Genomic DNA, 71,672 nt, shown 5'->3' on the forward strand with positions numbered 1-71,672 from the left:
CTGACCAATGGAACCTGTGAGCTGATAAATGCGTGCGTTGTTTTAAGTTGCTATATTTGTGCTAACTTGTTACTCAGCAGTTAACAAACTGATGCAGGGATCATTCTTAAAGATGCCTTCTCTTGGGTATGGAAGACCCATATAGTCCCAGGGAGAGTCCTGGGAAGCTTTACCTCTAAAAGTTGAGACATCGGTCAGATATTTTTGTCAGCCAATTCATAGAAGACTCCAGAACAAGGGTCAGACCCTGGGAGAGTGACGTAGGAAGATGAGAAGCCATAGTCAGACAGGCAACAGGGAGGGCCCTGAGTCTGAAATCAGGTTCCAGGTTCAAGGCTCTGCAGATGATTTGCAACCAAGCTTTGGACAAGGAACCCCCCACCCCCAACCCCCGGGCCTCTGTGAGCTCACCCACAACCAATAATATGAACAGTTTGAGCTCTGCACCTGCCTCTGGCTTTGGCATTGTGAGTCAAAGATGGTTCAGTTTTACCAAAGAACTCCATATTTTAGAGTATATTCAACCTTTCACTGTTCACTCATGCAAAATAAGTTACTTCTACTTTCCATAATTTTAGTATTGCTTACGATGAAAGATACATATTTACTAACTTGATTTAGAGAGAGAGAGAAAAGAGAGAGAGAGAGAGAGAGAGAGATAAAATGAATTAGGGGAGGGGACAGAGAACTGTGCCAGAATCCCAGGCTAAAGTTGACATCTACCGGCCTCGCTCCTCCCCCCTCCACCCTGTATTTCCCATTAGGGAATATATTCCATATGCTTAGGGTAGTGCTAACCTTGCCCCTCTTCCCACCTACAGGGAGGGTCACCATGGCCCAGCTTGGCCAGTCAGAGTACCCCAAATCGCTGTCCACCGTATTAGTTCAAAAACGAGCCTATGTGCCAAGCAGAACTTTGCTGATGGAGCTGCTGGACGAGATTGCCTTTCTGCTGGGTTGCTGAACTCATAGGATGTGATTTGGGGGACAGTTTAAGGTATGGGGCTGGCTTGTAGAAAGAGCCAATCTAAGATCTAGAAAGGGAGCCCGGGGAACATTAAGCCCTTGATTCCAGCTGTCTCTGAAACCATCTGCTCTGACTTAACCTGATAAATTATCTTTTTATTTAAAGTAGTTTGGGTTGGGTTTCTGCCACTTGTAACCAAAAGAATCTTAACTAATGCAGAGAGTTATTTCAACCGAGCATATAATTTTGCCCGAGGTCTCTAGGAAGCCAAAACAGAAAGGGCACCACACGGCTTCAAGAAACTCTCCTTCTCTGATATCACAAACCCCAAGCACCATAAAAGAGAACCTTTTCTCAAGGGCTCGGGCCATTTTCTCATGGTCTTTCACACTGGTGGCACCGACCAACATCGTCCACAGCTGCTTCAGAAATGACGCAGAAACATTCCTCGTGTGGCTGACTGCCTTTTGGACTGAACCTTGACAAAAGACAAGCGACAGAAGCCAAGCATCAGTCAGCGTTCATGAGGCCCTCCTAGGTTTTCACCAGGAGAGGCAACTGGGCCACGAGGCTTGGGGTCTGGCCATGAATTGTCCCCAGTCCCTCCCCACGGCCTCCTGAGGACCACCTCCAAACGCCTCTCTGAAGTTGGACTAATCCGTCATCTCCTTGGTTGCAAGGTTGGTGTTTCCTTGCAAGGGACCACAAAGCCATATTACATTCAAAGTTAAATAAACAAACGTTTGAATCTGTGTTTTATTGGTTCCATACCATCTGCCATCTGGTTTGGGGGAGCAAGGAAAACTGTGGTTTTGTTGGTTGCGTGTGTGTGTGTGTGTGTGTGTGTTGTTGTTGTTGGGTTGTTTTTTTTTTTTTCCCTTTTCCCTGTGAAAATTCTCTAAGGTTGAACGCTGGCAGCAGTCCGGGCTGGTTAAAAGCCACCTAGTTTCCCACATCTTAACTCTCTGCTAAATGTTGGAGGCTGGTCTGGGTCCCCATCTGCTAAGCAGCCTGTTGTGTGAAAATGAGACCTATGCATATGCAGAGCTCCACAGCCAGGCTTCCAAGATCTAAAGAATTGTTATGAGTGAACCACAAGAAGTGCTGATTTAATGTTGACAAGCTGCACCCAGACCAAAGGCTAGAGCGGGGCATATGGAAAAGGAACAGAGAAAACCTGGTGTCTAAGCACCCGGGGCTGTCAGGAAAGGCAGCTCCGCCTCCAAGCCCCTGGGTTGCTAGAGACGTCGAACTTGTAATGACTTGAAGGAGAAAATAGGCCCCAGACACTGGGTGGGAAATACGCCCTGGCCTGCCTGGAATCTTTAATCTGGAAATTGCCATGGCTGGGGGGGAGGGGGGGGGGCACATTCCACAGTGGGGGTGGGGTGAGGGCCAACATCTCTGCCTGTCCTGTGGGCCCAGCTGTTTTTGGCCAGCAGAGCCTGGAGCTGCTTGAAAAGGATGGGGAAATCCCTGGGGGCTTAGCGGGGGATGGGGACAACAAATACAAAGCTGGGGGGAAGTACTCTCAGAGCTTCGATTTCCATGACTGTTAAACCACATCTTCAAGCGTCCTCACCTATAAAATAAAGACGGACTCGGGCATGGGTCACAAATGACATGCCATGGGGCCAGGCAGGTAGTGAGAAGGAGTGGGAGCGACTGGGTGGGGACCAAGGCAAACATGTTTTTGGCCAAAGGGTGGCCGGGACGCAACCAGCTCCAGCCATGGTGGTCATGCGGGAACTCAGCCCAGTGTGGCCAGATTTCCCAAGTTCCCAAGAAAGGCCAATTTTTTTTTTTTTAATGTGAAAACACCCAGTGTTTCAATGTTGGCAGTTATCACCGTTCCTGAAGGAAAATCCCATCAAATAAAACCTGTCTGCCGTCCACATAAAGCCCATAGGTCTCCAGTTGGTGACCTCTGTGGAAGAACTCAAGGAGACACTCTTGGAAAAGCCTGGAACAAAGACCACGTCTTCCCTTGAGGAAAGGTAGACAGGAAGGCTGGTCCAGGCTCATTGATTCTACTCTTGCCTGCACGGACCTTGGACAACATGGAGGCATCCCCAGGCACTGGCTTCTCCAGGCTGGGTCCACAGAAGCTGGGAAGGGCCCTCCCTAAGATGTCTTCCCTCACTAATCCTGAGTCCCAGCGCTGGTGAAATTCCAGGCGGCCATTCCTCTTGGCCCTTAGAGACACAGGGACTGTTTTGGGCCACTCGAGCTCTGAGCTTCCCTGGTCTTTCTGCTTTGCAACTCAATGCCAGGAAAGACATGTACACGTGACATTCCCGTGCGTGTATTCCCTCAGTCCCCACAGGTTGGTCCCTTCCCAGCCACCTTCTCATAGTATCACAAGTAAGCAAGTTGGTAACCTGCACAAAGTGAGACACAGCCATTTAATCTCTGGCCAGATGTCACCTATCTTGGCACAATGCAAAAGAGCCCTTATGGCCTCAGCAGCCAAACAGGACTTTTCGTCTGTTTTCTGGAGGTTTTTTTTTGTGGTGCTTTCTTTCTAATTGAGGTGTGAAAAAGTCCTAGATTCAGTTTAAGTCCCTGATAAACACAACTCAGAATTTTTGGTGATAAAATCTGCATACTTATATTTTAAACACTGTAGTCAAAACAATGCAAATTCTTCCCCTTTCCCCCCCCCTTTGTTGGCTTAATGAATATCATTTGTCCAGTATGAAATCTTTATACTATATGTCCCGTGTGTTGAAAATAAAGGTACATTAAATCTTGATAAGCTGTTCCAAAAAAAAAAAGAGGCAGGAGAAGACCTGGTCTCCCACCGGCCGCCATCTTGCTATGGGGCCTTGGTGAGTCAACCACTCCTCTGAGCTTCATTGGCCCCAACTCCCACATGGACAAGAGGGCACACGAAAACCCCTCCTGCTCTACACGCCTCAGAAGGAGCATGTGGGGTGGGGAAAGGGTGAAATCTTTGTGGGGAGGAGGGGAGGCAAGCATGGCGAGAACTCCATAGCCAAAAGCTCGTGGGCAGACAGACTCTCTGCTACATAGGCACAAGGGCTGGAAGTCCGGTTCTAGAAATAAGGATAGACGGTGAGCTCGTGGGGGCAGAGGGTCCTGCCATCTCTAAGTCCTGGAGCCTAGCACACCACTTGCACGACGTCTGTAGGAGTCCCTGTGGAATTCCCTCAGGTGAGACTCAGCTGGAACTGACCGACTTGGCCTTTCACAGTGCTTCCATCCCCACAGGCCTTGTTTCGCCCCATGAGATAGGATAGGGCAGGCACTGTTGCTCTCCAAGCAGAACTGGCAAACCGAGGCCCAGGGAGGTGAGGCAGCTTGTCAAGCCTGGGTTGGTGGAGAACCACATCTAGGTCCCAAGTCTCCCACCTGCTGAAGGAAAATCTTCCTTTTTGAGCAGGGACTCTCAGTGATTCTCAAAGTTTTATGGGGGCAGACCGTCTGGAAAGGAAAGTGCTCTCTGAAAGACCTAGAGACAAAGACAATAATTAGCTGATTTGGTGTCAAATAAGACCCAGACTTACACCAGATTTTAACATGGAGGTAACATCAGGCATCAAAGATTTAAGAAAATCTATGCGAGTCAAAATTAACATGAGGAGAACTCTTTTGCTTACGTGGTTCTATTTTCTGTGGTTTGCACCATTATTTGATTTTCCAGGGGCAATACCCCCACCCCACGTCCACCCGTCTGTGAAAGGGACCCCATCAGCTCTCACTGTGGTACACATGTGTCTGGCGGGGTCCCAGAGCGTCTCAGCATGTTGGGCAGGTCTGAGAGTCCCGGGTCCTCAGGTGGACATGAACCCTGCGGCCGGCGAAGGGCTGATAACTCCCATGCACGCACGCTTGCACGCACGCACGCACGCACAGGCTCACCCACACAGAGAGAGGAAACCTTCTTGGTCTGGGCTGGCCCCAAAGTGAGGAAGAAACTTCGAAGAGTGACTACACCCTCAGTAAATCAAGATGTGGGATTCAAACCACTTCCTCCCCCCGCTTTGTGTTAGGAACATGACATGCCTGCTCTCGGAGAGAGCTCCCCACCCCGAGAGGGAGGAGTCATTACCACCATTACCTGGAGGCAAGAACGCACACGCAGATGCCACGTGACCCACCTGCGGACACAGCTCCTAACAGGCAGGGCCAGAATAGGCTTCCTGACCTGCTTCACCCCCCAGAAGAGGCCTCCCTGGACCCCAGCCTTCAAGGACCCCTGGATATTGAGACCCATAGCCTGTCCATGAGGATGGCCAGGCTGCATGCGGCCCAGAACTGAATGCTGGGCCATTTCCTGCACTTTCATCTGCCCCGTCAATTCCAGCTGAGTGTCCGGGACAATCTCCGCCCATTTCCTGGGCTCGTTTCCCCAGAAGGAGGTTCTGTAACACCCTCTAAGTGCTGTGGCCTTTCATCTAGTTAGACACCCCCTCGGGGGCGAGGGTTCAATAACAAGGCCCAGACCTACATTTCAGAGAGCGTCCCACAAAATCTTTGGTTGATGACCAACAACGAGATCTCTTTAGGCAGAAGGCTTTTTCCGTCTTTGAAGCTATACTCCACCCCTTCCTGCTCCCCAATTCTCCCAGAAGCAAAGGCAAGTCTTGGATTCTGGGGGCCTGGGTCCTTTGGGTAGGCACCAAAGTCACTGAACTCTCTTAAATCGGATCCCTGATCCACATCATGGGGGGGGAGGTATATGCAGCCTCTACTTGGTTATCTCCTGCCACAGGGAGCTCACTACCTCTCAGATAATCTTCTTGCCATTCAAACAACACTGAGCATTAGGCTGCACTTCCTCAGAAGAGCTGGCATCTCCCCCTCTGCTCAGGAGGACCCACAGGAAAAGACAAATGTCTCCTCCTCAAACCTGCAGCCACATCTTGCAGCAAAGGCAACAATTTTTCGTCTTCTATGGACTGTAATCTGTGTGTGCTTGGGTTAGTCAAGTGTCTCCTCTCTCAAACAGGGAAGGCCCCTCCAGTCTGTGCTGGTGTCCATACGGGGGCCCGGCTTCAGCAAGGACTCGAAGGTTCTGGAAGCCAGCCCCGTGGAGACCACGAACAGACCCCGCATTTCCTGGCGCCTGACCTGTCATGCTATGTCCACCATGGAGACGAGAGAGCACCACGAGGATAAAAACACACCCTAAGATGGGCAGGAACCCCGTGTACCGCTGACGTAGGAGTGACGAGAGATGGGGTCTGAAAGGTTTCAGTAGAGAAAGAGAGCTCATAGCACGAAGGTAGCACAACAGGCTAGAAAGGGCTTCAGCCGAGATGTAAGAGACAAGGGCCCGCATCCCAGCTCCATCACCCAGTAGCTAACTGACCTGGGGCGTGTGCTTAACCTCCCGGGTCCTGGATTTCTTCCTCTGCTCATGAGACACATTGGAACGGCTGATCTGCACTCAGAAAGTCAGCGAATTGATACAAAAATGTAGACGCGGGCGCAAAACCCAGCTTGGAGATCCGTCCGTTTTAGGCAAGCTATGCACAAAGCCTGGTGGCAAACGGCACCATAGAAACTCCAGAGAAGCTCTGGGAAGGTGGGGACCACATGTTTGTCGTGGCGAAAGCCTGGAGTCTGTCCAAAGGAGGGGAAGTTTCGAGGGCGAAGGATGCAGAAACGAAGGCCAGGCTCCGGATCTAGGAAGCCCCGTCGCTAGCTGGGGCCTTAGGCGTGCCTTGGAACCTCTCCCGGTTGTGGGGTCATGGCTCCCTCGTCCTGAACACAAGGCCGGTCCCTCCCACCTCACGGAGCTTCTGCAGAGCGCGACAGGGCGAGGTGCCTGGCGTCATGGTAGCAGCTCGGGGGCAGGCTACAGAGGCGGTAGCCGGCTCTATGTGCACCCGCATGGCAGGAACACGCGTTCGGGAGATCCAGAATCTTCTTTAATTATTTAGCAGCGTGTAAGGACCTTGATCCTGCATCTGGCTCAGAAATGGTTCTCTTTCTCTGTCTCTGTCTCTCTCTGTCTCTGTCTCTCTTAGACACACACACACACACACACACACACACACACACACACACACACACGATTAAAGCAAGAGAAAACCGCAGTCAGCCTGGGGTGTTCCCAGGCGTAGGAAAAACATGTGCGCAGCAAGTACCCAGTGCCATAAATCAAACTGCGGGATCCAAGTCCGAGCCGGGGTCCAACCTCCCGCTCCAGCTGCGTCAGAGGGTGGGCTGTCCTCTCTGTTCCTGCAGCCAGCCATGCCCAGAGGTTCTGGCCCGCTCTTCCGGCCACTCCTGAGGTAGTTGACCCCTTCTAGGGAGCTTGAGAGTGCCCAGAAAGGGAGGGAGAGAGGAGAAGCGGGCCGCTGGCCATCGGGATGTTTGGCTTCGCCGAGCCAAGGAGATGGCTATAAAACCTGCCTGTGGCAAGCTGCCTCGATTCCCAGAGTGTTCATGTTGGAAGGGATTGTGGAAAGACACGGAGGTGTGCACACAAGAGCCCCTGGCTAGGGGGTGGGGGTGGGGATGGAGACTCAGACCCGAGATGTGCCGCAGCCCCTCCTTGCCGGATGACTCCAGCAAGTTTCATCACAGAACATGAGACGCTTAGGTTATGCGAGACCCTCCAGGAGCCTTTTCCGCGGTGAGATTTTGCTGAATTCCTCTGACAGCATTTAGCTAGTCTGCTTCTCACTGGGCCTCAATTCATTTCAAGAAAGCGGTTACTGAATGTTGATTGCCAGCCAGGAACTTGTGCTGAGCACTGGCTGGGCCAAGAAGAGAAGACATGGTTCCTGTTCTGCTGATGCCAAGGAGCTCGCAGCCTTCCGAAGGAAAGCATATCTCTAATCAAATAAACATAGCCCAAGACCACACAATTCTAGAGTGGCAATCCATTCTCCCGGGGGACTGCAGGAGGTGCCACAAAGGAAAGCGAGACCTGAGTGAACGTTTGAGAGGTAAGGAAGAACCTTCCAGAATCCTGAAGGCAGAGGGTATGGCAGAAACCAAATCAAAGGGAAGGGTTGGTGGGTAGGAATAGTCATCCATGTGGCTGCAGCATGGAGAGGGACGGAAGGACAGGAGACTAGGAAGACTAGCTGGGGACGGAGTGTGGAAGACCATGTACGAGAGCCAAAGAATTAGCTCTTTATCCTGTGGGTAATGGGGAGCCATTGAAGGTTTCCCGGCAGGGGAGTGACAAAATCCGATCTGCAGTTGAGACCACGCATTTCGGCAGTAAGGCAGAGCCTCTGCGTCAGCAAACAACAGCCCATGAGCCAAATGTGGACCACAGCTTGATTTTGTATGGCCTGGGAGCTGAAAATCTTTTTTTTTAACTACTTTACTGAGAAATAATTTGCATACCACATAATTCACTTATTTAAAGTACACGATTTAATGGCTTTTAGCCTACTCCCAGACTCCTGCAACATTTACCATGGTCAATTTTGGAACATTTTCATCTCTTTGGGAAGAAACCCGACACCCTTTGACTACCCCCTCCCATTTTCCCATCTCACCCCAGCCCTACTTTCTGTCTCTCTGGATTTGCCTATTCTGGGTATTTCCTATAAAGGGACCCTATACTACATGGCCCTTTGTGTCTGGCTTCTTTCACTTAGTATAACGTTTTCAAGGTTCAGTAGTGTGATAGCATTGCTTTTCATGGCTAAATAATTTCCCATTGAATGGACATACCACATGATGTTTCTCCATTCATCAGTGGGCATTTGGGTTGTTTCCACCAAAGAAGAACATGCAGCATGGACATTTGTGGCTCACAAGCCTGAATATCTACAACCCAGCTCTTCACAGACCTGATGTGGACCTTGCATAACAAGGAAGCCAGCCTGCAATTCAGAAGCCCAACTCAGCGATTCCGACAGTTCCCAAGGGACCATATATGACGGTGGCCTCAACTAAGGGGAAGGACACATGTCTTGGGTGGTAAAATAAACTGGACTTGATTGGATGGTTTGGTGAAGGAGAGAATTATTGAGGAAAACTCGTTTACCACCAAGAAACTGAAATTCAGATGGATAGACTGAGTAGTCCGCAGTGGAGTCAGTGGCTGATGGCAAAGCTGAGCTAAGAATCCAGCTCTTCTCTTGAATACAACACATGGACTTGTGAGATTTCTGATGATCGTTAACGGAGAAGCAGACTAAGCCGGTGGCCTTGACTTTGCTATATGAGGTTTTCACCACTAGGCTAGCCAGCCACAGGCATGCATCCCACACAAGCATGGTGCCTCAGAGCTGACAGTGTCTCCTGGAGCCACCCGGAGTGTGAATGTCTTGTGTGTCCCTCAGAACACCTTTGTGGCTTCTCCTGATCAAGCCCCTTCCTTCCAGGTGAGTGGACAGGTTGCTGTTCTGCTGTCTTCCTCCACCCCTCCAGTCCTGCCTCCAAAGCTAGGAATTGATGCTATGCTCATCTCAGTGCTGGGGTGTACTTCTGCTCAGATACAACGCAGAAGTGGCTGCAGTGTCCCTCCCAAGTTTTCCTGGGAGACAGGACCTTGGCGCCAGGCCGGTCCTTCAGGGGTCCTGAATGAACCAAGACAAGGAGTTTCCTCTGCAGTACTTGTCTCTGGTAACTGTGCCTTCCGATCTCCTTCGACTTCTCTGAATATCCGAAGCATCTCAAATCCAGCTTGGCAAAGGCTCTTTCCCACCGTGCCTCAGTGTACCTCTCCAGCCACACCCTCTCTCTGCTTCTCTCACACTCTCTGTTCCCCAAACTTACCATGCCCCTTTCCTGTGCTTTCTATGTGCTCTTTCCACTTCTGGCATTGTCCTCCCCCACTCCCTTCTCCACCCGGAAAACTCCTGTTTATCCCTCAAAACCCATCCAAATATCCTGTCTCCAGGAAGTCTCTCTTTCCAGCTCTTGTTCGTAACACCGGCCACACTGAATTGTGACATTGTTGTTCTTGTGTCTTTCTCCTCCACCAGGCTGTGCCTTCTGTCTGCCTCCTAGGGGCTCCAGGGAGAGGCTGGCCCATAGTCAGCTCCCTCTAAATATTTGCTGAATGCGTGGCTGAGCGGCCGAGCCGGCACACATTCTTTCCCCTCATCCTTCAATTTCAAGGGGAATTGCATTCGTGAAGCCCCTCTGGGTCTTTCAGAGGAAGCCGCTCTCAGCCTCGCTGCTTTCCCTTCTATTGATCCTGGGATTTATGGCACTATTGTTTCTTTTTATTAGGCTGTAATGGCCTCCGTTAAAACATGTTACATGGAAATAGGCTAATTAAGTGTGTCGAATAAGTCATCATCCCGCAGAGTGGCCAGCCCTCCCCGGGCAGTGCTTGGTGACTCACAGTGGAGGGAGGCAGGCAGGGCACAGGGATAGCATGTCCTCCTCGCCCCTGTTTCTCAGAATGGTAGAGGGCCCCTCGAGGCCAGAGGCTCCCCGCTTTGCTCTGGGCGCCTCTTGGAGTCAGGGACTCTGTCCATCTGCATGGGTTGGAGTGGACAGGGCCCATGCTGGGAGACTTGCTTTCTGCTCCTCCAACTGTTCCTCATCTAGGTCCTCATGGGAAGGGGAAAACTTCTAGTAGCAGGGTTGATGATTGACTCTGGTGGGAAACCCGTTTCACCCACCTCTGTTTGTTTGTTTTCCATCCAGCAACACTTCCCAAATCCATGCTTGTTTGCAGGAAGCCCAGTGGGCAGGAGATGTTCCAGTTCTTTGTTCGAGAGGTGAACGCCTGCCTTTTGAGGAATTTCCAACAGGCCCTTGGGCTAGTACAGACCAGACTCCCAGATAGTGGTGTTTGCCCTTTTAGACAACAAGGACATCATTCTGGGTTCTTCTTGTCCATGAGAGAATGCAGTATTTGATAGAATTCTCATGAGAAAGAGTCCCTCGAGGATAGGGGGCATGAACCCACATGAAAAATTTTCAGTTTTGCTCCACCAGTGGTAAAAGCCTCATTGCTTGCTTGAATCCACTCTTCAAAGCCCAGTCAAGCTCACTGTCTTCTCCTCCCTTGAACTTCATGAACATGTCTCAAATACTTAACCCTGTAGGATAATAGTCAGGCTCGGTTCTCCAAGAAGCTTGGGGAACACTGTGTGAACAGAGTTAGACAGGCTTATTTTCTGCAGGACTTCTCAGACCTGTCCGCATGTTAACGTGCATTACGGATCTGCCAGGAAAGTGTGGCGGGTCCCAACTCTTTACTACCCATCCCCAATGTGAGGATCATACATCCTGCCCTTTGCTATGTGATTTTGCAGTGCCTCCCCCTAGACCAGGCTGTGTATGGTTCCAGTTCCCACTGATGCTCAGCTCGGCCACATGACCAACAGAAGATGGGCAGAAGTGGGGTGTCTCAGAATGGACCTGGCCATGGACACAGCAAGCACCTGCTAGTTTTCTCTCCCATTTTTGCTATTGCCATGAAAAGAGCACACGCCCAGCAGCCACTCTCCCAGAATGCAGCTGATGAGGAGACTTGAAAGCAACCTATAATCTGAAACAGAGTTGGCCCACCCAACCTCTTCCGGCCAAGGAATGAGAAAGTAGCGCTCAGCAGTAACGGCCATGTCAGTTTCTTACTGCTGCGGTTACAAATGACCAGACTGAGTGGCTTAGAGCAGTACCCACTCATTCTCTCACAGCTCCAAAGTCTGTCTCCCTGGGCTAAAGTCAAGATATCGACAGGGCCAGTTCCTTCCGGGGGGCCCAGGGGAGAACCCGCCGCCTTGCCTTTCACGGCTTCGAGGGGCCACCTGTGTCGCCTGGTTCAGGGCTCCTCTCTCTGTCTTCGAAGCGTGTCACTCCAACTTCTGCTTCTGTTATATGACATCTCTTCCTCCTCACTCTGACCCTCCTGCCTCCGTCTTACAGGGACCCTTGTGATTACATTGGGCCTACGTGAATCATCCAGAATAATCGCCCATCTCAAGATGCTTAATTCCATCACATCAAAGGGCTTTTTGCCATAGAAGGTAGCATTCATAGGTTCTGGAGATTAAGAGATGGATGTATTTGGGGTCCATGGTTCAGCTGACCTCACTGGCTGATACAAAAAAAAAAAGAAAAAAAGATAAAAATATAGAGAGTTTCCCTAAGTTTTTGGGAATTTTTTTTTCCCCACAGAGCATCTCAGAATACCTCCTCCCTCTTTCTGAGGATACCACTTGAAATTGAGCCCTACCCCTATCCTTCAGTATTTCTATTGCTAATTTTTAGTGATTAGTAAAGCGATATCCCATTGCCTTCTGTAGGATTATCAATTCCTGCAGATTCAGTTCGGCCATTTCCTTGGTTTAGAGGTTCTCCTACTTTCCTAATCTGTACCAGAGGGATAACATCTGTCAGCCTGTCTGCATGGTGACCAGCCACACTTTCTCAGTAGACAGCCCTTGCCTTCCTTGCCTGCCTGCCTTTGCCGGCACGGAGAGCTGGCTGCCACGGTGGGCGGTAAAGCCTGGGTGGCTGATAGAGGGAAGGTCTGCCTGATAACCATGTACCTGCTTTCCATCCTCTCTGCCCTTTCTTTTACAGTGTCAGGCGTGCGGCATGCACGGGCCTGTGTCTATGTGCCCTGCAGTCCCCAAATATATGGAAGTCCCCAGGGGAAGGTGGGCAGGAATTGTGTTGCATGGACAAATGAGCCTTATCACCACTCGGTAGCTGTGCGGCTTTTGGAACATTCCTTGTTTTCTTGGGGCTTCAGTTCCCCTACACGCTAATGTAAGACTAGATTCAGGGCCCTGTGGCCTCTCCCTGCCAGATGCAAAGCCCTGGAGTCTGGGACTCCCCCTTTTCCCACCATGTTGCACAGCCCAGCCTGTGCAATATAGAGCGCCTTGATACTGACAAACATTCAGTGAATAGAACACTGACGCCCCTCTTTGTACCATCTTTTCCGATTTTGCCTTGTAATGGGTTCTTAAAACCAAAATACCCTTCAAAAACCAAAAGAAAAATGGCAAATGATCCAGACTCCGCAACAGACCAGTGAGATACAGTCATGATTATTGGGTCTTTCTGGAAACCTCAAATCCCCCACGTGAAGCATCGGCAGAAGAAAATGCCATTAGTGAGTCCTTTATCACAGACGGAAGGGCAGGTTGCATGCCCACTGGAAAGCTCGGGTCCTGAAACCCACAAAACTCTTTCGTAGTAACTGAGCTTTTCATGCTTAGAAGAAAGATATGTTTTGTGAGAGGAAGATGACCCAAAAAAGGGTTAAGCCCTGAAAGGTTCATTTCCTCCACTCTGCCTGCTCTAGAATCTGGGATAATTCCTGCCATTAATATTTTAAGCAACTAATTTGACATTTTTCCATTTAATTAACTTGCATACATATGAGAACAGGGCTTTGAGAGTACCATGACATTTAAACAAAGTCATTTAAGTTTTCCCATTTCTGGTGGAGCACGGCTTTCTTCTTTGCCTTTTTTCTTTGTGCTCCCTCTCTGTTTTGCATTCCTGATTCTGATGCTGGCTTATTAGCTCAGAGGAGTGACCAAATCTCCCCAAGCAAATGTCCCACAGCTCCAGCCTAGGTGACGTGGGTGGGCCTGGAGCTCTGGGCTACGGCTCTTTTAAACTCGATCCTGCTCTTTTCCAGGCCTTTCTACAAATGGCGTTTCAATCAGAGTAGGCTAGTGTCACAGGCTAATGTTTTCCTGTTGCCACACCAACCCCCGGTGGGAGTGGGGGAGGCGCGGCGGGAATGCAAAACATTTATCAAATGTAACCATCTCCACAGAAAAGCCGGGTTTCAGGAGGCAAACAATAGCTCCGTGACGATTTTCCCTTCCCAATGACAAATAATTGCTGTCATATCATCAAATGATTAAGAAATAAAGGAAAACAGACAAATGGAGTGTATCCATTGAGGGATGGTGTGGGGGTCCGGGGAGAGGCTCGCTCAATGTTCCGTAATTGAAAAATTGCACCCTAATTAGCTCCCACCCCGGAGGATTCACGAGTTCTCTGCGCCATCCAATCCGCAGCCCGCCAAGTCACAGAACTTGCAGCCATGAAAGTTTACTGCTGGTTTCAGAAGGGGCTGTGCAGTCTCCAAACGCATCCAGCGAGCGAGGCTCTTCAGCTTGCCCAGCCCTCAAGAAGGAGTCATTACTTCATACTTTCATCTGCCATAATTAATCACAGATTTCTCTGCCTATCAACAACGCCGGCTGCTCTCCCCAGATGAGCCTGGGCACTCATGCCTCCGGCTTATCGGCGGTGGCCAGCCCGGCCGGGCTCACACCAGGTCAAGGGAGCTGCATTCCCAGGATGTAAAATGGCACCCCCTCATCCCAGGCACCAAGGCAGAGAATGGGGCCTGCATTTAAAATGAAATCCCGCTGCAAACCAAGCTCAGGGGACTCTGGACAGATTCCAGGTCTTCATTTCCACCCACGTTCGGGATATTCTTTAGGGACTTCTAACGAGGCGGTCAGGAAGACTCGCCCTGTAAGAGAGACGTGTCTCCATTCTCTTCCATTCCCTCCCTCTGGACCTGGGGTTTAAATCCCAGCTCCATGACCCCATTAGCCGCATGACCTTGGGAAAGGGACTCGGTCTATCTGAGCATGAGTCTTTCCTTTTGTAAAATGGAGATCATAGGACCTACCTTTCAGAAGTTAAGATGGTGATGGGGGGGGGCATGGCCGAAGGATCTGGGTGATGGTTGCTAGCAATGCCTCACAATCCCTATATGGAAAGGGGGGAGGGTAATGATCTTACCTCCCCACTAGGATTTTAATGAGGATTGAGTAGAGAGTGCGTTACGTGTATGTAGAGTGCCTGGAACAAAGTTGCTACCCAGGAAATATTTGAACTGAATTGAATCATACATAATTGGTTCATTCATTCATTTAATCCATCAGCTAATAGCTGTCGAATGATTACTTTTTGCCAGACACTTGGTTAGACATAGGATATACACCGGGGAGTGAGACAAACTTGAATCGTGCCCTTGGGAGCTTCCATTCTAGGGGGAGAGCGCGATGAAAAATAAATTTAAGAAACACGACATGCAAGTTGTAAAAAGTTCTATAAAAAAATAGACAAGAACACAGATAAAAGCTAAGAGTTGGCAGTGATTTTTAAAGGAAGACCAAGAGGCCAAAGACACGAGCATGTGAGGAATGATAGGGAAAAGCATTCCAAGCAGAGGGAACAGGCTGGCAAAAGCAGGATGAATCTTAACATATTCCAGGAACTGAGAACAGGCCAGGAGTCGGGCCATTAGAGCACACGAGCCCAAATCTCAGTGATTTCAGACAATACAGGTTTATTCCTTCTTCTTGTCAGAACCCATCAGGCGTTTGGGTGGTCTTTCGCTCAGTTATTCAAAACCCAGGCTCCCGGCTGTCCCCTAAGGTCTCCTTGGAGTGGTCCATTATATCCTCGGCGTGCAGCCAAGAGCAAAAAGAAAAAGCTCTTGGGACACTTGGGGGCCGAGGCCAGAGGAGATGTGGGTCACTTGCACTCATATCTCATTGATTGGAGCTCAAAGACCTGGTCCTGCCTCCCTGCAGAGGACCTGGGAGATGGTATGTCCCTGTGCATGGAAGGACAGTAACAGGTTGGGAGAACACACAGTGAGTGAGGAGAGACAGAAGCTGGGTTGTACAAGGCCGTGGAAACCAGGGGGGGAAGTGTGACGTTCATGCAGAGAGAATGAGAAGCCATTCCAGGGCATTCCTCACATGCCTGTTTAGATCTTACTTGTTGAGAATGGGAAGCTAGTCAAAATTCATGGCATGACCGAATTTATACCATGAGAGGACTTCTCTGGCTGCTATGAGGAGAACACATCTGCAGAGGGCAATACTGGTCCCTTGAAGGTGCCTTGGATTAAGGTGATGAAGAAGGGGATGGACAGAAAGCGACAGATTGGAGAGACTTCAGTCCCCACAGAACTGGCTTCAGCCTCACCGACTCGCCAGCTCGCAGGTGCCTGTTGACCTGGGGCTATCACGCGAGGCTCCAGAAGATGAGAGAAGACATGAAAGCACTGGGTCGAGCAGCTGGCTGTGCAGAGTGGAGGAGTTCCAGAAGTTTCCATCTGAACCAAAAGCTTGGTCTTTCTCCTCGCTGGCCCTCTGGCCCAGGGCAGCCGCAGACCCTCCAAATCCTGCTTCCATCGCAGTGAGAGATGTTGACATTCAGCCCACCTGGTTCCCACCCGTCCTGGGGCAGGCAGCTGGGGGCAGCTGGGTTGAGGTGGACAATTGCGGAGTGTGACCACTCACAGAGCACGGGCTTCAAGTAGTTCCATTTAATCCTCCCGACTGGGCTGGGAGGATGGACGGAGTTACTGTTGACTCTCTGTTTTACAGACAAAGAAACAGACTCGTGGCGCTCCCGTGACTTGCCCAACAGTACCCTATTAGTAAGAGCAGCAGGTCTGAACACAGGTCTTCCGTTGGCTTCGGTGCAACACGGCGGAGTGCCCCACTGGCAGGCTGTGTCTAGACTCACACAGAGGCCAAAAGTGAGTGAGGATCTGCCTTAGAAGGCCCATGCTTCCTGCCAGTACGACGGTGGACTCCTCGAACTGCATGCTGCCCAGCCAGTCCCGTGGGAAACCAGCGTCCCCTTCTGTGAAGCCTTTGAACAGGTCCCTGGCTTCTGAACCTGGCGGATCTTCACAATCACCGGGGAGTCTTTAAATACACGGTGTCCTGAGCTACCCCAGACGTAGTGAAGCAGAATCCCAGAGATGATGGGAACCAGTCGGCTGTGTTTTGAAATCTCCGCAGGTGCCCGGTGACCCGGTGCTCGGATAAAAGCACTGTGGCCTCGTCAGCGCGCGTAGCGGTGGGCTGGGCGAGGCACAGGGAGAAACTGCTATTACCTAGTGAATTGGTGACAGAGTCAGGCGTGGACGAAGGGTCTCCTGCCTTTCTAGTCTCTTTTCCGCAGGACTGCCCTGATGCTCTGAAGAGGTCATGGGGACGTCCAGCCTTATCGGTGGTCCAGAAAGGTCAGAGCAGGGCAGGAGCTTTAAGGTTATCTATCCAACCCAGCGGTTCCCCAATTTCTGTTGGCGCAATTGCATTGAAGCCCCAGAAGGCGCATGTTACAACACAGCCTCCTGGCCTCACTCTGCACCTACTGTACCAGCGACTGTTCAAATATCCCTGGTGATTCTGCCATCAGCCCTGTGTGGAAGCCACTGATCCAGCCTTCCCATTTTACAGCCAATAAAACTGAGGCCCAGAGAGAAGCGATTTGCCTAGAATGACGTAGCCTATCAGGCAAGTTTCCTGGCTCAGTGTACAGCTCCTTCCACCAGCCCTCACTCATCAGAAAGCCCGTCCATCCGCACATGGGGGCAGGCGGTGGGCCAACAGCAGCAAGAGGGGCCGTTGTGTTGAAAGAGCTGCCTCAGGTTTCCTTCGCTGATTATTGATGCTGCTTCTCCCTTCCCTTCCCGGTACTTCCCCTGTTCATCCTAACGTGATCAATTACTCACAGGAATGAATTACGCACACAGCCTACAGTCTATTAGGTAATCGGTGATGAGCGGGCTCAGGGAGCCAACAGTCAAGGCGGGCTGTCTGGAGCGAAGGCCAGCAGAAGGGACAGCGTGGGCCCAGTGCAAGGAGGAGTCTCTAAACAGATAAAGCCCCAACCGTCTGGCAATGGGTGAGCCGTCTGGGCCCCCAGAGATGGACTCGCAGGCCAAACTTGAAAACACATGTTTGGAACAACTGGCACTCTGCCTGGGGCTGCAGCTCCGCGGGCCGACAACCAACCGCCCTCCCCAGCTCCCACAGCCCCGAACCCCCAGGAGGCCTAGCTCCCATCCGGGGATGCTGTTAACACAGAGGAGGGCCAGGGGACCTGAAACTGCATTTTTCACAAACTCCTGGATAATACCAGCACTGCTGGTCAGAAAAGCAAGGCCCTAGCAAGCAGTGTGGGCAGAACTGGGTGGTCAGCCAGCTTGTTCATGTTAGGTTGTCCCAGTCAGCTCCTTCTGCATTTGCTGCATCCTCTGCGTGCAACAGCGTCCTTCCCTTCTGGAACCTGCCTAGAAAACTGTTCCCCATGCACATTTTGGTTCAGGTACGCCTGTTCTCTAAAAGTCTTCCTTGACCCCCTCTGGCCCCAACTTAGAGCAGACGATACTTTCACCGTGCCCCGATCACTCTCCATTATGGCAATACTTACTCTTGTGCAAACAGTTCACCCACTTGTCACTCAATGGCCTGGGATCTCCGTAAAAACTGTACCAACTCTTTTGTTTCTCCATGGCCCAGCCTGATAAGGCTCTGCTAGCCACTGGGCACCAGAGGGCCTGGGAACTTTACAGAGATCCCTAAAAAAGTTTGAGACCTGAAAACAAAATTATTGGATCAAAACACGAAGGAAAAACTTTGCAATAGAAATTAATAAAATTTTAATGAAACGTCTCCAAAACAAAATATTACATCAACCACATTAATGGTTTCATTTAGCATTCATAAAAATTCATAAAAATTTCATTATATTTGAAAACGATGGGCAGGTTAGCTTTTCTCACTTTGCAAGAATTCTTGAGTACCCCCATAACTGCTGAGAAATCAAAGCCAGGCATAGATCGAATGAATTACGTGCAGCCGAATCATTTCAAAAGCGAAGTTATAAAAATAATCTTTATTTTTCTTTACAGAAAAAAAATACACTTAATATGGAATATGGGTGAATTGCAATATGTGTGATGTGTGTGAGTTGGAGCTTCCAAAGCAAGTGTGTCTAGGTCTTAGAAAGTCTGTAAACAATCTGGACGACTGGCCTGAGGGAAGCATGCGATAAATTTCTCCCAAATGAGTGGATGAATAACTGGCAACCCAAAGTGATTCTGAAAAGTGTATAGGTGGGAGGAAGGGAAGAAAAACAGGGCAGAGAAATATATAAAACGTAAGCCAAAGTTTTAAGACAACAACAAAGGAAGTCCTTGTTAGCAAGAAATCCTAGCCCCGACTGGAGGACGGAGGCAGGCGATATCGCCCCCTACTGGCTGGAGGAGTTGTCCACACACATTGGCTTCATTTATTGATCTGTCGTTGTTGCTTCTCCGATGCCAAGAACATCAAAGCCCTTTGGATTTCCCTCAAAGAAAGAAGTCAGTGGTCTCTGAGGATCAGCTTCTGCCTCTCTCCGGGGAGGGGGCTTGAGGGGAGCTGTGTCAGACATCCTGAAATGGATCCAAACCCATCTTGAACCTATTTCTACCTTCCTCCCGAACCACCTCTTGGTTAACGTGTTCCATATGTTTCTTTCCCCGATGGAAAATAGGCTTTGCTTTTATTTTAAAGGGCAGCATTGAAAAGTCTGGGGGACAGGGCTTTGTTCTAAGACAAACAAGATTTGGGGAGTTCTTCTAAGGGAGCAATCAGAGATAAACAGGAAGAATTATATCCAAGATGTTCACTACAGCATTATTTATAATAGTGAAAGAGCGGAAACAGAATAAGTGGCCAACAACAAGGGGATCTACCCACACAATAGAAGGTTACACAGCCATTAAAAGTCATGTATTTTCAGATCACTTTTTTTTAAAGATCTTATTTATTTATTTATTTATTTGAGAGAGAGTGAGTGATTACAGAGGGAGAGGGAGAAGCAGACTCTCCTTGGAGCAGGGAGCCTGACACCGGGCTCGATCCCAGGACCCGCAGATCATGACCTGAGCCAAGTTTGACGCTTAACCGACTGAGCCACCGGCGTCCCTGAAGATTATTTTATAGAAGTATCCAACCTTCGGTGAGCCCTTCAGAGGCTCCAGGCTGCACTGTCTGTGCTTTACAGGTCTTACAACAGCCCCGAGAACAAAGTACACTGCTTGCATTATCTCCGTGTGACATGAAGGGACACTGAGGCCCAGGCAAGCCAAGGTTGCGCCGCTAGGCTGGGCATTGCACTGGCACCCCAGGGCTGCACCGTGACGTGATGGGCTGCAGGATGTTGCCTCCCTCTCACACAGATTCACGGGGTGTGGAGGCAAAGCGGTGAGTCCCTCCCTGGATCTTCGGCCAGCTGTCACGAAGGAGGGCAGATCGGGCTGCAAGCAGAGGTGTGGTGGGGACTTGGCCAGGCAGCTCTCACAAGGAGTGCTGACAGAGGTGGAAAGAGCCCAGGTGAAATCCCAGAGATGGCAGCATGGGGGGGGGCGGGGTTTAGCTAACACGGACAGGGTAGGGACGGCTAGCACGTCAGGTGCAGTGTAACCGCACACTGGACACCAACAAATACAGCACGGGAGACTGGGCTGAAGCCCTGCATGTGCACCAAAGCAGGGACAGCAGTTGTCGAAGCTGCTAGCATTGGTGAGCACGTCCGCACACCGTGCTGAGTGCTTCTCCGGGGCTCTCGTTAAACCCTGAGGACCACTACCTGTCTTTGAGCTATCATCACGCCCATTTCACAGGCGAGAGAACTGAGACCTGGCAAGATTTGAGTCATTTGCCTGAGATTTCGACCAGTAAGCGATAGTGCTGGAGTTGAAGTGTGTGGTGCAGAGGCCACGTGCTTGACCACTGCGCCACCTCTCCCCTCCCGCGGGGCGGGGGGCCTGCCACACACAGGGATAGGAGCCCACGTCCGCCCCCAGCAGCCCATGCTGCTTGCTGTTCCATCAGCTACAGCTGGCCTTCCTTGCTGTTCAGGGAACCGTACTGCAGGCAAATGAGGGCAAAGCCTCCTGGGTTACGAGAACCCCCAGGAAGCCCAGCTTCTGGCAACACGAGAGAGGGGAGAGCGGACAGATCCCTCCACATTTGGGGAAAACCACCAAATGGTTTCTGGTTCCTCAGGCTAACGCTGTGTGAAGTCCAAGGGGAATCTGAAACAAAGGAACACCGCAGGCCCACCCCAGAAGTCCTGGGCCCCTCCTCAGCCCCAAGGGGCCGGCTCCTCACTGGGTAGCCTCCAGACCTAGGGCCTCAGCTGCTTCCTCCAAGAGCCCCCACTTCCTACCAGACCCCTGGGCTCTGAGCCTGCTTCCCAAGCCTGCAGCAGAAGGGCCCAGCCCTCCCACTCCCCAAAGGCAAACTCCTCTCAGACTCTTTTAATGGTCTGTGTTCACCGTCCACAATAGCAAACATGGGGATTTTTCTGGGTTTCCTTTTCATGGTCTAACTCCCTTCCTGAAGAGGTAAATGGAGGTCTCTGTGGATTCTGGCTACTGTATGCCTGGAGGTCAGACTCGCCCGAAAGCCCAGTGATCCACCCTCCCACCTCCCTGGGGTAAAGGTCTCCATAGAACAGAGAGCCCTTGGGGGCCAATCTAGCACCACCACCCCACTCCCCCACAAGCACACCCCCCAGCAGACCCACAGGAGCGGATTCTGGAGACACGCTGTCTGGAGACACCCCCTTTCCTAGCCACAGGCCCCCTGCCCTGAAGCCACTAGTCTGCCCTCGGGGCTTCTCCACAGGGCCTGCCCCCAAGACCCGCGCCCGGAGGGAGAGCCTGTCCTCGGCCTCTGCAGGGTGTTTGGCGGTGAGGAGTAGGACCAGGCAGCCAGGCCCTCCTCTACCAGAGAGATCCAGCCCGAAGATGGAGAGAAGAAAGAGGAAGAAAAGCCGTGAGACTGGGAGGAGAGCCACAGGCATGACTCCACAGTTCCTGATTCTAGTTCCTCCCAGGTGGGGCTGCAGTTTTCACCCCCGGGTTTTGTGAAATACAGCCGTATCCTTTCCACAAGGTCATCATTTTGCTAGGACTACTGCAACCTGCCATCCCAGACCCACTCACAATCGCCATACGGGTGACCACGCCTGATTAATCCTTCCTCTCGTGCTTCTGAGACTTAAATAGCTCCCTGCTACAAACAGGATCAAGTCCAAGTTCCCTAACACAGCGTTCAAGTTCACTGTCTACCTCCTGCAGCCTTCTCGCTCCCCATTTCAGATTCTGTGTCTTAGCTGGACAGCACTGCTCTTGGCTTCCCCCTGCATGCTTTAGCTCATTCTGTTCCCTTCGCCTGGCATTCCCTATGCTTGCGTCTCTGCCTTGCTAACTTGGACTCTAACTTCCCAGGCTGGGTAGAGGGGGCTCGTCCTCTGGGCTCCCCTATGTCCTGGCCTCGCTCAGCCTATCAAAACTCAGACCAGCCTGTGTGGTAACTGGCTGCTTTCTTGTCTTTCCACTGCACTGTGGACTCTACAAGGGCCAAGATCACAACTTCTTCTCTGCTCCCCTGTGCTGTGTTCCATGTAAATTATCCCATCCTTCCAAAGATTGAGTTCCAAGAGAACATTCAGGTCCCCTTTCCCAATTTTAGAGAGGATGAAATTGAAGCTCAGAGAGGTTCATAGTGACCCCGGGTCACAGAGCTAGGCCTGAATTAGAAGCAGGACTCTGCTTCAAACCCTGTGCCCTTCCCACTACACCCACCATTGATCAAACCGCTCTGGCCCTCCACCGTGTTGACACCATGATGAGTTTCTTTGATCATGTGTATCCCATTTGGGGCCATCCACTCTTCTGAGCTCCAAGAAGACTTCCAACGTGCACCCTGGGATCAAAATTTGGAATTAGGCTCCCATGCTTCACTGACACCCTCATGTAGGTGGGTTTCTCACCTTGATGCCCTTGTGTGTGCTGGTCCTTCTGCCCAGGTTCCCCCACGAGGATCTTGCTCCTTATCCCCACTCCTTCATCAAGTGTCCCCTCCTATTGGAAGCTTTCCAGCAGCCTTCCTGAGCTTGGTGCTCATTGCCTCCTTGCCTCGAGCCCATTGAACTTTTCCATTTCTCTGAGACAATCCCTGGCTACCAAGCAGAGCTTGGTCCCTACCCATTTGCTCATGTCTGTCTCCTAATAGACAGTGATCACTATGTTATTCAGATTCTAGCCAAGAACCTGGTTTGTAATAGGTGCTTAATTGAAGTGTGTCCTGAGGAAGAGGCAGGGAAAGGATGATGTTTGCAAAGCATTTCACATTGAGAAAGCCCACTAGCCCCACGATGGGGGAACAAGACTTAACCCCATTTGATTTCTCTACAGCTTCTAACAAAGAGCTGGGAACACGGTAAAGAATCAGCTAGCATTTTCAGACCAAATTCTACATACCGCAACTTTCTTCTGCATTTGTGCTGATATTTACAAAGCATTTTTGCAAGCATTGACTTACTTCATTTTCATAATAATCGTTAGGGGGCTCGTCCTCTAATCTTTTTTATTATTATTATTTTTTATCGAGGAGACACTAGAATAAGCCCCTGATCCCAGGCCTTACCTGGTGGCAGCCTATCCCAGAGCACAGACCCCTATCTGAAGTCAGAATCCTGCAGCCTTGACATATCCACGTACGTTAAGGGCATGCTTAACCACTCGTGGTCCATGCAGAGCATGGTTATGGGATGCTTATGGATACAGGGAATCCTTAGCCAATAAATGGCTGTGCTCCCAATATCAGTGGCCCAGAGCAGATAGTTCAGCCTCCCTCTGCCTTGTCATTCCGTTCAGTGGCTCTGTCCCCTCCCAAGCCTCCCACCACAGAGAAGGTCCCATGGCTTCCCAGTTCCTGTGAACGAGGGTGGAGTGTCAGCGCCTCTCAGATGTCAGCTGACAGGCAGAGCCAGCACCACATCCCTTGTGGCCTCACTTCTTAATTAGGCCTCCACAGTGTTACTCAGCTGTCCCCTTAGCCCCTCCGGTTTCTAGGAGCATAGCCATGCCGCCGAGCCACCCCAATCAGTAACGCAGGACCACTGCCCCTGAGGTCCACTCCAAAGACCTGCCAGAGGGATGAAGATGGCGTTCCCGGGAGCACCTGCCATTGCCAGGTCAACCTAGGTCTTGAGCTGGACCCCTCCCCCAGCTCAAGTCCGGCTTTCCCTGTGCCCCCCACTGAGCAACAAACAGCAATGTTCAAAGCATCCAACCACGCCCAACCAACCCTCTCTCTCCAGGTTCCCCTTCGAACTTACTGTCCTCAGAGCTGCCTTCCCAGATGGGGAAGGTGTCACATGACAGAGCTCAGAGGTGGCCACACACCGGGAGCTTCCAGATCTCCCTCGCCACAGAGGCTAACCTTCGGTCAACTGCCTCTTCTCTCAAGAGAGACACCAGAGTGGCCGCCAGCAGAGGGAGAGGGACTGGCCGGCTGAGACCTGAGTTGGAAGCCTGGCTCTGCCATCAAATTGCTCTGTTTGTTTGGGCAAGTGGCCCCATTCCTCTGGGCTTCAGGTGGCTCTCCTCCCGGGGAGGGTGGTGGCTTCCTTGAGCTCTCCATTTCCTCTTTCCTTCCAGGCCTCTCGATAACCAGAAACTACAGTTCTGCGGCAGGGATAAAGTTTAGGGCACTGACAGTAAAGGTTCCTCCCTTTCTGCAAAAATAACAAACCCACAATAAAAATAGCAGTATTTCTATTTAGTAACTGCTCACAGCACCCTAGGCGTGTTTCCTTGCACAATCTCATCTCATCTTCACAGAAACACTGACAGGTGCGTGTTCCTATTGCTCCCATTCTAATGATGGAAAATAAATTCTCCAAAAAATTCTGTGTTTCGTCTGTGGACACACAGCTGGAAACGGAGACAAGCTAGATCTGAAACGGGGCAATTTATCTGCAGAAGAAGAACACGTTAGAACTGCATTCTTTTCTTTTCTTTTCTTTTTAAAATTTTATTTATTCATTTGACAGAGCAAGAGACAGCCAGTGAGAGAGGGAACACAAGCAGGGGGAGTGGGAGAGGAAGAAGCAGGCTCCCAGTGGAGGAGCCTGATGTGGGGCTCGATCCCAGAACGCCGGGATCACGCCCTGACCGAAGGCAGACGCTTAACGACTGAGCCACCCAGGTGCCCCTGAACTCCATTCTTTTCTGCATCGGTCTGACCAGCTCAGCTTTTCCTTCCCCATAGAGCGTTTATAAAATTCGATTGCATCCTTGGGCACAAAGGAGAAATTTTTTGAATTTTAGATTAGAGATTTTATAGGTCACAACCTCTTACTATAATTCAAAATTTTCAAGTAAAAAAAATAATGCGGCTGAAAATATTCTTAACTATTTGGGAATTAATAAACACAGTTCTAGATAACCCATGGATCAAAAGAAATATTAAAATGAAAATTAGGGGTGCCTGCGTGGCTCAGTCAGTTAGCGTCCAACTCTTGGTTTCAGCTCAGGTTATGATCTCAGCATCCTGGGATTGAGCCCTGCGTTGGGCTCCAGGCTCAGTGGGGAGTCTGCTTGGGATTCTCTCCCTCCCTTTCCCTCTACTCCTCTTCCATGTGTGTGCACGCTCAATCTCTCTCATAAATAAATAAATAAATCTTTTAAAAAAAACTAAAATTAAAAACCATCTAGAAACAGATGAAAAGGGGAACATTTTATTTCAAAACCTATGGGATCCCAAAAAAAGCTCAGCTAAGGGGAAGTTATGGCCCAAAACGTCTTCTTATTAAAGAAGAAAGACTAAAAATAAAGGAGCTGCATACACATCATAAAGAATTAGAAAAAAAATCAGCAAACAAAAAAAGAAAGTACAAAATGGGAATTGATCAGTAGCTGAAATTAATAACACAGAAAATAAGAGAAAGGGGGTACAAAACACACGAAACAGGTGCTTTGAAAGTAGAGTTGGCGGGCGAGGCCAGTGGTATCTCGGGACAGGCGGGGCCCCCCCGCTCCATGAGCACCCCCCTCGTGCCCAGCCAACGGGTCAGCAGCTGGCTCCTGGCACTCGGGGTCCGCCCCTTGGGCGGGTGGCTTCCTCCCACCTGGCCAGCGCGTGGCATCGTCTGGCGGTTTGACTGCCCACCCGAGACTCGTTGGACTGGAGTCGGGAGCATTTCCTCCCAGAAATAAAGCTCCTCCGTCTGGGCTTATTAGGCAAACGAGTCAGTTTTGTGTTTTCAGCAATGAAAGCTGCTGCGGTTTTGTTTTCTCTCTGTTGCCAGGAGTCAAGAGGAAGTCTGTGGTTAGACATCTTCGGGTGGAGACGTACACAAACACAGCGGCTAGAAATGAGCTCCTCGCATTCAGCCCGCCCTGCCCGGTGGAAGGAGGCTAATGAGACTGAACTCATGGAGCAGGGGGAGGTGGGGAGAGACACGGAGGAACGCCCAGACCTGCAGCAGCACTCACCCCTCCTCTCGTCCCCGCCTGGCCTCTGCTTCCCATTCTGACAGTGGAATCCTGTGGATTCATGTTCTCTTCCAAGGATGAGGCAACCCGGTTTTCCTTCACTTGGTCCAGAGGCTGAATTTAGAAGATCCCCGTGAGTTGGGCGCTGGTCTCAGGAGAGCTCTCCATAGCAGAGCTGTGGCAGGTGCTTCTGGCCGCCAGCACTGCGGGTCCCAGCCTCTCCCTCTTTTCCATTACAACCCAGGACTTGTTCCATGGGGCAGTGCACCCCGCCACAGGGGCTCACACCTCCAGCCTCCCGTGTCATCCAGAGGCTGGCCATTTGACTGCAGTTCTGGCCAATGAGCTATTGCCTTTCCAAGAAGACTTTCCCGTTCCTAATATAGGTGCCATTCCTCCTCCATCTCCCTTCTTTGTCCTGCCTGGGACTTGAACGCAAGCCTGGAGGTGCGGCACCCATTTTGGGGTGTATAAGGTAGAGCAGAACCGGAAAGAGGCCAGGGCCCTCAGGTAATGACATCACCTTCTGCCCTGCCCTGCGCTGCCCACCCCCATGGGCTCCTTCTGTCAAGGGAGAAATAAAGCTTCAGCTGTTAAAACCACTTGACGGTTCTGTTACTGCCTGTGAATGTATTCCTAAACAAGACCGCTAGTTTTTGTAGGATTTTCAAGATATTTTCACCCCGTCTTCTTATTGGGTCCTCACAGAAATTCTGCAAAGTGGATCAGTGTCTTTCTCCCCATTTTCAAATGATGAAATGGGCTCCATGGATGTGATGAAATGAGTCAGACGGAGTCAGGGTTCGAACTCCAGGACACTGTGCCCCGGTCCATTGCTTTCCCCCAAAAAATTCCTTCTTGCCTATAAGCAGTTCAGGGCTATCTTCGCCCTCACTATGCTTCACCCCACACATAGAAAGCAGAAGTGCCTCAGGACCCAAGGAGCATGTGACCTGAGTTGGTCCCACCTGCTAGTGCCAGGAGTTGACATACTCTCTTATTTGAAAATCCATCACTTCCGATCAAAGGATCTGGGTTCAAGTCTCGGATTTCCCCCTTAACTTGCTATGTGCTCCTAGGCAGGCAAAATCTCTGAAAATCTCCCTGCCCATCTATCCCATGAGAATGTCAGCCCTTCTCCACCAGAGGCTATGATCATAAATTCAGAGATCTATGATGATATATGATATATGACAATAAGCTCGGAGATAGTAATCTCTAAGCACTCAGGATGTCAGGGAGAACACTTTGTGCATGATAAAACACTGATGTCCTTATTATGGGGCTGTTATCGTGATGACTTTGGTCTGTCTCCAGGCTGTGACTCCTCCCTCAGCTCGTCCCTCCTTGTGGTTGATGTGTAAATTACAGATCTATTTCACATGCCTTCGTGACCACTGGTCACCATTTGTCAACCTCCTGGGAGCTGAGAACATTGATCTCGTGAGCATGCTCCCTTAAGAAAGGATAATGTTAGTGTTACAAGACCTACGTGCTCATTAAGTGAGGCTATTTTATTTCATAAGTTTTTCACTTTCTTAGTGACCAAAATGTATCCATTCATCCACCTTCCAAAAAAAAAAAAAGAAGAAGAAGAAGAAGTGGACTCTATGCTGGAGACTCTCAGGGTTGAATGGGACTTAAAAACCATCTGGTCCATCCTACCCTCCCACACCAAGCCCCCCCCATTCAGGTGGCATCTCATCTTCATGCCCCATCCCCCCAAAATCCCTAATGGGCATCTCACCTCTACTGCTCACCTTAGAGACAAGGAGCTGGCTGCCTCCTGGGGCAGTCCATTTCTCCTGTGAACATTGTCTGTTAGAATACTCTTCCCCCAACAGACACTCCTTGGCAGCCACAAGGATGTGTTCTTGGCAAACCTCTAATACTGTGCACACTTGACTGTGTAGGATGATGACTGGCAGAGTCAGTGGGGGATGAAGCAGCCCACGTGAGGTGTTACCAAACAGGAAGTGCCATCTGCGCGGCATGATGACAGGCAGGGAAAGCGTCAATCAGCCGCCCTGGGTGGCTCCGGAGACAGCTTTTTCCCTCATCACATTAAAGAACTCAAGAATAGCAATTACTCAGTTAATTCTGATGCTCTGAGCGTTTGCTGGGACAGGCCAGGCGATGCGGCAGTGACAACATGGAAATCTCAGGGGCTTCATGTAATGGCAGTTGACTTCTTGCTCATAGAAGGTGCAGTGGGAGGTGGGAGCGCCCCCCCCCCGCCCTCTGGAACACAGGGCCTCCAAAGTCACTATGGCAGAAAGGGAAGAAAGGAGGCACATCAACTCTTAATTGCCTTGCTCGAAGCCTTGGTCAGCATGAGCCGCGGGCCCCAACCTACCTGCAGGGAAGGTGGGGAAGTATAGGGGAGGGGTGAGTGGAATGTGTGGCAGGTGCTGTCTCTCCGGCCTGCCTCCCCCTAATACATCTCAGGGTATGCCATGAAAGAAATGAGAGTCAACCCTGGGAAGAAAAGGTGCCCAGGGCAATGGAAATGAGCCACACAGGTGAGGGAGGCCTTTTGGGGAAGGGCCTCTGCCTACTGCTGGTCACTCAAAGTGGCCGTCACGTGGCAGTCTAGGTGGGAGCTGTATGCCTGGGTGGCCAGGCTCTTCCACCCACGGTGACCATGTGCTAATGCAGCGAGGACAAGCTTGGCATGTGGAGCGCTCCCAGCTGCCCCATCATCCCTCCCATCGCTATGTTTGCCACATGCACCCCCTCCGAAACCGTGGTCCTGGTCTGCTCTGCTTCTCCTCGGCCAGCTGCCATCAGAGCTCCATCTTGGCCATCCTGGGTCCGGGGTGGATCGGAGGGGACCAACAAGGCTGGAGAGACCCAAGAAACGGGGGAGCATCCTGGCTGGCTCAATCAGTCCTGGAGCCCCCCCACTTTGTAGGGAGGCATGTGGGTCAGCAGTAAAGGGGAAAGAGAACTGAAGAAGAACGAAGAGGGGGACGAGGAGGAGGGACAAGAAGACGACAACATGGATGTTAAGTCCATGCGTGTCACAGAGATGCAGGAAGTCGAGAGCGATGGCGACTGGATGCTGGGAGGGTCTGGGGTGCCTTGGGAGAGTGAAAGTTTCTAGAGAAGATTTGAAGCACCAGATAAGGAGATAGAGAAGTAAGCAGGGACCTCATCCTTTTTCATGTCTCAGAGACACGTGCAGGAAGCCTGAAAACCCTCTTCTTTTGCTTGCTGGATTGTGCCTCTTTGTACGTGATTTCATGTAGAAACTGGGTCATGAGGAATCCCCACATTTACTCGGGTTACGTGAATAAAAAAATCAAAGTGGACCAAGTAGCATATTCCAAAGGCAGGTAAGGCAATTGCATAGAAGTCAAGAGGGGACTGTAATTGTTCAGAAATATATGCATATGCTTTGGTGATGCCAGGAGATGGGGAGAGTGTTGAAGACCAGCCAGGAGCTGCTCCCCGCCACCCCCCACCCCTGCCGCTGTGTCAGAGAGCCTGGCAGGTTGTCAGCACCCCTTTCCCTGAAGAAGGGTCCCAGGCCTGAACTCCATCTGCTGGATGAAACTGACTTGGGAGTAGCCACCCCCCCCCATTGTATCTGCATTTGCAGAGGCTATGGTGACATTAGCTTTGCTGGCTGCCACCTCCCTCTGTTGACTCATAGGAGACTTCCTGTCAACTAAAAACCCAGCATCTTTCACTTGTGCTGTTAACCCAGGTATCCCACATCCTGTGTGTGTCTGGTGGGTATTCTGAACCCCAGTGCGAGCAAAGGTCTCCATTGCCCTTCACCTTGGTATGCGTTCATTTGGGCCCAAGGTTCCTTTCAGCCCTGTTGAAGCCCTTTTCAAATCCTGACCCTCACCTCCGCTGACATGGCCACCTTTCCCGCTTTGCCACATGCCGCTGGGTGACGAGGCCGTTCAGGGCCAGGGGTGAATCAGTGCCTCACGCTCTGGAGTCAGACCTATGTGGGTTCCAAATCTTATTACATCAATGGCTGTGGGAACTTGGGCAGGCCACTCACCCTCTCCTGGTCTGTGAAAGGGCTAATTAATACAGCCTATCTTACAGGGACGCCATGAGTCATAATTCCATTCTAGTTATTGGTAAGTGTTGAACAGGAGGCGGCCATAGACGGGGTCTTGGCCTGCCCCATCTGGGCTCCTCAGTGAGGCTCATGGACCTAGATTCCTCCATTGCACTTACGCACGGGGATATATCATGGGGAAGAGGGCCAATAGTGCATGAATTTTCAAAATAAAACTTAAGATTTCTGAGATATTTCCTATCTACCTCTAGCACAGGATCCTCAACCCTGCAGGTCCAAAGTCACTCTCTGCCCTTTGAAAGCCACCCTACTAGACAAAAGAGGCCCAAAAGTTTATTCAGATTCACAGAGACCAAATGGCGCTTCCTGGCCCCCTCAGCACTCCAAGGAAGATGTCCAGCCACCTCAGGCTTCAAGAGCTGCCCCTTCCCCTGGGGTGCACAGCTGCCCCACACCACCTTCTCCCCAGTTCCCGGAGCTCTCCCGATGTTCAGGAGGAACTGCCCCAGCAGCCAGCCCACTCCCTGCCACAATCGAGGGTCTCAGTTGTGGCTAGTCTGACCTTGATCTTCGGCCCCACTCCTGGGCTGGCAAGGCAGGAAAAAAAGCACAGGACTTGGAGAAAGACACGCCAGAATTCAAATTCCACTCTCTTTCGCCAGCTACCAGTCTCAGGCAATCTCCCACCCCTCTCCGAGCAGACCGGCCGAGCTGCAACTTGAGACCATTAGCAGGACCATCCTCACTGGTGGTTGGAGAAGTGACAGGGCAGGACTGGCTCCTCCTGTGTCCTCACCCACCCTCCCCCACCACCCCCCACTCTGCCTCAATTCCTCCAAAATGTCAGATTCTCTTTCCTCCTAATTTTTTGCCCACAGGGCACAGCATAATGAGAAATGAAAATAGCCAGCCATCAGGAGACCTGACTTGGAGTCCACCCAACTCACACATGATCTCCAAGTCACTTACATGAACTCTGCCTCGGTTTCCCTTTCCTTATGACACAGACTGTCATAAGGGGACTGAGTTAGAGATCGATGACATCAGCCTCCAGGTCTCATGCCTGCTGGGTGCCAGTCACGTCACAAATGTTGCGTGTTGACCTGAATCCAGCAGCTCAGGGAGGCGTTATTCCGTGAGAGGGACCGGGCACAGCACCAGGAGCACAGGCTGTACCAAAGACGGCTTGACCTCATCCCCCTGCTCTCCCTTCAGCCACTTTGGAATCTAACACAAGTGACTCAATGTCCCCATGCCTCAGTTTCCCCTCCGTGACTAGGGTGGTTATGAAAATTAAATCAGATCCTTCACACAGGGGCTTCCCCCAGGGCCTAGCACATGAGAAGACCAGCATGAGGGGTTCTCTCAGAGGATGTGAGGTGTCAGAAACCTGCGTAAGGTCCCCAGTGCAGGACCATGTGGCTCCAAGACCGTGCCCCAGTCCTTTGCAGAACGCTGCCTGTATGTGACTTTGGAGGGCCTTCCAAGAGCATCTCTGGAGCTGACCCTGGAGTTGGTAGGCTGGCAGCCTGGTGCCTAGGAGGAAAGGATGTCAAGGGAGAGGCATGAGGCTCTGAGGAGCTAAAGCTTCTTCCCACACATGGCAAACCACCAAGACCCCAGCAGGGTGGGAACCCATAGAGAACACACACACACACACACACACACACACACACACACACACACTGAAGGAGCATTTCCTCAGCTCCATCAGCAACAGGGCTCCATCCCAGGGCCAGAGCTGCTGCAAACAGAGCTTTGAATCAACAATCCCATCCACACACCTGCTTGGGTCCCGGCCTCTGTGGGGTGTTGTGATGGACACATGGAAGAATGCTCTCCAATGTCATGTTCATTGAGCACTTGCTATGTGCCAGGCTCTATATAAGGCACTGTGACTTTAGAGACAAATAACCCAGGGTCACCAGATTCACGTAGGAGACTTGCTCATGACCCAGCACAGAATATGGACCGAAAGATGAGTCTAAGAAACTCTTAGCAGTACAGGGGACATAAGCTGAGTCTTAGAGTCCTCAAGTGTTATCATCATGGGGACAAGGTGGGGAATAGTCTTTCCAGACAGGAGGAACGACTTCAGTTCTGCGTGGAGGTAAGAGATACCCTGGCCCACCTGGAGCTGGGTGGCAGGGAAGGCAGTGATGAGAGACAAGGCTAAGGACCTAAGCTAAAGGTTTTGGTCTTATGTCAATGGACAGACACTGAAGAGTGCTAATAAGGAGCACATGGAAAGAGAGTTTCGAATCAGATACCTGGGAAGACTTCCTGGAGGTGATGGCTTTTGAGGAGGTCCTTAAGCGATAGCCAGAACTTTAAGAAGTAGAGACAGAAAGGAAAGACTTCCAGGGAGAAGAGAGTGAGTGGGCCAGGGCATGGAACAGCAGGCATGGGATCATCTGGAAAACAGCCAGGCCAGCAAGAGATAGTGGGGAGATGTCCCAAGAGATGGAATGAGGCTGCATGGAGGGGCCCCAAAGGTCAGGGAAGGGAGAGAGCACTTTGGGCTGGTAAGGGTCAGAGGAAGCCTTATAAAGAGAATGAATCAATGAATCAATCAATCCATGAGTAGGCGTTGATTTGAACCACTGAGTTTAATAGGTTTGTGTGAGCACAGGCGCCACACCCAGGCAGGCCGCCTCTGTCCACCCCTACCCCATGGCCCCTGCTTCTGCCTTCCCCACACCTTCACCAAACCTACCCATCAGGATCCCACCTCTTTGGAACCCCACGAGGAACCTCTGAATTAATCTTTTAAGCTAATCAAAACCCTAGATTCCATACAACCTAAGTCCTTAATGTTCTATCTGAGAACACCGAAGCCCAGAGAGAGGAAGTGACTTATCCAAGGTCACACAGTGACACTTTCTAGTGTCAGAGCCAGAACTAGCACTGGGAATCCCAAGTACCCTTCCTCTTTAACATCAGCCATCAGGGGTTCAAGGACTTCTCCAACCCAAAGATGTGTCTTGTATCATAGAAACTTTTTTCTTAGAGGTGAATCTCTTCATTAGGACACAAAGGAATGAATCCAGGATAGCGATGCTTTAAGTGACGTGACCAGTTCTGGAGAAATGCCAGGATACTGCAGTACTGCAGGTAGACCAGGTGGGTAGCCAACCTCCTTCCCCAGATTTGAAGCTGGCCTGAGCCCTAAGTGCAGAGCAAGGAGGCGCGAAGAGCTAAGAATTTCACCTGCTGGGTTTCAGTTTCCATAGAAACCTCGTGGGAAAGGCAATATGAACCCCATCTTGCAGAAACTGCAGTTTCGAGAGGCCAAGAGGTGGCCCAAGGCACCGAGGTGACAGCAACAGGGTCTGCTCTGCAGCCACTCCCCCTGGCAAGAGGACACAGTCCCAGCTGGCTCGCCCATCGCTGACTCTCCCTTTGGGATCTGGGCAGCTCCCAGGGCACATGTGTCCTTCACCAGGTCAGTAACAGCCCATCAGAAAGCCTCTGTTTAATAAACCATGCATGCTAAATTATTGAAAGCGTAGGAAAGTGCCATGAAGATTCAGGTCAACAGGAGTCGGGAGGAGGTGGACGATAAAGGAATATTAATCGAATGTCCATGAGCTAGACATCCTCTTGGTTTTTACAGCAACCTCACACTAAGCCATGCCCTCTCATTTTACAGGGGAAGAAAACTGAGGCTCAGAGGGGTTTACTGACTGCCAGGGACAAACAGCGACTGAGTGGAGTCCAGCTGAGGTCGGGCTGACTCAGTGGCACTGCGTTGCCCCCAGAGCAGTCAGAATGGAGGGGCCAGACCAGGAGGAGCTGAGGGGATGGAGGGAAGGCAGGAGGAGCAAAGGCAGGGTCAGCCGAGGGGGTGGAGGGGTTGAGCCAGGGAGAAGCCAAAGGGCTGAGGTGGTGGGACTGGTGAGTCTGATTCTTAGCAGTGCCTCAGTTTCCCTCATGAGATTCACTTTCCTCCTGACAACTTTTACCAACCCTACTGTGGCATGAGGCTGATTCTTGGAGGCAGGGAAGCTGGTAGCAAAGGAGAAAGCGAGCGACCTCTCTTCTCCCTGTATCCATTTCAGGGCTTAGGGCTTTAACATATAGATGTGGAGGGGTACAATTCAGCACCAACCAAGGAAGGAATTTAATAACGACATCATAGGAGGCCTCCCGTTTTTAGCATTCCTCTAGCAAACCTTCCCTGCTCCACCTGGGAGCCCCTTAAAGAGTAGTTTTGCTCTCTGAAGGCTTCCTGCAGAAGAAGGCCCTGCAAGGGATTGGAGAGGCATGCCCCCCCCTGCCTGAGAGCCCCCGCCTCCTCAGGTCCTCCCCCCTTTGTGAGGCTTTATGCCCACCCCCTCTCTGGGCTTTGAATCTGCTATCTGCGACATGAGCGGGGAGAGGACATGGATGATTTCTAAGAACTCTCCCCCCACTCTTGCTTTACCTATCCACCGGGAAAAGCAGGTGCACAGAGTCAAAAGTAAATCAAGTCAAGCTAATGAAGAATGCCAGCTTCATTGCAAACTGCTAAGACACCTCAGACAAATGACTTAACCTCTGAATTTCCCTTTCTTCTTCCTGACATTGGGGTTAGAACATTGCCTCCTTCATGGGATTTCCAGAATCCCTGGGATAGATTGCATTCTCCACCCCTTCCTGTACCCACGGCCTTGGCCTGTGACTTTGCAATTCTTCTCACAATAAAGACAAGGAGTCTATCCCCGTCTTCGATTCACAGTGGGACCACGTTGTCTTTTGGCTAATGGTGTAATGTAAGGCATGTGGAGGCTTAGGAGAGCACTCGAGTGATGGGTTTCCTTGCTTTTGCACCCCACCGGCGCCATGAGAAGATGCCCGAGCTAACCTGGTAGAGGATGAGAAACCTGCCGAGTGGAGTCGAGTTGCCCCAGTCATCCCAGAGGAGGCCAGCCAAGATCAACCGACAGCCAACTTATCCCACACCTTTACAGAGCTCAGCCGAGGCCAGAAGGAGCTCCTGGCTGACTCCGCAAGTTAAGAATCTACATTGTTTTAAGCTTCTTGTTTTCAGCCACTGTGTTTGGGATGGCTTGTTACGCACTAGTGGCAATCCACACCTGACGGTCGTCACAAGGTAGCACGAGACACGTGCGATCCGTGCGATCGGTGCCCAGTGCGTGTTTCTTCCCTCCGTCGTCCCACTCAGCCCCATCCCTTCAGACGCGCACATGATTCTCACCGAGAGAGCTGGGAGACGGCAGGCGTGGTCTCGCTGGATGCTAAGCTTCAGTCTCATTGTTACTCCCGCCTCAGATTGATTACAGACGCCGACTGCTCAATTGTGATTAAATACTAAATCATAAGCTGCTTACAGAATGCCTGCAAAAAGCTGACATTTATGAAGTCCAATAAACTACTTGTAAGAACAGGAGTGCTAGATTGGGAGAAAAAAAATAAAATCTTCATCCAAACAAACATCGGTTGACAGCAGACAGATGGTCAGAATCCCTTACTTGTAAACTAGAAAAATTAAGATTTGGCAAGGGTTGTCTGAAAATAACTAGCAAACATCAAAGTTTCCCCTTCCTATGCTGGTGTTTTTCTGGGCCCGACTTCAATATTTGCACAGGCTACTGCACGGAAAAGGTGTTGCAGGCCTCCGCGTCGCTGGCAAGGGAAGGCTAAGACATACCAGCAACGATTTATAGGAAGCGAGGTTGCCAGCATCCCAAAGAGTGAGTGCTTAACAGCCAGCAACTGCACATTCCCATAAATCCCCAGAACTCAGCAGCGGGCCTTCCCTTAGTCTGCTGAGGTGGGAGGGAGAGGGAAGGCAGGATTTTCTAACTCGATTTTCCACTCGGATCGGCTTTCACAGGGGTGACTGTGAGTTAATCTTACGGGGCCTTCAGCAATCTTAATAGAAATGGAATCCAGCTCTCCTCACCTTTGTTAAATCAAGGAATGCGGGTGCTAAGAGGGGCTTTGGCTCAGGCCCAAACAAGGCCCACGGGTACAGGAGAAATGCAGGCTTTGGCTGCCCTGGTTCTCATTTTTTTCCTGGCCTCTCCACGACCTCTGAAGGGCTCAGAGAGCGAGCGTGTGTGCCGAGGAGGGGGGCTTGCGTGCTCCTTTGGCTGTGCACAAGGATCAGCATAGTTCCAAAGATGGCTCGTGGGCCGCCCCTTGATGACACTGTCCCTGTGCCTCGGCTACAAGGCTGGCCCACAAGCATGTGACCTCACGCATCGCAGAATTCGGGGCCCCTGCAAGGAGAGCAGTATCTCGTGGTGGCAAGATTGTAGACATTGGGCCCGGGAACCAGACCCCCAGCCATCTCTGACTCTTGCTGGCTTCATGGGCGAGATCTTCAGTCATGCTGAGCCTCAGCTCCGACCCTCCAGCTAGGGGAAATCACACGTACTTTGCAGGGTTGTGGAAGGGTGATATGGACAAGACAAGAAAGAGACAAGCTCAGAAGCAGATCATGGCACTGTATGGTGAGTGCAATGATGAAGTTATGCCCGGGGCATTATAGGAGCATAGAGAACATCTGGTCCACTAGGAAATGATGCCTGAGCCATCTTCAAGGTTGAATAAGAGTTAACCAGCAGAAAAGGATAAGAAAGAACATTCCAGAAAAAGAAGACCGGGTGCGAAAATTATGGCAAATTGGCTTCTGTTTGAACCCTCCAGTGATGGGTGTTCGGTGGGTATTCTGTTTGAACCCCTTCAGTAACTCACGAGCCTATCAAAGACCCCATCTAGCTAAGAAAGCTCAGGCTGTTGGAAAATCCTTTCTTATAGAGAGTCTTTCTGTGGCTTCCACTTATTGGCCTTATTCCCGACACGGTCTATACTGAAGGCGGCTCTGTGTCTTTACCTCTTCGGGTAATAGGGTCCAGCCCTATCAGGCCTCACTTGTACATCAGGGAGTGGAGCCCGCACCATGCTTTCCTTACTGGTATCACGGCCCACTGTTCCAGGAGAACAGGGGTCAGAGTCCCAGAGATGCTCAGTGGACCCAGCTGCAGAATGAGCGACCTTGGGATTGGAGCCGAATGTTCGGGGAGAGGGCCCAGCTCAGGGTGGAGGGTCTAGGCTCAGCTCGGCTTCCACGGGCCCAACACAACCACAGTCTGAAGCGCCAAATGGCAAACAGAATACATGGCTTCTAGAGGTCTTCTAGAGGCTTCTAGAGGAAGGGAGGCCGGAGGGAAGGCGGCTCGCCCTGACCTTTCGGGTCCAGCTCCCAGCTGGGCTTTGAGGGGACCCCAGGCAGTCACCCCTCAGGGAGGTGTGGGTGGGCCAGCCGTGGTGGATGCCTGAGGAGGCCTGCCTGGCCCTGTGGAAGCCTCTCCAAGCGGTGTCGCGGAGCTAGAGGAGGCAAACTGGTGTGACTTCAGGGGTCCTTGAAACAATGCCCAGCCCTAAACTGTCACCCCACCCACCTGCCGCAGACTGGACGCCACTGGGAATTGTCCCTTCGTGCAATACGGGAACAGATCTCCCCAGCAGAGCCAAGGCGGTACCTCAGCCTCCTCCTTCAGACAATGGAATTGCCACTGTCCCCCTCAATGTGCTCGCCTCCTGTGACAGTGAGTTAATCAAAGGGAAAGCACTTAGAGCGGCACCTGGCACCTAACGCTCTATACGTGTTAACATGATTATTATATTATTATTATTATTATTATTATTATTATTATCATTAGTATTATTATTCCAAGTACTCAATAAGCGAGTAGAGCAAAAAAGTAAAATAAAATAAAATTGCTGTGTGTGCGAGCCCTGCCATTTGCTAATGTACCTGGTACCTGGTGAAAGTTAGAGCTCTGTAGAAAGGCCAGGTCTGTCCTCACCTCACAGGACGCTTGCCTCAGTGCCAACCTGACGTTCGCCGGCAGCAACCCCCTCTTCTTCGCTTCCCCCGAGAGTTGCTCCTGGAGCGATGAAGGGGCAAAGCTTGGGGCCAGGTGACTTCCAGTCAAATCCCAGCTCGGCCGGGCCCTCCAGGCGCTGCCCCTCCGGGGCGAAGCGACCACCGGTGGACACAGCCACGATATTTAAACACTTCCAGCCTGCGCCTCACCTTCCAAATCCCCCAGTAACATTTCCTAATTAATCACCCTGTGTACTGCATTCTAAATTAATTAAATTAAAAGTCATTAAATCCAGGAAATTGAAATTAGTCTAATTAGATTAGAGGCACATCCAGTGACTGTGGTGAGGGGTATCATGTAAATTGGCCAATTTCAGGGTAGAGAAGATAAACTCAGATTACAGACACGCTGTGAAGAGGGAGAGGCAAGCCTTCCAGAGAATGAGCGGAGGTCAACGCAGCAATGTGAGCCATGAGAGTAACCCCCACAGCCAGAGGGCTACCCCGCGCCCAGCCTGCCCAGCTCATCCCCACAAAACCCCTCTGAGGTGGGTGTTGTCCTCGTCCCTGCCCGACAGACGGGACAGCAAAGGATGTGCTGTGTGGAGGACCGTGGTAGAGGCCCATGTGGTTTGCCCCCAGGGGCCCCTGCTCGCCCTCTCCCGCCAGCCTCCCGATCAGCGTGCAGAAATGGCTCTGGGGGCTGGACAAAGGACAGCGTTGGACGGTGACCCCACACCCACGAGCCAGCTCAGTCCGGTACCACCCAGGGGGACACTCCCTCTCAGTCTTTTATCCCCCCACGAGGCACACGGTGGGTCATGTTCACGTGCCCACTACGCGCAAGGGCGGGCCAGGCCAAATTGTGCCCGTCAAGAACTGTGACGTGTGCACAATTGACCCTACTCACAAGCGAACAAGCCAGCTCACCAAACTCTCAAGATTCCTGGGTCAGAGACGAGAGACTTCATTCCTCACAGAAATAGAAAGAGCCAGAATAGGAGCCTTTTCTTGCCTCGGTTTCCCAAACCCCAGATCCCACAGGCACCATGGAAAGGGCCAGATGATGCCTGCCCGCACAACGGGCTGCATTACAGGAGAGAAACCCCAAGCTGAGGGAAGGTGAATCTCGTATCAGGACCAGGGAGCTTGCCTGCCCTGTGCTCCAGAGAGGGACACTCTCCTGCAGGGCTGTTCCCTATAGACATTCTTAAAAAGATAAACACAGGCTCACAAAACAGGCAGAAATGCCAAAGGCCCGCGGAGAATTTTCTCCCAACCCCTTGTTTTTAGTCTCAGCTTCTGGCAAATTCTCCCTTGATCACACCACTCTGCCAGCCACACGGATGACTGTGACCGTGAAGAGGACCAAATCTGTTCTGTTAGTGTCAGGCGGCATTGAAGTAAGGCAGCTACCCACAGGACTCAGAGCAGCAAGATGAGACCAGCCTGCAGTACTGACCTCAGCCATGGCCTCCCCAGCCACCTGAACAGAGGCCGTAATAATCAGGGTCTACCTGAGAAAGCCAGGGGGAGTCTGCCTGACGGTTCTGTACTGACCTTTCCGCTTGGCCCAAGGCAGCAATCCAAGTAGACAGAATGTATTAGGGACGGCACACGTTCCACCGCGCCTGCCAGGAGAAAGCATAGGGCAAGTCCGTGGTTTAAAACAACCCTGGTCAGCGAGCTGAGCCTGACATGAGTGCGTTTCAGGGCCCAGGGCAAGGGGAGGTCAGCGAAAGCCAGAGACAAATCTCATGCCTCCTTGTCTAAGAGGGGGACCCCCATGATCAGGATAACGAGACACAGGCTCGTGCAAGCAACGAGTCAGTTGTCTGTTCGGGAAGCCCGTCCAAGTCGCTGCAGTCATCTGGGGGTTCCGTGACATACAAGCGGTGTCTACGTAGACACTTGAAGGTCTCTTCTGATGATGACCCCAAGGTGTGGGTTTTCAGAAGGGACACACATTAATGTCTGGCTTCCACACGAGAAGTCCCGGGGTGTCTACAGAGCCCCTAGAGAGAAAGTATTCTTTACAGTTGTTGGGTTCCCCAAGTGGGGCCTTCATTCGTCAGGGGACACCGGTCAACAGCACCTCCAGTGACCCCTCAATGCGTGGTCAGCCCTGGGGTTCCCCATTCAGTTGCAATCAGTCTAGTCTAGTTCTTGATTTGGGGGAGACTGCCTGAGGACACACTGTCCCAACTTGTTCTTTTTATTTTTTTAAAGATTTTATTTATTTATTTGACAGAGGGAGAGAGAGACAGCCAGCGAGAGAGGGAACACAGGGAGGGGGAGTGGGAGAGGAAGAAGCAGGCTCCCAGTGGAGCAGGAAGCCTGATGCAGGGCTCGATCCCAGGACTCTGGGATCACGCCCTGAGCCGAAGGCAGACGCTTAACAACTGAGCCACCTAGGCGCCCCCCAACTTGTTCTGTCTGCCCACTCCCCTATTTGGGCGACATTCACCTGCCGCATGGAATGACTGGGCAACAGCTATGAGAATGGGGTGGGGCAGACATCCAGAGGCGCTGACAGTATTTTGTGTGGGAGAGGAAGGAGTTGGGGCCATTCCTGCCTTTCCTATGGACTTCTCAGTAAGGGTAAGGGGAATGGAGACCAAATCATGGTCAGACCTCTCTGGTGGGGGACAGTAGACCCAGCAGGCCACTAAATTTAAGGCACTTCAACCAGTTGGGAGAGTTTCGCCAGGGCATTTTCTTTTGCGAAGTCTCGAGGAGTGGTTGGAAAGACAAATCCCATTAAGTTCCCTCCCTCCCCAGGAGCTCACCTCTGAGTGCAAATCTAAGGTACTTCCTCTCCAGGGGCTGGGTTGTTGCCCTTCCACCTCCATTCCAGCGGATAGATCACCCTCTTCCCAACCACCTCCTACTCATACTCCGTCCACGAGGTTGAGGTACAAGAGGGACGAGAGCATTTTCGTAAAACAGATAGAGAGCCATTATATCCCCCAGTCTGGCCCATGTGGGCCACCGTAGGAGGACTAGATGAACCACACACTCGTCCAGGTGCTCACTATCCTAACTCCAAGATCATGGCAACCCCAACAAGAGAATCCAGGTGACCCAGCCAAAGTTATGTTTGAACCCCATAGATCCCCTTTTGGCTGCCCTGGGGTTGCTGCTGGGAAAGAAAGTCACATCCTGCCCAGGAATGGTCCAGATGGAATCCTGAAGTTTCCAAAATAGATCTGAATAACCTCCCAGCCTGATCATTGCCCAGGAAACAGCCAAGGGGAGAGGCTTCCTTTCTGGGTCAGCAGCACTCAATGACCAAACTGCCTGACTAAAGTATGTGGACCAGGGCAGGCACAGTCAGCAAAGAAAGGAGCAGGAGGGAAGGGGAGAGACAAGAGGAGAGACCCAGCTCGGGCATAGCCACACGCAACAATTGCATCTCCTGTATTCCCATCGACAGCACTGACATTCAGGTTATTTTCCAGTTTCCCCGCAACAGAGGGAGGAACTCACTTTATGGACTCAAAGGTCCATCCCGATCGTTTCGGCAGCACAGAGGGAACATTTGTCCTCAAGCAGAAAGCCTCTACCTCTATCTAGAGAGGAACCACCAGCCGCTCTGAGATGCCAGTTTTCCCATCTTCTACCCATCACAAGGTCAAGCCCCTCCCTGGTCCTCCTCACCGGCAGCTGGCCTCCCACCAGCATAAGTGCTCATTAGAAATGGCTGTACTGGGGCCCCAAACAGCACAGGCGAGCTTCCCAGGTGGCTGCTTAAACGGGATACAAAGGTACATTCAAGACTTTCCAGAGCTAAATATACACAGCCTATCCATGATATTAATTTTTACAGCTGAGTTGATAAGGATGAAGCAACAGGAAAAAAAATGAGGCTACCTTCCCCGGCAATCCCCCCACTGCTGGTGTTGCAGACAAAGAGCCGTGTAATAAGACAGCTCGGTGGGGGTGTGAAGGTCTGCTGCCCCCGTGGGCCCTTCTGGGGTGGAGGGGCCATATCCCACCTGCCTCGCAGGTCCCCCCCAGATGGCTAGCGTGCTGCGGGCATGCCGGTGGTCAGAACAAGGGGCCCCGGTTATTCATGAGAGCCCGCGTGGGTGCCTGGCTTTGAAGATGCCAATGGACATGATTGGGAGCGGGTTGAAGCAGGCAGGAGCCATGCGCCTCATCCCTATGAGCTCCCAACCAACAATTAGCCTGACCTCCGCGTCAGAAATTATACCAACTGCAATTCTTCCACTTCCGCTTCTCCCGATCTGCTTCACTGCTGGGGGGAAACAAGCCCCAAAGACGAATAAAAGCAGCTGGTTTCTCTCGACCATCAAAGGCAGAACTGGATGCTGCATGGTGATTTTCAAGGCAATTCAAAATTAACTTCAAATTACCAAGAGCTGACTCCCTCCCTCTCTCTGTCTCATGCTCACTCACTCGCTCTCTGCCGTTAGCCTGACTTTGTTGACAAAGCAGAACTGTTCCCACCATCTCTGTGCTCCGCTTTGAAGCCAGCCCATGTTTTTCTTCTTCCCCCGTTCAGCCCTCTGGGCAGAAGTTCCCGACCCCCCCTCCAAAGGAATCAATGAGGAGGCGCGAACACGGAGCTTGCTTTTTCCAAGAAGAGGTTCCAAGGTGCCAACGCGCTTCCCGGCCAAAAGACTGCATCTGGTGTGTGGTTGCTGGAGATTGTCAGGCATTGGCCAGGTAGGGTGGCCCGCGGAGCCTGCCGGGGCTCAGCATGGAGTTCCTAGGTGCACCCCCCCCCCACCGGGGAAGGAAGCGGTGAGGAAGGGAAAGGAGGGAGGCAGAACCCTGTTAGAGTCGGGGCAGGTGGGCATCCGTTCGGGGATGCTCGTCTGGAGCCCCCAGTTCTGCGGGAGCCGCTTCCAAGGCCACTCCTGCAGGATGTCCTCTCTCACCGCCTCTGCCCTGCGGAGCTCACCTGCTCCTCTTCCCGCAGGTTCAGACTCACTGCCTGCCCAGCGCCTCGATCCCAGGCGCACCCAGCCTGCTGGGTACTTGCCGGAGCTCTGGGTGTATGAGAACCCCGTGCCGTCTCGATGAGTGTTGCCCCATGCCCTTTTCCCCTGCCCTGTCTCGTCCCCCAAAAGTGAGCTCTATGACCAAAGGGACCGTACAACACTCGGGTGGCCCCAGCGCTTAGCCCAAGTCCTCGATGTCTTAGTCACAGAACCACACATCACTGCTTGTAAATTTGGATGATGGTTTCCTTCCAACGCGGCAAGCGCTTGTTTTTCCCCTTTAATGACTGAAGGAAATACACATGTTAAGAACGTTTCCAGCCTCATCTCTGTTCCTACTTGCCCCAAGCCTGTAGACGGAGTCGCCGAATTTCCCCTCCGCGTTGGACCCAACGGCTGGACAGTTTCCAGTGCAATTAAAAATCCAGCGGTGGGCGCCTGGGTGGCTCGGTCAGTGAAGCGTCTGCCTTCGGCTCAGGTCGTGATCTCAGGGTCCTGAGATGGGCCCTGCATCAGGCTCCCTGCTCAGCAGGAGTCTGATTCTCCCTCTCCCTCTGACACTCCCCCTGCTCATACTCTCTCTCTCTGTCAAATAAATGAATAAAATCTTAAAAAAAAAAAGAAAAGAAAAGAAAAGAAAAGAAAAGAAAAGAAAAGAAAAGAAAAGAAAAGAAAAGAAAATTTTATAAAAATTCACCGGTGAAGGGGCTTCTCTTTTCCACCTGCTGACTGACTCAGTTGGAGAAGCTGGGCCAAGCTATGAGCTCCTGAGTTCCTCCTGCCCTGTGGTGAGTTTGGCGTTGCCGTAACCAGACCAGTGAGGTCCCAGACAGCTCTGGGATCCTGAAGAAGACCACGTGAGAACTTTCTTCCGAAGGACACACCCACCGCTAGGTCAGGTTGTACAAAGGGAACTTTGATCAGTTGCAAAGAGCCCCTTGGCTGCAAGAGGGGGGCCTGGCCCTCTCAACCAGGTTAGACTGATGTCTCCAGTAAGAATTTAACTAGGGTGGTCAGGGAAGGCCTAAGGAGGTGACATTGGAGCTGAGGCTTGAATGATAAGACCATGCCGTGGCAGGTTCTGGGGAAGGTCATTCCAGGCAGAGGAAACAGCTAGTCTAAAGGCTCCGGGGCAAGACTGAGCTTATGTGCAAGGAATCCAGAGAAAGCTGGTGTGGCTAAAAGATGGTGGGCTAGGGAAAACAGAGGTTGAGAAGGGGACAGAGAGTGATTGCGTGGGTCCTTGCATCCCGTGATAGGGAGTTCAGGCTTTAAGTTCGACAAGAAGCAGTTAAAGGGCTTTACACAGGAGGGCGATATTTGGAGGTCATTCTGGCTGCAGGAGGAAGAATGGGTGGCCCGGCAGCCAGGGGGCAGGGAGGGGGCTGTGCAGAAAGGCCTGTGAGGAAGCTCTTCCAGCTGACGAGGGAAGGCTTGATGGCTTGGCCCAGAGAGATGGGGATGGAGGGATGGGCAGATTCAGGAGAAATGTTGGAAATGTGGCCATTACATCCTACTGTGGGTAGGAGAGGGGGTAAAGGGAAGGACCCAGGGTGACTCCTGCGTTGAGCAGTGGGGTTGGGTGGCAGTGCTATTTACAAGGATGGGAAGTACTCAGGGAGGTCTCTAGACAAGGCCTCTAGCCCGCTGTAGGTGACCAACAGGTGGTAGCCTTTGCCACCTGCTCACGATTGCGGTGGCTACCCTGGTGCTCTGCCCCGACCCCCGCTTCAGAGCCAACACAGCAATCCTCCGGCTGATGGGAAGCTCACGGCTCATCCCTCATCAGAACCTATCTGCCTTAGACCGCAGTGATCCGCCCTCTAACGGGGGCCTGCGACAATGACCGGCCGAGGTGTGGACACAAGACCTAGCCTCGTTACTTCAGTTGGAGACCATTCTGAAGGGCCCTCCCACTCCAGAGGCCCCTGTAGGGTGGGCTGGGGCCTTGGTCACAGCTGCCCTGTGGGTGTGCTTCCCCCTCCCCCACCCCCGGCCCAGTCGGCCTCCTCCCCTCTTGATCTGTGCACATGTCCTCCCCAGCCTCTCACACAACCCTCTCAGAGCCAGCTTCCAGAAAACCTAATCTAAGACAACTAGTAGGATCCTGATTACCGTTATCACTAGATCACGTCTCGGGTCCCCTCCAATTTGAAAACTCTCCTAGGAGGATTTCTGAAATTACCTCTCAAACTTCTCTAATGCCTACTACTGAAGACTCCCAGCCCCCACATCTCGGTTCACCGCCAACACACTGTCCCTCGGAAACAACTTCCTGTCCTAGATTGGCTGAGACAATGCTCCTATTTTCTATGCCTTTGTCTGTGGAAGCGTATTTGTAGGATTCAGACCCTGGGTCCTACGCTGAGAAGGGGCAGGCATCCAGTGAGCTCTATACAAGATACGCCAGGGGTCATGGGGGCCTCTTGATAACCCATGTTCACCCCCAGCCCCCACGGAGGGTGGGGAACATAAGGACAATAGCACGAGAGCCCCTTTCCTGTTCAGCCAAACGGCTTCTGCATGTAACATCTGCAGTCATGCATATACTGTGTTTGCAAAAGACGTGTTTCCGTCTGCACACGTGCGTGCAGGTGTGAGGCTCACCTGGAACAGAATGCACCCTCTGCTGTACCCGGACAGATGCTAGACCACTAGACACGGCGGTATCGGGCGTACCCTGTGCAAGTAAGTGCACCCCGTTGAGCAGGCAGTGAAGAGCTACCATCCAGCCCGCATTTTTCTGCCAAGCCAGACACCCCGGTATGGTTTGCTTCTTCCTGGAGACACTGCTTTCTTTTTTTTTTTTTTTTAAGATATTATTTATTTATGTGACAGAGACAGCCAGCGAGAGAGGGAACACAGCAGCGGGAGTGGGAGAGGAAGAAGCAGGCTCACAGCGGAGGAGCCCGATGTGGGACTCGATCCCGGTACGCCGGGATCACGCCCTGAGCCGAAGGCAGACGCTTTAACGACTGCGCTACCCAGGCGCCCGAGACACTGCTTTCTGATTCTGCTCACCAAACCACGTGCCCTGACACAGGGCCAGCTCCGCCCAGAGCAGGTGCTTGTCTCTAATTTGCATAGAGGCCACAGGTAAACAGAAGCAAGGTGTCCTAGTTATTATACACTTGTCTCCCAGCTCCAAATCCACCCTTCTCTTCCCTACTTGGTGATGCTGGGGAAGGAACTCTGCAAACCGCACTTTCCCCTTCGCTGCCCTCTTCCTGGCGGACCCACCGCCACTGTCACTGTCACAGGGGTGGGGGACTTGGTCTATCGCATGGGCTTCCTCTTCCAGGTAGCATTGCCCCAGCAGCCCCAGTCAGCCAGCGCCCCCTCCTCCAAGTCTGAGGTCCCAGCTCTGCAGTTTCTCCTCCAAACTCTGCGTTCTTATAACCCCTGTCTCCTCCTTTGTTCCCCCCACTCAGGCCACCAGCTGCCTTTTTGCAGTTTCTCTCTTCGTGTGTCTTCAACGAGTATTCTGCCTTTCCAATCCCTCGATCCTTGTTCTGTGGATCCTCCATGGTAAGATCCCGGGTACAGTAACTTCCTTGGGCTCAGTTTCCTGGCTAGCCACCGTGGATGGCGTAGGGAATGGTGACCGCCACCCCCTTTGAGCCGCTCAACATCAGACGCCTCATTTGGTTTTAGTTACTCGTTTATTCATTCAACAAACATTTGTTTCTACTATAATCCCTGTGTAGTCTATATATTATGAAGGATTTCATTTTATACACACACACACACACACACACATGTAAACACTGTTGATACCTCTGGCATATGTATAGAAGATAACAGGAGAATACACAAGAGAAGGACAGCTGCACGTTATTCTCTCTGGGAACTGGAGGTATGAGGTGGGGAACAGTCCTTTCCACATCACCTTCTGAGTTTTTGGAAAACAAGCCACTTCTCACTGTTCTACTTGAAAAGCTGTTCTACTTGAAAAGCTGAAACACTCCTGTGTTCAGTGCCATCTGAGTGCCAGGTGGAGGGGAGGCCCTGCAGATAGCCAGATGTTTTTACCCTCCACGACTCTCTCCCTGCTTAGCCCAGGCTGACACAGCAAACCAGCACCGCTGCATATCTGGGCTTGCCCTTCTCATCTCAGAGTCAGAAGATCAGAAGTTGATGGCAGAATCCCCAACAGTGGTAGCAGTCCGCAGACTGCGTGACCGTGCTAGGAGGGTGGCAAGGAGACAGGCAGGTGGGAGCAACCCTTTGCAATGTCATGTGCATGGGGTGGAAAACCGGAAGCAAAGAAAGTTCGAGTAGGAAGGGACCTTGGGGCTGGCAGAGGACACTTCAGTTGCAGCCCTGTGTGCAACCCAAAACCCTTGTCACTCCCACCCCTCACATAGGAACCATGCCAGATGAGCAGAACTGACCTCAACCCCAGCTCTAGGGGTGGGCCTGATTGCTCCAAACCAACTGAGGCCATCCTAAGCCCCCTGCCATGGGGATTGGTTCTGATAACTTAGACTTAAGCCCGTCAGCTGGAAATCCTGGACTTCTGCTTAACGACTATGAGAAGTGGCACTCTTTCCAGGGGTCATGCTCAAAATATTTAATAACCTCCAGGTCAGGCTCTGAGCCACTGGAACCAGCATAGGCTCAATCAGAACAAAACTGGATCAAAGCAATCCATTTGGTAGCTGTGCTTAACGCCTTTACATAGCTCCGCCTCCCTCTCTCTGGTTGTGAAACATGTGGCTACAGTTGCCGCTGGCAGCCTTTTTGTGATCATGAGGCTAGCTACCCTGAAGATGAAAAAGGCCACCAGAGGAGGGCTGAATTAACAGCCCTGGTCAGACTATGCCAAGGACCACAGTCTTTTATTGTTTAATCCTACTTGTGTGAGGTTTCTCTACCTTGTGACTAAAGGTTCGAGTGGGTTGGGTGGTTGGTTTTTGCATCCTCTCATCTATTCCCTGACTTCATCCATGGTTAGACTGAGGTCCAGAGCAGGGAAATGCCTCATTCAAACTCTTGCAGCACCAGGACCTCAATCTTTTGTCTGGCAGCCCAGCGTGCTTCTAATAAACCATAAAACCTCTTCTACCACACTGTCGGCAACAACCCGGACCCAATAAGTGTTTGTTGAATGAATTAATTACTGAACATGAATGGACCAGAAGAAGTGCTGGCAGGGGCACAGATAAGCAAGGGTTTGGAGTGAGGGAGGGATGACACGGAGGGGGACAAGGAGGAGAAACACCCACAAGTTTATTCTATTTTCGTTACATGAACACATTTGCAGTACAAAAGCCTTCATTAAACTCAAGGCTTTCTGTGGATACATGTCTGCTTGCCACGATGTCCAGAAACAATAAATATCCAAAGCCCAGAAAGCTTTTTGAAGTTTATTATAAAAATAACTAAGAGGGCTCTACAAAGATCTTCGCATGCCAGATCCAATCAGCGACTTGTGGCTGAGCGGAGGGGCCATCTCAGTGCTGTGCCCTTGTTCTCAGAACAGAGGGTTTAAAAGGCTGTCACAGTGCAATTAGAAAACATAGCTGTTCCGGGGCACCTGGGTGGCACAGCGGTTAAGCGTCTGCCTTTGGCTCAGGGCGTGATCCCGGCGTTGTGGGATCGAGCCCCACATCAGGCTCCTCTGCTGTGAGCCTGCTTCTTCCTCTCCCACTCCCCCTGCTTGTGTTCCCTCTCTTGCTAGCTGTCTCTATCTCTGTCAAATAAATAAATAAAATCTTAAAAAAAGAAAAGAAAAGAAAAGAAAACATAGCTGTTCCAACCTCTGAAATCACATGCATTTAAGAAGCACAGGGCCCGTTCCTGGCGGCTGAGAGTGTAGGATGAACCGTGAGAGAACCCTGGGTTCGAGTCTGCCCATTGCTCAGGAGCTTTGTGGCGTCAGGCATGATGACTGATTCTTCCCAGAACCTGAGTTTTCCTTGTACATAAAATGGGAATCATATGGGCCCTCTATAGTTGATCTCAAGGCCAGATTCAGGAACATGGGATTTCAGAGAAGTACGAGTATATTACGTAACCCCAGTGTGTACTCGAGGAACACCCTGGAATCCAACCCACTGATATTTCTGTAGGGAAACATAGAAATATTCACAGTTAATAATGAAGTACTACAGTAAGTAATTAAGACCATAAATTAACCTCACATCACTTTAGCCGGGGACTTCGCACCAGGTGAGTTATAAAAATCTTTGGCTGTCAGGACAATTTGGAGTTTGGGAACCGGGGCTCGAGGAACGAGGCCTTGACCCAGCATGTACTTCATCAGGCTGTCCGAGAACTGAGATAAAGCCCCACCAGCACCCATGTCCAGCCGGAAACAACAGGTAAGACCAGCACGCGCCCGAGGCTGCTGGCTGTTTCCGGCTGGCTTCCTGTGTCTCTTGCGGATGCATTTCCAGAAGTTCCCAGGGCTGCCCGGACACCCAGTGTGGGATCTCCTCTGAGCCCAGGCAAAGGGAACAGTATGCCAGTGTGAACAGGTTCTAAAGCCAGTATCTCTGGGCTAAGCTGGTCCTGCACCCCCACCCTGCAAAGCCGGCCTCGGCACCCACACCTGCGAGCCCCTCCATGAGCCTTAGAGGCAGAAGAGGAGCTAGGAATATGACTCCTCCCTGTCTGCCTCTCCCTAGCTCCACAGTCGTTATGAACCTGAGAGAGAAAAACCCACTTTCATTTCCCTCCAAAACACACTGGCTCTGCCCTTGGCATTGCCCTCCCACTCTCCTGTAGCTAACAGCTTGGCGGGTGCTGCGAGGAGAGAGAATACCCAGCTGTGGTCCCAGGTACGGGGACTGAGCATCTGACAGGTGCAAAAAGCACCTTCTAGCCCTGCTGCTTTAGCTTACGTGTCCCTGTTTTCTGTTCAGGTTGAGCATCTTCCGGACACAGGTGTATTGCTCAGCCCTTTGCCACCTGTTCCCTGTTCAGTGGCCCAGGTTTCCCTGTGGAAGTGCAGCTCTCCCTGTGTATCTGACCAACTGGAGTAGCACAGAACTCTCCCCTCCACTGTTTTGCACACCATGCTTCTGTTCATTGGACCTGAGGCCTGGGCACTGGGCATAAAGTGCTTGCAGAGTAATACCCCAAGCTGCCATTCCCCCAAGGTGTCTGATGAGGCTACATGGAAGTGGCTAATGAGACCCATTTTAAGTTTGGGGCCAAAGGTCGTCCACCACCCAGCAGACCAGCAGGGAGAGTGTGGAGAGCCTTGGGGAGCTGCAGCCTCACAGGCACAGTGCACAGTGCAGGGCAGACAGGAGAGCCCTCCGAGGAGGTCCTTACATGCTGTTCTTCAAGTCACGGTGTGTGCACAGGCTAGGAAGTCTCCAAACTCAGCACTGATGTCAACCAGGCCCCCAGGTTAGACCTGTGAGGGGGCCCAGGATGAGAATGAGGCACAGGAGGCACCTAGGGTGTCAAACTTAAGAGGAGGGGCTCTCCCTTGGGGGCCAGCCTGCACCTGCACAACCTGGGAGAGAATGCCCGCCTTCGAGTTTGCAGCCAGAGGCCTTTGTTTGCCAGCCTGGGGCCCAGAGCAGAAGGGACAGTCCCCTCATCTGTGAGAAGCTGAGGAAGAAGTGCTGACTGGAGCCACTCTCCCTCCTTTGTGGTTCTCTGAACCCGCACCTCAGTCCAGTCATTCCCAGCAAGCCCTGCGGTGTCTTTATAAAGCTCTGTGTCAGCCTGCAGGAAACAGAAACCAGCGTAGCTGCTTGAAACATAAAGGGATAGAATACCAGATTGAAAACATAGCAAGACCCAGGGAGGGCTGGAGGGGCAGTGGGCCCCTGCCCCGGCCTCCAGGGATGTCTGCTGACACCACAGAACTGACCACATCGGGAGCTGCTGCCTCGGGCCCAGCCAGAAAGGTGGAGAGTCAGGGACTCAGTGCGTTCAGTCCGGGAATCAGAAGCCAGGGTCACAAAGCACTTGCCGCTGATTGTCTTGGGCTCCAACAAGGCGGCCGCTTCGATGCTGAGACAGTGCAGCCAGTGAGCCCACGTCTCCCAACCTTGTTAATCCACAGACATGGGCTACAGATGACAGGAAGCTGGCCTCACTTCCGCATTCAAAGCTCAGCTTGATGACATCTGATTGGCAGCACCAAACTCACTATCAGAACTCTAGCTGCAAGGGAGTCTGAGAAATGTGGGGTGTTGTTGTTTCTTTGTTTTTTTATCCTTCCAACCTTTAGGGCTGAGGAAGGCCCCTAAGAGAAGGGGACAGTGGATGCTGGGGGCCAGAAGACAATGTCCAACTTGAGTCCCTAGTTACAAGGCCCTGCAGAGGTGAGAGAAGAAAAGCAAGGGGTGCTCAACCTGATGATTTGAGCTGAGGACCCAGTGCTCTGTGTGGGCTGACCTGGGCGGGGACCACCCGACAGAGCCCTGCTTTCACAGGCTGTTCACAATGCCCCAGCAGGCCCTGGTGGCTCACTGACACACCCCAGAGGGAGGATTAGACAGCCCAGGGCAGTGCGTGACTGAGTCACACCTCCTTCTGCCCCCCTCCTAGACTCTGGGAGGTCAAGGGCCTGACAATGCAAACATGTGATCGATCTCAGAAATCAGCCTTCCTTGAATTGCTAGTCTCATTACAGCAACTGCGTCTACAATCTCTTAGTGAATTTGTGTCTGCCTCACATTCTCTGCTTTGTTTTCCTTAAGTGCTTTTCCAATATCTCCGGCACCAGAATCTGGAAATAAGTTGGCACCTGGCCTCATCATTTGGTGGAATATGTGTGGTGTCCCAGCTGTCAGCTGGAGCTCCCCATCCAACCTTAAAATCTAGATCAGTGTGGCTGAAACCACAGATCCTTGCCTTAGGGGGGTGCAGGGTCTCCCCTAGACTTCCCTGGGAGGGGCGGGGCCTGCCCCTGCCTGCAGGCCTCCCTCCCGCTGCCCCTCTGCTTTCTGCTGCTGGAGATGCTGCCCCTGGGAAGCCCAGCCTCTTCCCAGGCTGTACGGACCAGCTCACCAAAGCACCAAACGGGAGAGATGTCCTAATATGGTTCTACGGTTCTGAGCACATGGCATGACAAACATCCCAGAGCCACACTCATCTTTTTTTTCTTTTCATTTAGAAAAGGGGCAAAGTAGTGCAGAGCCACGTGCTGACTCCTTAAAAACCCCTCTCACTCCCCCCCCACCGTACATTTCCAGTGGGCTCTGCCACCCCAAAAATTATCCAGCATCTCACTGTCTTATCAGCAACTCTGTCTCTCTTTCTTTTTCTCTTTTTTGGTCTTCTATTTTTTTTTCCTACCCTCCCCCAGAAGCAAAAGTTAAAATTTTTCCATTTTTGTTATTTGGGGGTCCAGCTGACAACTTGGTCTTCAGGGTCTGTCCCCAGTTCAGGAAACTTCTCAAAGACAGTGCCGATTCCCCGGGGAATTCTGGTGCCAGCTGTTGGGGTAGTAAATGTTTTGCCCCATTTCATGTGTGTACAGATTTAAAGATGTAGATAAATATTTTACACCATGTATCCTGATGTCTTCATCTATAGACAAACCATACCTAAGCAATTCTTTTGGGGGACAATGATTTAAATGATGTGATAATACTCAGATCTTCATAAAACTCTGAAATGACTTGCCCTGGTCTCTCCAGCTCCCCTTCGTCCCTTCCCCTTTACCTTTCCACAGGTGCAGCTCCAGCCCAGGTGTGCCCCTGGATCCACACGAGGTATCAATCAAAGGAGAAACCTGCAGGAGGGCTGTGCCTGCCTCCATGGGCATGTTCAGGGACGCAGAGGTCTGGCCTCTCCCTGGCCTGTGACTTGTGTTTTTTCTAGATAAGTCGGTCAGGATGGGGCTGTTAAACCAATCAAGCAGATGTGTCAGTGATACACTGAAGAAAGGCGTAGAGCTCCATATCCTTCACACACCCTGCTCCAGACTCCTGCCTTGAGACCTCCCTCTCTGCCAGGAGCTCTCCACCACAGCACTAGTGACATTTGGGGGCAGATAACTGGGCTGTCCCGTGAATCACGGGTTATTTAGTAAAATCCCTGGCCTCTACCCACTTGATGATAGCAGCACTCTCCGTCCCCCAGCCGGGACAGCCAAAAATGTTTCCAGATATTGCCAAATGTCCCCTGGGAAGAAAATTGGCCCCTAGCTGAGAACCAGTGCTCCGTGTGACACATATTGTGTATACAGAAATGTATATATACATACAAACAATTAAATATTTACATGTCCTTATTTTAAGTTGGCATCTGGTATAAACTTTTCATTCAATCAGCATATGCACAAAACAGAAATGTAACATATTTTCTTCCTTTTCTCTTAAAAATTAATGTCATCTGTGATAATAGTGACATTTGTGGTGATTAAATAAATATAAGCATCTTATATCTTTCTGTAAAGTTGGCATTTACCTTACCCAACAATGACAAGTGGTCTTGGAGATCCTGAATTTATTTCCCACGGTCCTTCCCACCATGACTCCTGACTCCTTGAGCTCTGAGAACCCAGATGAAGAAATCCAGTGTCCAATACCATGTACATTTGTCTCTCTCCAGCCATGACATCCCAGAGATCCCTGTGCAAACAAGTTCAAAAGAAAAAAAGATAAGTTGAAGCCCAGGGAATCCCCATTACACAAGTTTACTTTCTAAGTCAGCCCCAATCCAGTATATGAGTCAGGAGAGGCAAGACTAGTGCAGTAACAAAGACCCATTTTATAGAGGTGAAAAGTAAGACTTACAAAACCGAAATGATTTCTCTACCCTGTGCAACTATTAAGTGGCAGAACTGGGATTAGAAATTGTGTGCCCCGACTCCAAAATTGGTTCTTCCTGATCCCCTGCGAGAACTTTGGGAGGCTTCTGGGAGTTGAGAATATCCCTGATGTATAGCAGGATGGTCGTGCTTCCCACATCTCCGGACATTAAAAGTGCCTTTGCCTCGAGAAAGATCAGAATTTTTATATCAGGAATGCGAGGTGTGAAGAGAAACAGTCCACTCTTTTCATTTCAAAACAGGTTTTTGGTACTCAGAGCAGAGACAAGTTCTTGAAAGCTAAGGCTTTTGATTTGCAGGAAGTGCTTTTAAGTTCTAAACACCTAATTTTTAGCATCAGAAGCAAAGCTCTGAAGGAAATGCGGCATACAATGTAGATTGGAAAAAGGATAGACAGAGGCCAGACTGCCATAAGGTCAGAGGTTACCAATGATAAGCAAGGTGGGTGGGGGTGGGCAGGAGGCAAAGAGGAGAGCAGGACAGGGCTCCGCCGAGGTGCAAGGCTGGGAGATGGAGCCACGTTCTTGAATCTTTTTGACGTTCCAATCTCAGTGGGAGAGGAAATAACAGAACCAGAGTCTCTGACAATTTCAAGAATAATAAAGGAGGAGGGGCGCCTGGGTGGCACAGCGGTTAAGCGTCTGCCTTCGGCTCAGGGCGTGATCCCGGCGTTCTGGGATCGAGCCCCACATCAGGCTCTTCCGCTATGAGCCTGCTTCTTCCTCTCCCACTCCCCCTGCTTGTGTTCCCTCTCTCGCTGGCTGTCTCTATCTCTGTCGAATAAATAAATAAAATCTTTAAAAAAAAAAAAAAAAAAAAAAAAAAAAAAAAGAATAATAAAGGAGGAGCCTTTGGATGAGAGCAAACTTTGGAGAGGGACACCAGTCCAGGGGTGGATCCCTGATATGTGGACCCAGACCGGTGCAGAGAACAGATGGGCATCTCCAAGGCTGTAGAGAACAGCAGGGCTACCTGAGAGGCAGAAACTCCCAGGGGACTCTCAACAATAGGAGAGGATGTCCTGTGGGATCAGATGAAGACACAGCTGTGTCCCGGCCCATGTCAACAAAGAAGGGAACGACAGTCCAAAGACCAGACTGGATGGCCAATCTCAGGAGACACCAGGGGAAACAGATGGTGACAAGTGTGCCTTCCCAGGGCAAGGATGCAACGATGGATGACAGTGGGGATGGAGAACCACGTGCACAGCAAAAATCCAGAGACTCCTTCTGATTGGCCCAGCTGGTGTCACATAGCCAAGCCCACAGAACATCACTGTGGCCAGAGGAGGGCACGTTGGTCCAATTGGTCGAGGCTTGCTTTGTACATCCACTCCAAGGGCTGTGGCTGAGTTTCAACCAGACCTGTGGACCAAAATGAGGACGGGTAGAACCCTAAATAAAATTGGGGCTGTTATTAGATGGAGAAATGGGTCCTAGAGAGATGAATGAGTTTCCACAAAAGAGGTTATTTGAAAAAAGCCCCAGGGGGATGCAAATATTATGGTTGCTTAGCAAGCCTGTGTTCTCAGTGTCCTCCTCGGGCTCACATTATCCCTAAGGAGAGCAGGTGCTTTACTCCATTCCATTGGAGCACTGAGACATACAACGGAGAAATAGATCTACCTGTCAGATTGGCCCAGATGAGATGCTGCGTTCCTCCACAAGACAAGTCAGATGAGGACAGACGTACCCTGGGTGAATGTGGACTCTGACACCAGCCCACCAGGGCTTCTCAGAGGAAGGCTTTGGTTGGGGAGGCCAGGACGGGAGGCCTGTTTCAGTCAGGGCTGAAGCCATCATGTCTGATCTTGGGGAAGCCAGCTCTGTGACCCCAAGAGGAAAGAGAAAGGGCAACGGGGCAGAGCCCCCATCTCTCTCTCAAGATTGCCTGGGCTCATGCTCATCGGTCACCTAGCCAGTGTCCTAATCACTGAGGCTCACGGAGATGAGCAACATTGCCCAAGGATACATTACTCTTACTGGCACCATAATTCGAACCCAGAGTTATGTGGTTCTCTTTCCATAGCTGCTATTGTCTAGGTCATCATCCAGCCCCAGAATCTCAACCTGACTCAATTTTACGGAATGCTGTAGGGATGCCCCCTCGCCCCACACAGAGGAAAAGGAAGCTATGGCAGGTGGCCCAGTGTCACACTGCAGAGTAGCAGAGCCAGTTGGTCCCAGGAGAACCCAGTGCTTCTCCTGCATGGCCCTGCATGTGCCCAGCATCCCGGGCCCTTCATCCTACGTGGGCCAGCCATCTAGGGTACTGGTCTGGAAATAGACGTGAGGCCACAAGCCAGGTGTTGGCATTTCTATGTCCCCATCACAGGGAGGACAGATCCCGTACACACACACACACACACACACACACACACACACACACACACATCTGAATGTACTTCTTGGAAGAATGAACCTGGTCTCCATCCTCGAGACCCAGAGTGTGGTCTGTGGACCAACCGCATTAGCATCGCCTGGCCCCTTCTAGAAATGCAACATCTCAGGTCCTTCCCAGAATCAGAACCCTTATCTCGACAAGATCAGCAGGGGATTCGAATGCATATTGAAACTCAGGAAGTGCTGGTCTGCACACCTTCTCCCGAGCGCTGGGACCTCTGCCAGCCTCAGAGGTCTCCAACTCACACACCGTTCCTGTGCTTTGCTGCTGCCGTAAGTACCCTCCTGACTGCCCCAGTGGGTTTACACTTGACGGTCCCCAAATACACCAGGCGCTCGTGTACACAAACATGCTAGCGACCTTCCAGTTTCCAAGGAAGGGGGTTCAAACCACCACGGTCCTTTGTCGTCATCAACGGCCAGAAAAGGAGGCTCACAGAGGCATCTTGGATGTTCCTGCTTCCGGTCCCCCCTCACCTCCTGACACACGATGCCTACAGACCCACCTGTAAGCCTATCAGGGAAGTCCGGGCAGGAGCCCTGAATTTGTCGGGATCGGCATCTGTGTTTTCATGAAAGGCTGCCCTCCCAGATAGAGACCTGATTCCCTACCTTCACTGTGGTTCTTCTCCCCGGTGCAATTTCGGTTGTTTTTTTTTTTTTTTTTTTAAAGAGATACCAGTCCCCATTTTTTGGTAAATGGTAAAATCCTCTTCCTCTTCTCTTTCCTCCTTCTTGACTGAGTTTCTAACAACTGGTACACACATATTATGGAGAATACCAGGTATCAGTCATATAAAATCTTGGTGAAGAATAAGAAAGAAAATAGAAAAGCCTTAATCTTCTCACTAGTCAGCACAGAATGCCAATGGTAGGAATACTTTCTCTCTTTTTTATCTATTTTTAATTTTTTTTAAAGTAGCAGGTCTTTTTTTTTTTTTAAGATTATTTATTTATTTGACAGAGCGAGCAAGAGAGCACAAGCAGGGCGAACGGCAGAGGGAGAGGGAAAAGCAGACCCCCCCCCCGCTGAGCAAGGAGCCCGATGCGGAACTTGATCCCAGGACCCTGGGATCATGACCTGAGCCAAAGGCAGATACTTAACTGACTGAGCCACCCAGGTGCCCTGGTAGGAATACTTTTTAATTCCTCAACAAGGGAATGTTCCATCTGCACCGTGAGTCTGTGGAATATGCAGATGTCTGTTGACATGACTTGGAGGGTAGGCCGGTGAGGTGGGTGGGAGGAGGCAGGCCCATCGCACCATATGTGCTTAGCATCAAAAAATTAAAATTAAGAACAAAACAAAGTACGGTGCCCCCTCGTCGTGTCTTGATTTTTTGTTGATGGGATTTAACATAAAATACTGCTGACCCAGCTGAAATCTTCAGAATCTGAAGTCGACACCAGATCCCCATGCACCATATTTTTGACTTGCAAATGCCTTCCAAGAATAGCTGGAGTGTCCTTATTAAGCCCGCCTTGTGATGCCTCCGTACTTCGCGCCGTCTGCTTCGGCACTGTATAATTCATGGACTTGCCTTATGAAGTTCGGGAGGGATCGAAACCGTGACCAGCCCATGAACTCAAGCTGACACTTCCATTATTTTAAAAGGAACACGGCGCAGGCTGACACCTGACCTCGGCTCAGCCTCATCCGGCAGGGATGCCCAGCAAGCTTTGCTTGAGCCAGGTCCCGAGTCCGTCCGTCCATACAGACTCCGGGGCCATGGGATTCGTACTCCCAGCTGATGCTGGGTCATGACTTGCTATCCCTGTGATCATGGGCAGCACAGAAAACCAGCCTGTGGGCCCCTGGCGCGTGGAGTCGAATTTCGTTAATTTCAGCAAGAAAAGGCAAGCCCCACCATGGTAATCATCATCATAGTTACCCTCTGTGAGCTCTTGCAGCCTGCCGGGCCCCAGACCCATCATCTCCTTCAAGCCACACAGCAAAGTAGGATTTATTATCCCATTTTACAGAGGAAGAAACATTTTAGCTCCAGAAGCTGGCCTAAAGCCACACCGATAATGACCATTGAAGCCTGGATTCACACGCAGACCTGTCGGGCTCCAAAGCCGATGTTCTTAGTCTATGCTCCCCAAAAGGGGGTGCATAACCCTCAGGGCTGGACATGGCAATTGGCCCACGGGAAGAAAATAACAAGATCGTTCTTTACATTTTAAAATCTTATTTAAAAACGTCTGTATTGTGCATTTTCACTGTATACATAACAGTATTACCTTTGAACCTGCCTCATGAATAAACAAATACATATGCATATATCAGCAGCTGATTTCTTTTCCTGAATAGTGAGGTCAAAGATGAACTATTTAGAGCCACTGCTCTTGGCTCCTCCCTGCACTGACCCCTGCCCAGGGGCTTCAAGAACAAACTCCCAGCAGCCAGGCTGGCCCGCTCTCCTCACGACCCATTCTGAGCTCGGGCCAGCTTAACTTCTCCAGCCTGCCCACCCCACCTGGCAAGCCAAGAAACTGATGGATAGGAAATCCAAAAACCACTTGTTTTTGTTTGTTTGTTTTTAAGATTTGCTTATTTATTATTTATTTGAGAGAGAGCGAGCACACAGAGAGAGGGAGAAGCAGACTCCGCTGAGCAGGGAGCCCAATGCGGGGCTCGATCCCAGGACCCTGGGATCATGACCTGAGCCAAAGGCAGATGCTTAACCCCCTGAGCCACCCAGGTGCCCCACCCCCAAAGACCACTTCTAATTTGCAGGGTGACCTCCAGCCGGCCAGGGTGCCACTCTGGGCCTCAGCTCCTCATCTGTTGGCCTTTATTATAGGGATGCTTTCCTAGTATTTATTATGGCCCCCTTAGGAGTTACGGTCTTGAGTCAGGAGCCTGAGCTCCATGCCCAGGTGGAAATGTGAGCCCTTTGTGGACTGTGGCAGGAGCCGTACCCAACTTCAGGCCGGGGGGCCACGCTCCTGCTGCTGTCCCTCCAGCCAGTGGTGTCATCTGGCCCATGATGCTCCCCCTCTCTGGGTCTCGGGAACCTTCATCTGTGCGGGGGGTGGGCCTGGTCCTGCCATGGCTCATGCAGGGGATCTACTGAGCTAAGTGTCATGAACGCCCCTGGACGGCCAGAAGAACTTTCTAAATGAACCTCACATTCCTCTGCTCCTCTCTCCTGCCATCACTTATCCAGCCTGGCTGGATGATGGGGCTTCCCATTCCTGTAGAGGAGACTTACCAAGCCCTTCTGGGTCTAGTAGGCACTGGGGTCCCTGCACAGACGAAAAACCCACAGTCTCTGTGGGGAGGCTTCCAAAGTAGTGGGGGAGACAGAAAGGAGCAAGAAAAAAATCGAATGAGGATAATTCCCTCTGAAGATCATAAAGGAAGACCACCTGCCCCGGGCAATGGACACCCGGAGATAAAAAAGAATGTCCTTCGTCAGGATCAGGCTTGGACATATACAGATATGGAAGCTGCGGTTAAGGGCAAAGTCTCTGACCCCCTCTGCACCTCTCTCCAGGTAACGATTCAATGCAAAGAGGAAAACCCACAGCTACAAGCACTCCTGCCTCAGCCGGGCCCAAACTCCCCCTTGAGAGGTCAGCTTGGTTTGAGCCCCACGGGAGCCCCTGCCACCCGAGACCAAGGATGGGGGAACTAGCCAGAAGCCCAGATCGTGCAGACAGGCCCTGCCCGTCACACCTCCTGATGGCTGACTTGAGAGGCTTGGTTTCCCTCCCCCCACCCCCTCTTCCACCCTGCCTGGGGGCTTGGCCGCCACCATCCTGGGGATTGAGACACCTCCATCTACAGCAAGTCTGCAGGGCGGTGCTCTGGTCCCCTTGGCAACCGCCCACCGCCCCCCTGCCGCTCCCTGGTTGTGAAGCCAGGAGACCATCCATCTCCAGGGCTCCTCTCCAGCTCTGGGCAGGCCAGGGGGAGGCCAGCACCAAGCTCCCTGCCTCCCTCTGGGTGACTGGAGGCACCAAGGAGCCTGCTTGGCTCTCAGGGTGAAGAGCCGGGAGGCAGGACAGGGTCACACTTGCCGCCCACAGCTAGTGACACAAAAACAAAGAGGCCCCTGGGTGCCCAGAGTTAGATCCAGGCCCCCACATGCATGGGGAGCGGAGGGAGGCAGGCTTCCTCCAGGACGGGAGGGCCAGGTCATAGCAGGGAGTGGGGGGCACCCAGTGAACCCTGTGAGCTGATGAGAGCAGGAGCGGCTCTGCATTCTGCACCCGCTCTGTGCCATGCTGCGTGCTTGACACTCACAGCTCATCGCCTCCCCCAGACGTCATGCGGTGAGCCTGAGACTCGGGGTTATTACCTCCACCGCATTAGAGCTGAAGACTCTCAGGCTCTGAGCGGAAAATTGAGAACCCAAGGTCACGGTGCTAGGAAGTGTCAGAGGAGCAATCTGACGCCTGCCTGCTCGCTCTAAGGCCTTAAGTCTTTGCTGACTGACACCTGGCTCTCATGTCTGGAGCCCCCGAGACCCCAGTTCTAAGCTGGGGCCCACCCTGTCCCAACGGCCTCCCCACCCAACATAGACCATCGATGACCCTGCAGCCCTGGGGAAGAGCCTTCGGGTCCAGGGTGGGAAAGGAAATGCTTCTGGGCCACCTCCTGTTCCCCGAGGGCCTCCAGAGAAACAAACAAAAAAAAGAGAGACCAAGAGCAAAGAAGACATTGGGTTGAAAACAAAATCACAAGACATAAACTCTCCCAGCTAGCTGAAGGCAGGGCAGCCCTGTCACTTACAGAGGGAACTCACGGCATTCCTGCCTGTGCTCAGGGCAGGGCCGGCCAGGATGTTGGTGGAGACAGGCCCCAGGCAAGGTAGGGTGCTCTGACCACGGGCCAGGTCACGCATAGGGGAGCAATCCCCTATTTCTGATTAGTGGTGAAAAGGTTGTGGCAGGTGACAAAGCCAGGTGAGGAACCACAAATGGGCCCTGGGCTCCCAGGCATAGGAAGTCTCCCTCCTCTTATGGTTCCCACTTCCGGGGTACATTTTTCTCCACAAGCCCCCCTCACCCCACCCTCAGTCAGTGGCCAGCTAAACCCCAACCATCCTAGACAGGGGTCTACAACTCACACAGCTTCAGTGGGGCTTTGGGCTGGGGTGGTCTGCCAAGGTTCCGGGCTCGGGGAGCTCAGCTTCGAGTCCCTGCTCCTGGCTGGAGAGCTCCTCAGAGTAGGGGGTGTGGACAATGGCAGCAGAACTCCCTCTCTCGAATGGAGCTCGATCTGCTGGAAGCTTCCTCCAGGGTCCCTCCCCATCGGCCCTTCCAGGGTGACCTCCGGCAGGAGGAGGGGTGGGCAGGAGCCAGCTGATAGGGCTGCACACCCCAGCCTGACCCCAGCTCTCTCCCTCTCCCTCTTTCTTCTTTTCCCCTCCCCCCACCCCATAGTCACTAACCCAGCACGTAATGCGTGCCCACCCTCTGTGAGTGACTACAGGCATGGTGGGAAAGGGACACGGCTGTCTTGGGCTCTAACACCGCACTCCGGCCCGCTCTCCTCCTGAAGCAAGGGACCTATGGACGGCAGGAGCAGAAAGGGCTCCTTCGCCCGTGAGCCTGACCACCACCCCCATTTCACAGATGTGGTCGCGGGGGGCCAGGAAGGAGCCTGGCTCGAGGGCGCCCCTCTTGAGACCAAGCCTTACGCCTTCCAGGACTGGGACGGCCCCATGGGGGTGTAGGGACTCTATGCAGCCCATGTCCCTGGGGCACCTGTTATGCGTGCAGCCCTGTGTCAGGCTGCGGGGACACGTGGGGAGTCAGGCTTGACCTGGGGGGGGGGGGGCGCAAACACACACAGAGCTGCCTCACTCCATGTGCTGCTGCAAGGGCCAGGGCGGGTGACAGAAGCCCAGGTTCCCTTGCCTGCAGGGCCGTCCCAGCCAGACTCGAGGAGTGCCCGCCCACCTTCACATTTCGGAGACCACGAGGGTACCGTTTGCTCACTGTCCCCAACCCACATGTTGACCCGGAGCCAGGAGCTGATGGGGTGGGCTGGGGGGTGCCCCCTACCTCTGCATGGTTGCTCCTGAGTTGGGAGAGTGAAAGACGGGGAGGCTGGGACCCGAGACACCTGTCTCAGGCGCTGGCCTTTCACTCTCTGCCCCTGCCTGGCTGCCCCATCTCCAGCATCCTCCCTCCCCCAGCACCCTCCCTTCTGCCCCATCCTGGGCTCGGGTCATTCAGGGACCGAAGGAAAGAACGGAACGCTAGCTGTGGCGTTCCAGGACAGCAGGGCAGAAGAGGGGGTTGGGGATAGAGCGAGACTTGCAGGCTCATCCCTCATAAGGGCAGGAGTGATGGTGAGTGTCCTAGTGCTGAGGCCCAGAGAGGTGTCACACCTCGCCCAAAGTCACACAGCAAGAAGGGGCAACGCTTGGCCTGGAGCCCACGGCTGTACCCTCATCTCAGACTTCATCGGCTCCTCCAAGTGGTGGCCCCCCCGCGGGCTCCACTCCCTGACTGGATGTCCACGCCTGCTGTTCCTGCAGCTTGGAGAGAGAGCCTGGTGGGGGTGGGGGTGGGGGGAATTGGTGCAGAGGAGAAAACAGAAAGTGCCAGCTGATTCATATTTCTAAATGTCATGTTATTCCAGGAGCGCTCTCGCTTTGCCACCACCTTCATCCACCCCCCCGCTTGCCATCTTGAAGGAGGGCTGCAGAGCGGCCAGGGGAGGTGGGGGTGCTGTGAGACCAGGGTCTGGGGGGGCTGCGTCTCCACCCTGCCCCCTGGATGAGTGGAGGGGTGGGCACTGTGCTGGGAGCCTGGGTGCAAGCTCTAGCTGTGGAATTGGCTGTTGTGGGACCCTGAGCCTGGCTACACCTCCTTTGTACGTTTCCCTGTGCAAAATTGGGGGGGGGGGCTGTGCTTGCCAAGACCGGCTGCTTATCCGATTGCCTCCAAAGAAAACAAAACAGACGCTCTTGGGCTGCACCCCTCGAGATTCTCATTCAGTAAGCCAGAGGTGAGGCTGGGGGTCCATTCGATCCGTATTCCCTCACCCCTGCCCAACCCCGTGGTTCTGGTACAGCCTGTCTACAGAGGGGTGCTTGGGAAGCTCCCGGCAATGCACTTGCATGCAGATTCTCATTCGTCTTCAGTACTTATTACCTCCTCCGGAAGGCCCTCCCTGATTTACCCACCCCATCTGCCACCTCCAGTGCTCATCACTCCTGGCCCTGCCTCTTCACCCACGCTCATCTTATTGCTCCCAAAAGGCATTTAGTCACTTGCGCCTGTGTCTGCGTGTGTGTCCTATGTAGGTTTGGCGAGGTGAACCTCCCACGCAGCATCGAGAAAGGTGCTCAGCCCTGGAGCCAGCGAGTCCCAAGTTCGTGGCCCCTGTGAACTCCCCTGAGGTGAAGTATGCAAATACTTATCACAGGGCTTGGTGGAAGGGGGAGGTCAGAGGCCTCGACGGGACAGCTGGGTTCATGCCAGAAGGTTTCCGGAGGGCCCCTGACTTCCTGGGTTGCCAAGGGAGATTCGGACACCTGCCACCTGGTGTGTGCCTGCAGACAGAGGACTCAGGCAAGCGTGGGTCCTCTACAAAGAAGAGGTGTTGCTCAGAGTTCTCCAGAACCTTTCAAATGACACCAGGGGCTGTCCTGCAGGAAACAGAATTCCCAGGAAACAGAATGCCCCACAATGGGTTCAATGGGAGGGACAGGAATGCAGGGGCTGCTGACAGAGGCGGATAGGGTCAGGGGATCCGAAGGGGTCCCGAGGCTTTGTGATGCCAGGCAGGGCTGGCACCCCACACCTAGAGAGGCAGGAGCAGACGGCATTGCCAGAGCCCACCGGGAGCTAGAGCTGTGGAAGTGGGGCCATCCCCCAAGAGCGCAGTCACAGAGGGAGGTGGCCACTCCCAGAGCCACAGCATCATGGTAGGGAGAAGCAAAGGGCAAAAAGACCCATCTTACTCCTCCCACCTTCCCTTCTCATTCTGCTACCTTCCATTGACCAAGGCCAGGCAGCAGCCAGAGGTACCAGGAGCCCCTAGAGGTCCCCTCCTGGGGGCGCAGAGAAGGGCAGAGAGAGTTTTGCAGGTCGTGGAGTGGGTAGGAGGCAAGCAGAGAATAACCAGCTACTCAGGCAGCCTGGCAATCTCCCAGCTCCTCCACACCCCGCCCACCTTCTCCACTCGGCGGGGCTGGGGGGACGTGCCTGACACAGCCATGGGAAGACGGGCTTTCAGCCCCATCTCTGCCACCAGCACACAGGACGACAGCAGGAAGTCACCTCCCTGTTTCGGGCCCTGCTCGCCTCATCTGTAAACCCCAGGGGTGAAGCTAGCCATCCTTTTCCAGTCCTGACCTGAGATTTTCCTCCCCTGCCTTTTCTAGAACGGAGCCCCGCTCAGCAGCAGGAAAATGGGCTCGGAGAAGCAGGAAGCTTAGCAAATGGAAAATTAATTCTGGACGGTAAAGAGCAGAGGCTGTTGTTTGTGATGTATAACTTACTCTTTGTGTCAAACTGTGTACTGTGAATATCAGTGGTATGGCAAGGAAACCGAGATCTATTGCTTCGAGTTTAATCTGTTCCCCGTGTTGGAGCAGGGAGAGGGAGGCGGGGGGAAGACTACCACTTTAATCACAGGCCCAACTCGAGATGTCAAGCTGCTCTCGGGTGTGTTAGTAAAATGATGTTGTATTACAGGCTTCCCAGACAGCGCCCCACACTGCAGCTTTATCTGCCGAGCCGTAAATTAGCACACCTACTTTACGCTCTTCAGGTAAAACCAGTAATTTAGCTGAAAAACACACATGCACGCACACAGAGCTTGCAGGGGTAGGGGGTGACGCTTAGGAGAGGGGGCTGCTCCCCTTGAGCAGGGAATAGCTAAAAATGTGCAAACCAGAATGAAATGACACGTCGGCGGCACCTGCTATCATTAGTGCATGGGCTCCTGGTGCAAGCCCCGAAGTCGGCCCACCTTCCCTTCTACCTGCCCCAGTGCCTCCCACCCACCCCTTTTCACCATGAACCGTAAATTACATGCTGACACCTTTAATTTGTGCAAAGTATGCCTGGCTGCGCCTGGCATCAGCAGCCGGCTGCTATAATAGGGTCAATCTATATTCATTGTCGCAGGACTTGATGTGCCAGATAACACAGGGAGGCAGCACTGTGGTGGCTTTTCCGGGCTGGGGTGGGGGGGAGCGGTGGGGGGGGTGTGCCCGCTGCCGCTCAGCGCGGCCTGGCGCCAGTCGGTTCATCACTTATGCATGGCATGAGCGATGTTATGATTTAGCTAATCACCATCAGGTATTCATCCTACTGCTGCTTGGAGACGGCTGCGGTGCACGCCTGGCTGCCTGAGCCAGGGAGGGAGCCCCCCCCCGCCGAAGAACACCATGGAGAGACTGCTTGGTGGGTCTGACTGTCCTTTCTGGGCCGCGGTCCCTGGGCATTTATGATTCAGGATTAGAGAGCCCTTAGGCTGGTGGAGGAGAAGACGTCCGGGGTGCCCGGGGGGGCAGGGGCGCAGATGTGGGATGTCCCTGGATGCTGTGGCCTAACCAGGGATGGGGGTCTCCGTGATGGGTCATACAGCATGAGCCCAAGGCATTGGAGTCATAGCGTTCTGGATTCTAATCCCAGCTCTACCTCTTGCAGGCTGTGAGAGCTTTGATAAGTCACTTAACCTCTCTGGGCGGAATGGAGAAACAATTCCAATCCAGACAGGGAGAGTGTAAGGATACAAATATACAGATACAGTTGCTGCTGGGTCTACATGGAGGAGGCACTCGGCCAATGGCAGCTCCCACTATTCAGAGCCCTAGTGGGCCCATCACGGGTGCTGCTGGATGAATGTTTGCTTTCAAGCGGGGAATTCAGACCCAAAAGTTGGTTAAAGGATGAGGCTGGGGCCGATGGGTGAACCCCTTGGTTGAGACACTTCCCAGATCCTGAAATGTTTATGCAGAAGAAGATTCGATCATACTGAAGAAGCACGAATCCATGGCTGGGGAGGGTCACAGGGGCAGAAGTGAACCAAGTTCTCAGCCTCAAACAGGCTGGAGGGAACAGACTACGCGTAGGCTTATAGAGGTGAAGGGGCGTGGAGAGAGGCCAGCCAGGTCCTTCCTGCCAGCCAAGGCGCATGGAAGACAGAAAGGAAATGAATCCATCCACGGCCGTCCAGGCAGTGAGCTGGGGTCCCAGTCGGGCTTCTGCCTTCAGAGTTTTGCCCACTGCCCCTCAGGACAAATGACCATGAGACTCCTGGGGGCTGCCTTGGGATGACAGGGCACCCTCTCCCCTCGTCTTGGTGCTTAGTTAGGGGTGCACAACATGGTTCCCCACTTTGTCCGTAGCCAGGTGAGCAGTGGAAGGCACTAGACTGAATGCAAAGGCCTCTGGCTGACCCTCATTTCCCTTATTTGCACAACGGAGCCAATAGCATCTGCCCCTTGGGGCTGATGAGAGGATTAAGGGAGCCCAACGGCACACCTGGGTGGGACAGATGAGGACCACTTTTCCCTCCAATCATCCAGCTTAGGGTCTAAGGAAGGGGGTCACCGAAATCCAGCTACAACACGAGCAGCCAGGCTAGACACTTCAGTGATCTGGAAACATCCTGTCTCATCCTACTGCCACGCCTTTGTCCTTGCTGCTCCCTCCCCCAGGAGCGCCCTTCCCTTCTCACTGTTCCCAGGACCAGCCCATCCTCCCAGATCCTGGTTGGATCCTGCTTCCTCCAAAAAGTCCCTTTGTCCCTCCTCAGTGTCAGGACCGCCTTCCCCCGCCCACAGCACCAACAATCCTTCCTGACTGTAAGTGGGCCTGCGATCTGTCCTCTAGTGATTTGGCCCCAGCTGAGAAAGTAGTGGGAAGGCGAGCCATTCTGCACGGGCTAAGCAGCCTTAGGCCTCTGTGGGTCTCCACCCCGCTCCTCTGCAAAATGGACAGGCAAAGGTGGTGTAGGGTGCCCTTGGTGGCCCCAGGCATCACAGTGCTAGGCGAAGCTTCCAGTAAAATTGGCTCTGGAGGGACTACAAGGATGAGGTCAATGGGCATCTCCATGGAAACCAGTGCCCCTAAGTTGAATTTCCCCCATTTTGACAGCCTAGGGACTCCGAGTCCGAATTAATTCAGTCTAAAGAATGTAAATGTTCCCTCCCACGTAGGCTGGTGCCTCGGGGTTTCTTCCCGATGCCCGGTGAAACCACCTGCCCTGCCCCACCTCTGGCCAGCGCCCTCCGCTCCTGCCCCCAGGCCAGCACAGGGCCGCATCTCCGCACACCTCCCCGTGCCTCACAATGACCCACGCACCAGTGTGGCGAGCACCTGCCAAGACACGGCGCTGCCGGTGTTCAGTCGCCCTCGAAATGCGCTGCGTCTCTTACCGGCAAAACTTGGACAGAGCAGAGAGCAGGGCCTCCCCAGGCCGGCAGGGCCAGCAACCTCCCACTGCCGCCTGGTGGGTTCGCCTGGCTGGGCTCACCCCCCTCTCCCGCCCCTCCATCAGCAGCAGGCAAGGTGAGACCAGAGAGCCTCCTGACCGGACCTGGGGCTGGGTCCACACCTTCGTCCCAAAGCATCCGCGTCATTCACTAGCAAGTGACCATGACGCCACTTTGCTGCTGAGGAACCAGAGGCAAGAGAGGCGTGGGGCTGGTGCATTTTTTCATAGGAATCCAGCAGCCCCACCTCAGCACAGGGGACTCGGGGCCTGTCATGCCTAATGTTCCATTTCCCCAACATCTTTTCTGAACTTCTTGCCCTAACGGATACCTGGCTGTCCCCCCACACACCACTTCCCTGTCCCCTCCCCAGGGGAAGCTGTTCTTTTCCGTATCCCACATCATCTGGGGCTGGAAGGTGAGGCGGGTGCCCTCCGATCCGCGCCCCCCCCCCCCGAAAGCCCCAGTTCCTCTGAATTCTATGCCGAGTGACTTTGCCTCTCACCACCATCCTTGTGGTAGGGCCACCCACTGCCCCCTGGGTCACACCCTTCATTCACAGCAGACTTAACAAGCCCCCTGGCCCGCTGGCTTCCTCTCCAACCCCACTGGGCAACTTCATGTCCATTTTGAAGATCCATCCAACAGGGGGCCTCTCTGTTCTTCCACCTGGCTGGTTCCAACCACCCGATCCACCCGGCAGCCATGGGCATCACACCCTGACCTTACCATCCACACAATATCCACCTGAAGCCCCCCACCTGTGACCACCTACTACCTGCTATCTTTCCAGATCACACTCCTTCTGCATCACCGAGCCCTCCAGCCACCAACCCCCGCTGTCCCAGGATCAATGCCCGTCTGCTGCCCCCACGTCCACCTTTCACAACCCTCTCCCTTCCTTCTTCACACTTAGAAGCCATGCCCAGGCTCGGTGCCATCCAAGCACGTACCGACACAATGCCTGCACCCTTCAGCTGAACGCGGCTGCAGGAACAGCGAACTGACTTTCCTCTAAATTCATGGCCTCAAATCTCACAGGAGCATTGCCTCTGCGCAGCTGTCTGGCAGGCACGACCCCGTCCTTCCAAACAGATGCCTCGTCCTTTCTCCTCTCCACACGCTCCTCGCCACCCCCACCCTCAGGGGCCTCAGGCTTTGCTCAGAAGATAGTAGCAATCAGAGAGAACTCCCTCATCCTCCCATCGGGGAACCAACCCCCCTCCTGTGCCTGCACCTCCCCTCTGCTCCCTCCCTCCCAGGGCATGGACGGAGGTCATTGCTCTGCCCAAGGCCACCTGTTCCACATGGGGCCTGGATCCCACCTCTCTCACCTGCTCCAAGACCTGGGAGTCTCCTCTTCCTGCACCCAGTTCTTTGCCCTGTCCCCTGGGTCACCCTGGGCAGGTGCACGTGCTCTAGGATCTCCTATGATGAGCAACAAGCTCCATTTATCGCCACACCTCTCCCTGGCTCCCATCCTGGTTTTCCTGCTCCCCTTCACTGCAGAACGTGCTCAGGAAGGGTCTGCAGTGCCCGTCTCCATCTCTCACCGGGCATTCTGTGCCGACCGCTAGAGCCCCGCGCCCGCGCCCCTGGCTTGGAACTGACCGGCAGTGGAGCGTGGCTAGTGGCCGAGAGCAGGAGGGAAGGGCAACCCGGGGGCAAAGAAAAGACCCTCACTGTGAAGGGCCTCGGGCTGGATCAAAGACTTTGGCCATTTCCAGTAGCCGTCTTCAGATTCGTGTTTTAGAAAGGGTGCTCTGGTGGCACTGGCTGGGGTGGGCTGGAGGTCAAGAGAGGAGACGGATTAGGAAGACATGGGAGGGGTCCGGGGGAGAAACCAGGGAGGCCTGAGTTCACCAGACGGCAGAGACGGAGGAGTGTAGACTCACTGCCAGGGCTAAGGGGCCACACATGTCCAGTGTCCGTCATGGAACACCCCTTATCACCCATGCTTTCCCATCATGTAACTGGCCAGACTGGGTGACCCCGGATTGGTGACTGTCTCTCTCCACCCCCCAGCGGCAGGCACCCCGCTGTCAGCCCTGCCACCACCCACCCCTCACCACTAGCACGTGGTAGGTACTCAGCACACACTCGATCAAGGAAAGTGTGGACCACACAGGGAGGAGTCCGGCTGGAGGGGAGCAAAGGGCTGGGCTCTGGAGGTGTAAATGCCAACCTGAGAGCTCACACTTTATCCTGTCAGTACCAGGGAGCCTCCCGGATGGCTGTGAGTACAGCAGTGGCCCGGCCGGCTCGGCATGTGAGCTAAGCCCATCCCACAGCTGGGGAAGATGAATCAGAATAGGGCAAGACTAGAGGGGAGGACCTGACCCCAGCCAGCTCGGGTACTCCAGGCAAGAGAAGATGAGGCCTGATCTTGGAAGGAAGACTAAAGAAAGACTAGCCTTAGAAATACCAAGGAGGAGAGATTGGTGAGGCAGGACGATAAACTGAAATCCAGTTCATTGGTGGGCGGCTCGGGCAGCTGGGTAGATGGGGCAGTGGGTGAGGAGGGTGGCAATGAACTCCACGGTGGGAGTGTTGAGTTTAAGTTCACTGTGGAGCATTCCAGGGAGAAAGGCACCGGTCTGGCAGCTGGATGTGTGAGCGGGATGCTCAGGGTGGGACCCAGGACAGAAGAGGCAGTGACCACAATGGCATGCAGATCAGGGAGGCACCCGGAAAGCAGCTCCAGGACAGAGCCATGGAGACATTCCTGTCTTTGAAGGTCAGTGGAGAGAAAGGACCCCACAAAGAGACAGCCAAGGAAAGAAATCAGGAGAGCCTAGGACAGAGTGGTATCCCAAGGAAGGAAGGACGCCAAAGAAGAAGGTTCAGGAAGGACTAATGGTCATGGGGTCAGTAGCAGCAGCAGGTGTGGCTTTCCCTGGTTTGGCTGCCTGAGGGTCCCCGATGACCTTACCAAAGCATTTCCATCGAATCGGGTGTGGAGGGACTCACATTGCTGTGGGCTGAGGAACGCAGAGGCAGCTCGATTCGTTACTTAATAGCTTCGTGATAATCGTTACACCTCCTTCTTCCAAAAAGAAGCAACTTCTCAGCTGTAAAAGAGAGATTACAATAAATAAAAAGATATAGCGTGGGTAAAGGACCTAGGTCTAGGACAGACATACAGTGCTGGTCAAAACAGGTCAAGTGTCTCTGCTTCTCATATTAACAGGCATAGAGCCAATAAAGCTGTTAAAATACGAAATGAAAATTCACGTGCAGATATCTACACGAAAGCATTGGAACTGGGACTTGAACAGATCGTTGTACACCCGTGTCCCCAACAGCGGAGTTTGCAACCGCCAAAAAAAATAGGAGCCACCGACAAACACGACGGATACACAAAATGTGGGGTACACATCCAGGGGAACACCATTCAACCTTAAAAAGGAAGGCAATCCTGACACAGGCTACAGCACAGAAGAACCTTGAGGACATTATGCTAAGCGAAACAAGTCGGCCACAAAAGAGCGAATAGTGTCTGGTTTCGCTCATAGGGGGTGCCTAGACTAGTCCAGCTCATCGAGATAGAAAGGAGAACGGCCGCAGCCGGGGGCCGGGGGTGGGCAAGATGGGGAGCTAGTGTTTAATGGGGACCGAGTTTCAGTGGGGGAAGATGAGAAGAATTCTAGAGGCGGGGGTGCCGCGGGTTGCACAGTATGAATGTACTGAACACCCCTGAGCCGAGCGCTTGAAAATGGTTAAAATGGCAAGTTTTACATTGTGTATATCTCACCACAATACAGAAGATGTACAAAGGGAAGAAGAATGTATACTACAGTGCGGGCTAGTAAAATGACTAGGATTGAGCATTTCAGTACGTTCTGAGCTTCTTGGTAACCAAGACATAAAGGGAAACTTTGGAGGCTTGATGTTTAATAAATGGAAAAAGTTACTATGGCAAGAGATTTCAAGTCCACCCACCCCCAGCGCCAGCCAGGACCAGCTTGTAGCGGGCATTTGTGTGAGAGATTCTTACAAGAGGCGATAATAGCATAAAGGACAAAGCAGGCTACGGACGGCGTACAAAGACATATTCATTACATAACCATTTCTGGCTGTGAGTCTTGAAGAAATGTGAGAGAAAAATCAATAAAACCTCACTCAAAAAAGCCTTTCGGGTGGGAATGAAGTTAATGAGGTCTAGACGTGAAGATTTCCAAGATGGGACTTAGAATTCCCAAAAAGCAAGCGTGTTCAGCTTGGTGGTGCCTGGAGGACTTCTAGGGG

The sequence above is a fragment of the Ursus americanus genome, chromosome 28 (assembly GCF_024610735.1).
Source record: "Ursus americanus isolate L20-20 chromosome 28, mUrsAme1.1.p, whole genome shotgun sequence".
Lineage (NCBI taxonomy): Eukaryota > Metazoa > Chordata > Mammalia > Carnivora > Ursidae > Ursus > Ursus americanus.